Source organism: Macadamia integrifolia, chromosome 12 (genome assembly GCF_013358625.1).
Source record: "Macadamia integrifolia cultivar HAES 741 chromosome 12, SCU_Mint_v3, whole genome shotgun sequence".
NCBI classification, from domain to species: Eukaryota; Viridiplantae; Streptophyta; class Magnoliopsida; order Proteales; family Proteaceae; genus Macadamia; species Macadamia integrifolia.
Genome location: NC_056568.1, coordinates 1391232 through 1450089, shown reverse-complemented (window position 1 = coordinate 1450089; position 58858 = coordinate 1391232). Strand labels below are relative to the sequence as shown.

The window sequence follows — 58858 nt, the reverse complement described above, 5'->3', positions numbered from 1 at the left end:
AGATGTAGATCTATGGGATGGTACAATCAACAACATGTGCTACTTGATCTTATCAGGAAGAAGCTCCATCTTTGGAAGGGCAAACTCCTCTCCTATGTGGGTTGCCTCGTGTCAGCTAGATCAGTGCTTCAATCTATGTCCCTTTAATGGTTTGGCATCTTCTCCCTCCCTGCCATGTCCAAAGCAATTGAATCTATCATCTGTGCTTCCTCTAGAAGGGAGTCGATCAAACAAAATTCCTCCACCTTCAAATTCCCCCCTCATTGAGGCCATCTGGACCAATTTTCCCACCTCTCCCCGTCGCTGGGGACAAAATTTCCTGGCTTCCCTCGCCCTCTGGCATCTTCTCTTCCTCCTCTGCTTGGAACCTCCTCCGCCTCTCTGCCCCTCTTGTGCCTTGGCGCAAGATCATTTGGTTTGTAACAATAGGCAAACCTAACACCCAGCAACCACCGTAAGAGAGACGAGAGAAGAAAAGTTGAACCGAGACTGCCAGTTCACAGAATCGTAACTAGCAGTCTCCCTTGCCTTTATTATTTATAGCTAAAACAGGTACAATCAAACTAGGAAACTACAACCTATAGAGATCTACCCAAAATAGAAATAAGACAAACTAGGTAAGTAAACAAGTAAACAGAACATAAAACCCTATACTAAGAGGCAAGGGAAGATCGTGGGAGCCAAGGCATCCCACCGACCCATACACACATGTGCCCTTTGTACCCCCACGGTACAAAGGGTCCATGTAACCACTTTAACACTCCCCCTAAAGATATATATCTCCAAGTTGGTCAACGGAAGCAACAAACGGAGTAACGATCAACTTCTTCATGAGAGCATTACGAACAAAATGACAATTCACTTCAATGTGCTTAGTTCTCTCGTGAAACACAGGATTACTTGCAGTATAAACAGCCGCCTAATTATCATAGAACATCTTCATAGGTTGAGTGATCGGAAAACCCAACTCATGAAATAATGACTTCAACCACATCAACTCAATAGTAGTTGTTGGGAAACATGTCCACACTCCTTGCCATGTTTTGGTGTTAACAAACAAACATACATCTTTAACTTGGTTGATAAAGTGTGATTAGCTTGAAGAAACCCTTAGAAGGTCGAATCAAGACATGAAGCTTAAAGATATGAAACAGAAAACAAGAAGGAAAGAAGATGAAGAGCCAAAGAATGGAAGGTTCAAGTGAAAAAGAAGACCATTAGGATAGATTAGTTATTTTTAATGTAATTTGTAATTTCCACATACTTATATGCACTCACCTCATGCATGTGCATTGCATCATATTAGAATGACCATAGAGCATGCCTTGACCAGGTATGGAAAGTCTCTAAGTGGTGTGGAACACACAGTAACTGACTCAAGGGCATTTTAGGGAATCTTAAAATTAGTATCAGGAGANTTAACAAACAAACATACATCTTTAACTTGATTGATAAAGTGTGATTAGCTTGAAGAAACCCTTAGAAGGTCGAAGGTCGAATCAAGACATGAAACAACAAACAAGAAGGAAAGAAGATGAAGGGCCAAAGAATGGAAGATTCAAGTGAAGAAGAAGACCACTAGGATAGATTAAGTTATTTTTAATGTAATTTGTAATTTCCACATACTTATATGCACTCACCTCATGCATGTGCATTACATCATATTAGAATGACCATAGAGCATGCCTTGACCAGGTATGGAAAGTCTCTAAGTGGTGTGGAACACACAGTAACCTGACTCAAGGGTATTTTAGGGAATCTTAAGATTAGTATTAGGAGATGAATCCTTCATAGAAGCTGTAGGAAATTGAGTTGTGATTCTAACGCAACTGATCTCAGATCATTTTGAAGTCGGACCAAAAAGTTATGGTCAAAACACTGATGACTGGTCAGTATGACAGCAGTCTGTCAAAACAGAGCATGTCATGTTGGCGGTCGACTGGCTGGAAGCCCCGGTCGACTGGAACCACCCGAGACCATAGGCGGTCGACCGGCTGAAAGTCCCGGTCGACCGGTGCCTGCCTGGCAGTGCCCCAACGGCTCTTGGCGGTCGACCGGCTACCAATGGCAGTTGACCGGTGGACCCAGAATATGTCCGTTAGAGCTTGATTCCCTGCCTAAAATGCTTCACTAAGTTCACCTATAAATACCCTAATCACTCTTAATTAATTATTCATTAAGAGAGAGCTTTAAGAGCACTGTTGCAAGCATTGGAGAAGTTTATTTCTACTTGAGTTATTCTATTACACAAATCCCAAACAAGAGGCTCAAGTCTCAATCAAAGTCCTCTACTCTCTCCTGTGCAAGTCAAAGCCGTAAGAGAGGACTTTACAAAAGGTGCATCACTCATCATTTATTATTCATTCTCATTTGCACCACACTTGAGATATTCCTCTTATTCCACTATTTCTTATTAATTTCTGTTTTTACAATTCTAGACTGTACTTAGGATTGTAAGGATACTCTTATCCTAAAAAGAGAAAGGTCTCTCTCTACCTCTAAAAGAGATTTTGAAGGCGTCTCTCTGCCTGGAAAGGAGATTTGTAAGGATACTCTTATCCGTAAAAAGATTGTAAAGGTTTCTTCCCTACCTACTGTACTGAAAGGGAAAACTAGTGGAATACCTTACAAGAGGATTCTTGTAGGAAGTGGACTAGACTCAAATTGAGTCAAACCACTATAAATCTTGTATTGTGGTTGTTTTTATTTTATTTATTCAGCATCGCTTTTAACTTACAGTCACACTTGTGACCTATTTATCGAAAAGAGTTAAATTCCACTAGTATAACCTATTCACCCCCCTCTAGGTTATTTCACCTGAGTCTACCAAACTGCAAAAAAAAAAAAAAAAAAAAAAAAAAAAAATAATAATAATAATAATGGAAATGCTATGCTTCGTACAATGTAACCCAAAGATTATGTTCTACTACACATAAAAAGGATTTGACTCAACCAGGGAAAAATATAAAGAAAAAGGAGTTTAGTGATGGACAATTGCTGCAGAAAAACAAGAAAATGGTTTTTGCAACATCACAACCAGAGTAACAGCTAGTATGGCAATTTCACAGCCATCATGACAGCCACATGACAGCCTGCCATACTGTTCACGTGCACTATTCATGCCAATTTTTATTTTCTCTATTTAATTGTTATTAGTTGGATGGAATAGGGGTTAATTAAATCCAGTCCTTAGTTGGTCATTTCATTATGAGTTTCCTAGTCAGTTTAAAATACCTTAACAGTTTATGATTGGTTTAAGCCTTTCCATTTTTGAGTTCGAGTCTGCTTTTGAGTCTTTTGTATAAGTTCGTAAAGGGCTACAACCCTGTACACGAATTTGAAGGAAGCAGCAGCTTTTAGCTCAATTGATTTGTGGATTTCAGTCTAGCTCTCGTGGATTCTAGAGTGTTTGCACCTGTGGATTCAGCAGTAAGGTAATCTGGTGATTTCCAAATTCAATCAGGTGGACTCCTGAATCTCTATTTCCTGTACTTAATTCCCTATCAACTGATCAAGTCAATATTTAACTTTATTATGTTATTTCTTATCTGTTTCTAAATTCCAGCTCTGAGATTCTTTATTTCCTGCACACGTTGTATCTTGTTTAAAATCTGATTTTGATATGAGGTTCTGTTAGTTGATCATTCTTCCAAGTTTTTATTGTAAATCCATTTTTTTTTTCTGCTTATTGAATTCTTCTCCAACAAAGAATTTTCTGAAACTTTAATTATACCCTTTGGATTTCAAATCTGGTATCATATATAGCAATCGGTTTCTATTCTTGAACTTCCTGCAGTTTTAAAATTCAATCTTTGAACTAATTTCCTACTTTCCTAGTTCAGATCTGATTTCAACAATTTCAATTTCAAACTACTGTTTCTACTTCTGATTTCATATTTCTGTATATCAATACATCTGCTTCAGTGTGTTAAATCTTATTCCTAATTTGATTGTCCAGATTCCCCATTGATTGTCAGATTTGGTAATTCCTTCTTCAAGTAGGAATATTCAGATCCTACAAATCCGACCATTGGATGAAGCAAGATATCTGATATTATATTCTCCCATCCAATTACAGCCTTTGACCACAATTTGGTTGAATCTGATCCCTTAATTCTCTGTTATTAAAGTTCTTTTGAAATCTGCTTTCTAAACATGTCACTGCAATTCTGGTTTCATTGGATTTCTGAACGTAGCAACCTTAGGCTTCTGGAAATAATCAGCTAGTTCATATGAGATTTGAGGCGTGTTATAGGTACAGACACAGATACAAAAAACAAAATAAATTATGAAACAAAATTCAACCCAACAATCAATCTAAATTGTTTCTGTACCTGACTGGGCCTTTTGGATCTCGTGGAGGAAGTTCTACAGCATCTAAAGCTTCAAATAGGCATGGACCATTCCACCATGGGCACATACTCTTGTTGACTCTAGTTTTCATGTTAGAGCCAACTAAACCAGATAATGGAAGAAATTGAACATCTGAAAATGCAAAAAGGAATGCCACATGGGTGAAATCAACAACCATCATCATCCAGCAAAACATGTATGAGCCACAAAACAACAGCAACCAAAGTAAATAAGGAGAAAAAAGACAAACGTTGAAGTTCAATCCTGGGGTAAGTGGGTAACAATGTAACAACCCCCCTCCAAAGAAAAAGAAGAAAAAACTGTTCATTGTTGGAAATGGAGTACATGGGTAACACCTTCAACTCAAAATTCATTGAGCATTAAAAGATCGACTTAAATTTCAACTCCTACTTCAAATGACTTTCATAGAAGCACCAAGAAGGTGAGTAGACTTGGCTTCCTAGCTTCTAAGCCCTAACAGGTGGTTAAGAAACACAAAGGAATCAACAAGGCAGAGGAAGATGCATACATTATGGACCCCTCACTGGCATAACATCCAATGTAAGGTCCATACCAACCTTGTCAATTATATGACAAGTTACTTGTCCAATGATCTGGAATAAATAGTACAATCTGATCTGAGAAGGTGGTTCACATTATTCATCAACATACAAGGATAGAGAAAGGAAGGTCTTTCTCAGGATGGCAGAATTGACAACTCACTAAAACTGAGTACAACACAAGATTACCAGCATAATAGGGTTTTCATAAGGATGTCACCAGTCTTTTCTTTCAGGCAGGTCTCCAATAGGATTGTGTTTCAGATGATGCTGAAATAGGATGGATTCATTCAAAAAAGAAGAGGTTCTTGGGTACTCTGGATCTATCATTAAATCCCCATCAAAGTTGTCAAAATGCCTACGCAACGGCCTGCAGTGTAGGGACTTGTCCAGGTACTTTAACAACTCCCATTTAGGCCTAGCACTTCCATCCCCTTCCTACCACATTACATATTTAATGAATTATATTTAATACAAAAAAAATATTTGTTAATATATAAACGTATACAGTTTGTGTTCGTGTATTTTGGGCACTTGGCTCTGTTGGCTCAACCAATCTAATTTGTCGCTTTGATACTTCACCCACCCATAAACTGTCCTCTTTGAAACCACCCACATAGTAAGGAGATCCTCAATATTTCATCAATGGATAAACCTTCCACTTTTCCAAATCCGTTTTCCAATGCTGTTCCAAAGGAAATTATAGAATACACTGGTTGAGGGTGAAAGAAGAATATAGAATAGTTTAACTAATACTACCACAAGAGGTACTGTAAGGTAGTGAAGAACTTCATGAATCATGTTCTACAATAACAAATGTTATAGGACCATAAAACAAGAGAGGATACTTTATGGGATGGAGAGAGTACCATGTAATGCAAAATAAAATACAGCAGGTGTGTACTAATGGAAAATTCTATAGGACTCTTGTGCATCCGGCCATATGATGTATGGAGCGGAATGTTGGGCAGTTCAGAAGTGTTATACATATAAGATACATGTAACAGAGATGATGATGTTAAGATGGATGTGCGGCAAAAGTAGGAAGGATAAAGTAAGCATTGAGCGTATTAGAGCGGATTTGAGAGTTGCCCCGATCAATGATAAGCTCCGAGAAAGCCGTTTGAGGTGGCATGGTCATGTTCAAAGGAGGCCTAGCGACGCCCTAGTAAGGAGGAGTGATAGGATTCATATTGATGGGGCTACAAGAGCAAGGGGCAGACCTAAAATGACCAGGAGAGAAATTGTGAGGAATGACATGCGCGGTTTACGCCTCGTACCAAGTATGATCTCGGATAGAGCCTATTGGAGAGCACAGATCCATGTGGCCGACCCTACTTAGCTGAGATTCTTCTATCTTGCTGGCTGTGTTCTCTCTCCTCTTACTTTGCTACTTTCCTTTTTCACATCTCACTCTTCATATTGCTTTTTACATCATTCATCTATCATTTTTATCAATATGTCTGGATCCATGTAGCCAACCTCACTGAGTTGGGATAGGCTCAGTTTGTTGTTGTTGTAGGTGTGTATTAATGGAACAAAGAACATGTAACATAAATTACTACCTTTCCTTCGCATTAAAATAAAAGTGATATACTGTAACAGACACAAAGAGAAACAAGGACGATCATATTATATAAATATTCTTGGCTGGCTGGGTAGGCCGCTGTCCAAAAGGTTGCCTAGGTGCATTGCTAGCACCTTCTGGACTGCCTCGTCCCTCACCCCCACCCAGGTGTTCACTTGACAACACAACTCCCAAAAGAAATTTATATTTCATATAGAAAAATCAGTTGGCCAACGGAGATCTCAGGCAAACTGTCCCGGCCATAATAGGTTTTCATCAGAAGCCCGGCTCAATATTCCAGTAGGTTGAAATTTTTACGTTCTGCCCATTAACCTAAATCTCAATAAAAACTTGAAGTGTTGACCGAGATATTTCAGTTTTGACAGAAACCGAGCAAAACTTAAGATCGATACTGGATTGTACCAGGTTTCGACCATGTTTTGAATATTTCAGTAGTTTCTACCAGTTCTGACAATATATATATATACATATATATATATATATATAATTTCAACCAGCCCAGTTTTGACCGAAAAATACCAAGTACCAACCAGTTTCAATCAACCCATGACATTTCGAGTCTGGCCATGAAAAATAACAGGAACCTGGGAAATCTCAGTTTCGGCCATGGTCAAAACTGGCCAAGAAACCGAGATTTAGAACTTGATTGTGCCCAGGTCCATCTCAATCCCAAGTAGAAACAACGAAGGCTTCTTGGCCGCCAGCTCATGTCATTAACTTACTTCAGATGTTGCTAAACATGTTTTTTTTTAAAACAACAACAATACAAAAATAATGTTTCGCAATCTACAATGTTTACCTTTCTTCACATTATAACCTGATGATTTTAGGAAAGGTGTCATCTTTGATTCTATTTCATCGTATCTGTGGAAAGCAGATAAAACAAGGTCATTTGACTCCTGAAAATTGCTTCTTCACAAAAGTTTCAAAAAAACAGAAAAAGAAAAAAGAGACCATATCAAGTACACCTTTCTTTAGACCATCCCACTGTAGGATCATCCATTTTGTTGACAACAACAAGCAACTTGGATACACCCAAAGTCTTCGCAAGTTGGACATGTTCACGGGTCTGCCCACCTCTCTCATATCCAGTTTCAAATTCACCTTTACGAGCAGATATTACCTATATCAAGAAAAGCATCAGACAAGATTGAACCAGATTTTTTTAAAGAAATTATGTGCAAAAGTAATGCATTTGTTTGCTTACCAGGACCCCAACATCTGCTTGAGATGCCCCACTGATCATGTTTGGAACATAACTTTTGTGACCCTGGAGAAACATGCAGAAACAAAAACAAATTAGAGACAGCAACAAGATTACAGAGCATTAAATTTTGGTCCCAGTTACAGCTAATCAAGATTCTCAAATCAGAAACTAAAAAGGCAGATGCCAGACTAAGATCTAAAGAAGTCAATAGCATCTAATCCTACAACAGTATAGTGGACAATTAACGAAGATGGGCCAACACAAACCCGTAACTAATAATGGAAGACATCCAAACATGAGAGAGAGAGAGAGAGAGAGAGAGAGAGAGAGTCCAGTCTCCCCCTTCCCACACCCAAAAAAAAAAAAAAAACACACATACAATTTATAAATCTCAATCTATGATACTCATGAAGACAATTCCATAATGCTATCCAAACTCCAAGTAGATAAAACCAAGGACAAACTTGGTGCCACTCTTTTAAAAGAGAAATTAAAAGGACTCCAAAGATATCATACAACATGAACCCACTTAACTCTCGTATACCCAGTTACCCACTGGAAACCACAAATATGGGCATATAAACCAGGCCAGTTACAGAGATATCCCATTAAAACGAAAGGTCCAATCTATATCATAACTAGCCCAGAACCTCTTTTGGCCTTCTAAAATGGACAAATATTTCTTTGTCAACTTTGGTGATCATACCAACCATATGACCACAATGTGTGGGCATTTACCACTTTCTTTTTTAATGGCCCCTTAAACAGATTTTAACTTTTTCAAATAATTTTCAAAACATTATATCAGACAATGAGAAATCACATCGGTCCCAATAATTAACATACGATTAGATAATAACATGGACATGTTCACAAAGTATGGACCCTTACAAACATTTCTACATGGCCCTCAAAATAATAATACTACTACTACTAATAATAATAATAATAAAGGAGTGGATTCTCACTTCTTACCCATCAGGAAATTATAAATATAGCTAAAAGGCAAGTCATTGATATAATGAGTTCAGAAACAAAGTGAAGGAGAATAAGTGATGTTACCGGTGCATCCAGAATGGTAAACCTTGAGGTCTCCGTCTCAAAATGTGCTCTACCAACCTCCACTGTCTTTCCCTGGAATAAGCATCAAGCGGTAACATATTTTAGTTTTTGCAAAGGAAAAAATTATCAAGATAATATTCCAAGTTGGTTAATTCAGATCTGGATCATAGTCGGCACAACGCCAAGGCACTGGAGGGCTGCATAAGTGCTTAGGCGACAAGTCGCCCACCTCAAGGCCAACAAGTGTTATTTTTTTTCCCCCTCTTTTCTAACATTATTTAGTATGCTACATACACCTTATATCATAAAAAATCAACATTAAGCCACAACAACTCATCAAAATCAACATTAAGCCACATCAAATCATAAAAAAAAAACAATTAGAGAAATGTTCTTGTTCTATAAGTTTGACTGGTCAAATGATTTTATTTTTACATGAGACATTTTTGTATTAGGTCGAGCACAAAACCAACTTTCCAACAAATCTATGATTACTGAAATCTGATTTTTAATGACAAAGTGCATGGATGCTGTTAAAATCGACTAAATGAAAATAATTGTATGGATATTAAAATAAAAGATTATATCACCGGACCTTTACATTTTTAGCAATGTTTTACCATGATAAGATTTATGAAATTTTCAGAATTGAGAAAAAACCCCAACATTTGAAAGTAAAAAATGGTTCATACAACAAAAAATTCAGTTTTTGTTCTTGGACTTGGGGGGGGGGGGGTGTTCACTTTTTATCCTTCTAGAATTTTATTTTTAAACTATTTTATAGGATTCAAATAGGGGTTATTTGCTTATTAAGTAAATGAAATAACAAATAATAAATAAGTGCAGCGTCTTGCAATAAGGCAACAGTCGCCCATACTCCACCAGTCCTAGGCGACGCCTTGACAACTATGATTTGGATGGGGACTTCTCAATCATATTAGAAGGAGGTTGGATTTGGCTAACTACTTGACTGGAAACAGGACGGCCTTCACTCATTTAAACTTTAAACCCCACCCCTGCTATACATTAAACACTTTTAAGAGCTTATATATTACTTGCCAGTCTTCACTTAATGTTACTTTTCTTTTTATCAAAATTATCAAAACATAGTTGAGAGGGAACTCAGAATCACATTTTGCAGAGAAGCTCAGTATAAGAGGGGCTAATGCAATCCAGGCTATGAAACTGTTAAATTTAGATCTCTATAGGCCAACCAAAGTAATAAGAACTCGCAATAATATGATCAATGGCAATTTCATAAATTTCAGGACAATTTGAGACCCTTCTAACAAAAGGGCTTTCTGATTTTAAATATCAGCAGTGGAGTGAATTGAAAAGGAATTCACACCAGAGAAGTTTTTAACAAACATAAGAAAATATGGCCTGAACCATGCATAGTAAGTACTCTTCTTCTTCTTCTCGATAAATAGCAAGGCAGAAGAACACCCTCTTTCAGATGAGGTGATCTTACCCATAGTTCTCAAGGCATCTCCTAGGCGACCACCTTGGCATGCAGGCACCTTGACAAATAGTGTAGCTTTAGTAGCCTTGCGTCCAGGCCCACTGCAATGCCTTGGGTTGCCTAGACACCGTGGCAACTATGATCTCACACAATCAAACTCAAATCATGGTGTTAAGTTCCTATCACCAAACGTCAGACCATAGCTTACTCAAAGTACGATTATTATTTTAATATTAAACTTTTGAAGTGAGGATGGGCGGAACTTCTTACACGACTTTAGAATAGATCTCTCAACTGGCTCCTCCAAATGGTGTCTAACTCTACAGTTCAGATCACCCCCAGGTATAGATTCCAACTCCCAAATTTTCCGTTATAACGAAATTCAAACAAGAGAGGTCTATCTATTCCTATTAGTTCTCAAACCAACTTAAAAAACAGAGCTACAGCCAATAAATCGAAATAATCCAAACAGGAAAGATATAAAAGAGGAGGATAGGATAAAGAACAAGAAGTATAAAAAGAAAAGAGGAAGAATAGAAAAGTAAGAAAGAAGAATGAATGATAAAGTGAAGACCAATGACACCTGAGATAAGGAAAGATATCAGGCACAGAAGAGAGGGAAGAAAATCATCCGTTGAACCAACCTTTGATCCTCACAGCAACTAGCTTAAACTCAAAGAAATTCATCCAATTCCAACCTACCCCTATATCGATGAGGGATTGCAGATATAACTTGAGAAAGAAAAGTCCTATTCATACTCTAAACAGGAAGAAGAGTTTGAAACAAACTCAACATCACGGTTGCTAAACAGAACTAAAATATTAATTGTCAATTTACAAATAACCCGACTAAAAAACCTCCTATATGCCCCTATTGGATCAAGTGTGTAACTGCATCAGGGGCAGGCTCTCAATTCTTGCTTCTGCTTCTCATACCCACTTACAATGACACAGCTTGCATCTCTTCCCACTTCTTGGCTCTTGAGTCCCATTTGCACAATACTTCTCACTTTTGGTCAGATATTTCTATGGTTTACAGTCCCATTTGCACAATACTTCTCACTTTTGGTCAGATATTTCTATGGTTTACATCTCTAAGACAGATGAGCCATGGTGAAGTCCAAGGCCAGGTAGATGTGCAAGAGTTATGAATAAAAATCTCCAATAATAGATCGATGTTCACACTATAGATACTACAGGAACTATAAGCTCACCAAATCTTCTCTTTTAATTTTAGACATGTAAACCAGTCGGGTCCTGTAATCCATATTTAAGATACCTTCCAGTCCACTTGAATTAGAAGGATTATATTCATAGTTGTTTATTGTCAGTAATCAACGAAACATAAAACCACTTCCAACCACAAAATATATAAATCACTAGTCAATGTTATGACATCAAAAAAATGCTCATTAACATTAATTGCACAGAATCAGGTGTACTATAATGCAAGTCAACCGTGACACAATCGCAACAAGGAATCTCTTGACACATACCTTTACACGCTCCTCCTCATTGGTGTCCATAATATACGCCATGTACCTATCATGTGAAGAATATAATGCTCATGTAGAGGGTGGGCAATAAATGATAAATGAAGAATTAAACTAAAAAGTGTGACTAAGTCAACATAAAACAAAGCAGAGGGGAGGCAGAGAGAGAACTGTGCAAATCATGCAGATATAGTGATGCGTTTCAACAAAAAGCAACAGAAAATAGTAAAAAACTTCAAATCCATAGATGAAACAACTAAAAAAATCATGTGTTATAAAATGTAACTTTGAGAAATAATTTGGTTTGAACATATCTTCCAATAAAGTTAGAACATCAAAAAGCACAAAAGAATGAAGACGGAACACTTTCGCAGCATCTTAAAGCACCCAACACCTGGTTCCATCATAGCTAATTCTGCTTTTCGAAGGAATGCTGGAACATAATAAAGACACCTATTTTGAGGCTTTTCTGAACTCCAAAAGAAAGTAGTTCTGGACAGTGCTTGTAATGTCAACTTCATTTACATATTCGAAAAAAAGGATGATGATATCAATCAGAAAGACTTCAACCCTATCAGTTCCTTCAGAATTTCCTATAAGCTGATTGTGAGGCTGTAAGCCTTAAGAGTTAAAGCTGTTACTGGTTAAATCATAAGCGTCAAGATGCTTTTGTCCTTGAAAGACAAATTACTGATGATGTCAATGCAGTTTGGCGTGGGAAAATTTGGGATTAACTTAGTAATTTGATTTGTTTCCTTTATTATTAGTGTGGGGTGTGGTCAAGTTTAGTAGGAAGAATGAATTTTTATCTCAGTTGCCAATTTATGTTAGTTTCCATTTTAATTAGCTTCCAATTTTATGCTTTGATTTTTCTTTATATAGCCATGTAATGGAGAAGATTTCAGACTTGAAGTTTTGAATTGAAAATGAAAGTAAATTTTGGGTGAAACTATGGCTGCCGTGAGCTGCTTACCCCCCTCCCTGCCTCTCTCTGAAATTTTCTCACTATCTTCCCCTTCCCCCATCAATCGCTGGCTTCTTCTTCACTGTTCTTGCTGGAGTGTATCACAGTGACTCCTGCTGCCCTGTTTCGAAGTGGAGGTTGCTGATCCATAGAAGTTGATAGATCTCCTTCACCTCATCTTCTTTCTTCACAAACTTTTGGGGGTTAGTTCACCATTGAAGGGCAACCCTAACCCTTGAATCTCAGGCCTGAAAGTGATCCCTACTGTGATAGATGCATCTGCAACCCTACCCAGATCTGTACCTGCCGCCCTTGTGATTCCAGGAGTTGAATCTGAACCTAATACTTGATCTGTGGGGTTTATTTTGGTGGGTTTGATAGAGCTGGATTATGTGATCCTACACTTGCAATTTCAGCCCAATCCTAGGCCTGACCTGTGAGATCCTTCACTTGGAGTAGAGGCAACTCTAGCTGGTTCTGAATTCTATCGTGAGTGACGAAGTTTGAAGAAGGCTGATTCTCTAAATTTACAAGTTAGGACGGCTACTTATAATTACAAAAAGCCCCCTGTCCTGAAAATTGTGTTCTATTATTTCCTCCCTTACTTTAGCAATTACAGAATACCTCCCTCTTCTAATTTCCTATCTCAGTTGTCCTTGTCACTTGTTATGATATCAGTAATGCACATTGTTGGGAAATTGGGTCCAAGTGTTGTCATTGTTGGCAACAGTGTGGTGGTTCTGGTTCGGTATTGGGATTGATGTTTGAGTTGGCTCTGAATTATGGGTTCAATATTTGGGTTCCATGTTGAACTAATTAGACTATATCGGTCCTAGTCATCCAATTCGGCATCTCATTGGATAAGAAAGGTAGTTTGATGTGGTAAGCAAGCATTATGTGTAATAGAGCCTGAACGTGTAACATCTTTGATTAAAAAAGAAAAAAATATAGCAAGAGTTATAGTACAACAAGGAGTGCATGGACACATGTCAACAACCTCTTGGTTTTGATATAGTACAACAACCCATAGAAATCAACAAAGCACCATAGCACCATATGATGATGAAGCTATTAAGCAATTGGAGTTGGGCCCGGTTGGTAAATTTCAGTATGATGATATGGCATAAATTAATCTATTGCTAATCCAAAGAAAAAGAAGTAAAGTCCTATTAGAATTCTAAATGTCTCATATGTGAACAGCAGCACTTTTATAGCAGGATTGCAATCATCACATGCGATAATAGAGACCGTAGCAAGATTTTTATGCAGCCCCCTTCAACCAGTTGTCGTGGTTAACACCAACAAGGATATGGGTTCAGATTGCATGCTTCATAAGCTGAGATAAACAAGGTTTTATTGTCTTACAGTCCAAACGCTACATCAGCAGCTCACTTCTACATGGATTCTGGAGTCAATAAAGATCTCCGTTAAGAGAACAAATCAACCAACAGAATTTCAGATCTTGTGGAAGTTGTTTCATGTGTGGCAGCAACTACTGGCGTATGATTAGAGAGGTTGAGAAGGATTGTATAAAAAATAATAAAAGAAGAAAAGGAAGATAGTGTTGAAGTCTGCAATGGACTCTTTAGTTACTTGCGTGGCTTAATGAACTCTTTGTTGCCGATCACTATTGAACTCTTGTGAAACATGGAAAGGTTTTCAATCAGATGAATAAATACACTCTTGGAGCAGAACCGTGTAGAACTTCGGAGGTGCAGCTGAAAATTACAGAGAAAGAAGGGGAGTTCTCTTATTCTTCAATTGTTAAAATAGATCAAGGGAGATGCAGAGATTGTTTCTGTTGCTGCAACATTTGTATTGGTTTCTCCTTGGTTTCTCTTTACTGATTTGAAGAAGAAGAAAAGAAGGTGCATTGTTTACTGGTGAATATTGTTGGAAGTTCGTATTGCAAGTATTCTCAATTTAATTGGTTGATGGAGATCATTGCATCAGTAGTTTGAGCGTGTTCTTCTTCTATACATCAAGCAACCAATCATCAACGGGGTTTACACAGGCTGAGGTAACCCGTATCTGAAATCCCTATTTTTGTATTCTAGAGTGTTTATTGTTGAGAAACTCTAGATCAATGGTGTATTGGGTTGGGATTTTATTTTATTGATTTAAAATTGTGAACCTAGCAAGTTGGGGCTTGTCTAGGGTGTAGGATTGTTGCCCTTGTCTGAGTTGCATCTCAGATTGAAGCAGGGATAAGTTCCTGAACCGTTGTAGTGGTTAAAAAGTTGAGTATTGGGGAAATACGAAACCCCATATGGGTATTCCTCCGTGGAGTAGACACTTTGGCTGAACCACGTATATCTGGTGTTATTGTCTCACATTTATTTTTCTGCATATATTTGAAGTGCGTGTTGTGCAGAGTGGTGGGACACTGTCTGGTAGACCCAGCCACATTCTGGTGTGAGGTGGACGTATCGTTGTTTGCGTGATTGGTAATTACGGGATTGCCCCGGCCAATCTAGAACTTGGAAATTGGAAGTTTTTGTTGGGTTGCAATTAAGGAAATTTTTGGAACCATTGATTCACCCCCTCTCAGTATCAACCTAGGAACATCACACATGATTGTTTTTGAAATTACAAGAATGCCACTCAACCAATAAATTGAGATATTTTGTCATTATTATGGACCCTAAGCGATTCGATTCCATCTTTTGGAACCCAGATCTGCATAAAGTGGTATCAAAGCAACTTTCTTGCAATTTCTTAACCATGTCAGGTCATGTCACAAATGTCGAGCAACAAAAATTGTATTGTGAGTTAGCTGAAAGTCATAGGTACTGCGTGAGAATCAACAGAATACTGGTGCTAGGCTTGAGAGAAATGAAGCCAAGTTTGACAAATTTATGGAAGAGATGACTGTTTTTATGAAGAGGTCCAACAAGCGAGCTGAAGAAGGATTCTCTACACTACCTCCTCAGTTGAATACCTTAAGGATCGAAGATACACCTCATAAGCAGCAACTTAATCCAATTGTCCCCCAGGATGTTACCCATCAATTTTTTAACAGGGATTATGGTATCAAAGTTGAGGTTCTAGAGTTCAGTGGTGAAAAGGGAACCTGAAGAACTCCTTAACTGGCTTACCAAAGTGGAGAGAATTTTTGCTTATAAATCTCTTCCGAATTAGAAGAAGTGTGAACTCATCCTCACCAATTGGGTATGCATGTTCATGGTGGGATGATGTACTACATGTAAGGTTTGTCAAAAGACTTGGACCCGTAACCAATTGGGAGGTCATGAAGCAAATCCTGAATGAGAAATTTGTTCCTCTTAATTATGAGAAAGTAATGTTTCATAAATTGCTTAATTTTCAACAAGGCAACAAAGATGTGGATACCTACACCCTCGAATCTACAAACTATCTTCAAGGTGTCGGCTTCAAGAAACAGATCAGCAACAGGTGAAGCGATATATCAATGGGCTAAGTATTGAGATCCGACTCGAATTGGCTAACACTGATTTCAGGTCCGTTTATGTTGTAACAGCTCATGCCAAGACAGCTGAAGAGAAGTCCATTAATGGAAGAGTATGCTCTTCAGTTTATAGATCTCCACCACGTATGGAGGAAAGGAAGCCTAAAGCTCACAGAGTTGAAGAAAAGAGGTCAGAATTCAACAAGGATAGTAGTTGGATGAAGAATATCAGATGTCATAGTTGTGGCGAGAAGGGTCACTACTCCAACAAGTGCCCCAATAGGGACTCGTTCTGTGAATGCAGCAGAGAAGCAACCGACAGAGGAGCGATGATGTTGATCCTGATTTACATCCTTATCCCCTCAATGTAGATGATATTGACTATGATGATGATGATGTATAAGCACATTCCGTTAGTCTTACATCCTTCTCAAACAGACTAGTTGACTAGGCTCCTCAGTCCTCTCCTCAGGCAAAAGGGTACTCTCCTGTATGGTTCTGGTCCTACTAATATTCATAGAATTGACACCGGGGCAGAAGCAAACTTTATCTCTGCTGAATTTGTTCGAACACACAACCTTCCAAAGATGCAACTTCTCAAGAAGATTCACGTGCAAGGTTTTGGACCCACAGCTCAAGAAGAGGCCACTGCAGTTGTTCGAGTACATCTACAATTTGGGCAGTTACAATACCATATATCTTGCTTGGTCACCCCATTGGTGCACTGCGACATTCTTTTAGGGTGACCATGGCAATGACATGCATGTATTCACTAGGATGGTACACAAAACACCATCAAGGTAAAAGAAGGTTATACGTATTTAATGACGCCACACGCGTTATTACACATGCCACGTCGCTGACCGACTCCTGCTCCAGTGGCACGTCAGCCTACTCTCTCCTCTTGGAGTTATGTTCCTATCATCTGCTTTGAGATATATGCCACCTCATTGGCGAGCGATTTACAAGGGTATCTTAGGAGCACGACCTAACTCAATGGAGTCGAGTTCTTTTAAGACCAGGAGAATTGATGCAGTTAGGCGTGGGAAATTTTGGGATTAACTTAGTAATTTCATTTGTTTCCTTTATTGTTAGTGTAGGGTGTGATCAAATTAGTAGGACGGATGAATTTTTATTTCAGTTGCCAATTTAGGTTAGTTTCCATTTTAATTAGCTTCCAATGTTATGCTTTGATTTTTCTTTATATAGCCATGTAATGGAGAAGGTTTTAGATTTGAATTTTTGAATTGAAATTGAAAGTATATCTTGGGTGAAACTATGGCTGCCATGAGCTGCTTCCCCCCTCCCTACCTCTCTCTGAAATTTTCTCTCTATCTTCCCCTCTAAAATCTCTCCTCTTCCCCTTCCCCTTCCCCCATCAATTGTTGGCTTCTTCAATGTTCTTGCTGGAGTGTATCACAGTGACTCCTGCTGCCCTGTTTCGAAGTGAACGTTATTGACCCATAGCAGTCAACAGATCTCCTTCATCTCATCTTTTTTCTTCACAAATTTTTGGGGGTTAGTTCACCATGAAAGGGAGACCCTAACCTTGAATCTCAGGCCTGAAAGTGATCCCTGCTGTGAGAGATGCATCTGCAACCCTACCCAGATTTGTACCTGCCGCCCTTGTGATTCCAGGAGTTGAATCTGAACCTAATACTTGATCTGTTGGGTTTATTTTGGTGTGTTTGATAGAGCTGGATTATGTGATCCTACACTTGCAATTTCAGCCCAATCCTAGGCCTGACCTGTGAGATCCTTCACTTGGAGTAGAGGCAACTTTAGCTGGTTCTGAATTCTATAGTGAGTGCTGAAGGTTGAAGAAGGCTGATTCTCTAAATTTACAAGTAAGGACAGTTACTTATAATTACAAGAAAGCCCCACTGTCCTGAAAATTGTACTCTATTATTTCCTCCCTTACTTTAGCAATTACAGAATACCCCCCTTCTAATTTCCTATCTCAGTTGCTTTGTTTTCTCGGATAACAATAATGCAACCCTCTGCTTCAAGGCTAATCAGGAGTCCAACATAAGATTGCAGCTGTAGGCTTATCAGAAGAACCATGAAGAACACAGCTTATATACAGGAGATGCACATCAGACACAGAAAGTTGATCTCAAACATCCCATCTTTTTTTTTGGGGGGGTCGGGGGAATCAACAGCAAAAGTTACTCAACTAAACAATGGGCTGCAAGGCAGAGACCCACAATAACAATACATCAAAAACTCTGATACACAACAGGTATCAGATAATTCAGCAACATACAGAAGATAAAAGCAAAATGTTTCATATCATTAATGAATACCACAGCATAATCCCTAGCCTAGCAGAGTAGCACAGGGGGGAGAGTAATATTGTGAGGCCAATTTCATAAACTGCTATCACAAGAACTGAATAGCATAAGTGAAGATAATATATGATATTGAAACTTCTCAGAAAAGAATATGTTTATGAGTAGCAAAATTAGGTCTATTTAATGAAATATTACGGTGAGTTCATCATCCAAGATTACAACCACCAAAACTTTGAGGCTGAAATGAGGTCTTACCAACTTTCTCGACTCTTATCCTTTGCTTCTTTCTCATATTTCTGGATTGTTCGATCATCAACCTGACCACTAAGGAAAAGTATCTGCCCTCCAGTCGTGGACTTGCCGGCATCTGCAACAAAATCCTTGTGAGTATACAACAAATATAGAATGGAAACTCAATTAATTCCATGTTCCACAATAAGAGAGAATGACCAGATAAATTATTCAGATCATGGATATCCCAAGAAAAATATAAAGCAATCAAACATCCGCAGATATAGAAATTTACCTTTAACAGCATCAAAGTGCTATTTGGCAAGCCAAAAATTCTCCATGAAGGTTACAAGCCAAATGCTAATATATTACTAAAAATTTGTGGTCTTCTACAACAACGCCCACTAAGGCAAGACCTTATTTAGAATCCCTTATTTAAGGACTGCTGAAGACACTTGACATCAAAACCAATTACCCGTATACAAAACTAAAAACAGATAAAACATTTTCTGAAGACTGTGCATGGTGCACCTATGGAAGTAGACATAATTCTAATCTCAAGGGCAGTTTTCTATTCAGAAACATCCTCGTACAAATTGGCCCCTTATAGTAATTATCAGAGCTTCAGGGAATAAAAAGAAATAAGAGGGCATTAGAAGGATTAGATACTCCACCATCAAAATAAAGAATACTATTAAAAATAAAAATGGAAAAATCTCACAACCAAAAATTATTCTGATAACTAATCCTTGGAAATACTCCCTTTTTTGCAAGTCCAGCCATGCCAGTCTACAAGCCAAATATTTTGGCTTCAATATGGGAAACTTTTGACGTGCAAGACATTTCCAGGAGGTTGATGCATGAGGTGTAGAAGGTGAAAGGAGAGAGTTAAAATGGCATAATTTGAATGATTGCTAGAGAGGAAATGGCATGTAAGATAGTTGATCAAGAACATTATAATGGACAAGATTTATGAAGGAAGGAATATAAATGGTGTTTAAATCAATGGTACATGGAGGTCAGTATATCTACTAACCATAAAGTTCTCAAATCAGACATTGAAAAGAATCAAAGCGAGAGCATCCATGACTAGAGTTTGGATCCGATAAGGTCTGAGATAGTAATAAAAAAATAATAATAATAATAAAAAGAAGTAACAAAAAGGTAGTAAGATGATGTAAAAGGGGTAGAAAAAGAAGTCAAAGCAGCATCACATGGAACATTCCCTACATGGGGTCGGCTACACGGGTCTTTGTCCTTCACAAAACTCTCTCTTTGGTATCATATTTATTTTTTTTTACTTTTACCTATTTAACAAAAATTATTAATAAAAAACATTTTTTTATCAAAACATAAATATTGTCTGGTAACCAATAGACATAATAGAGTAAGGAATGATAAATCGCTTGGTAACTACATAGGTATAAAAGTAATCCCTTCACCCATTTTCTCAACCCTGCTGCTCTCCTGCCAAAAAAAAAAAAGAAGAACGCTGACAGTAAGGGTTTCAAAAAATGCAGATTGTGGCTCCCCGAAAAACCGACAAACCGTATCGCTCCAGCAACCAAAACCCCAGTGACGATTGCCAGAAAAGACAGTAGTGTTCAAGATTTCGACGAAAAACCATTGTGTGTTACAAGGGTTAAAATGCAAGTTCTATTGCCGCTCATGGTGGCTAATCGGAGTGGAAACCAGGCTCAAAACACTCCGGCGAACACTCATGGTGGCTAATCGGAGTGGAAACCGGCCTCAAAACACTCCAGCGAAAAACAAGCTTCTCCTGTAGATCAATATGCCGATGTCAAACACCGGAAAACTCAAGAATGAGGGCCAAAATCCCCTGTTGAAACCACTAATTTTACAGGTTAAAAAAACACAACTGTGGGTGGCCTGTGAAGTCAACTTCAGCCGATAAAGTTACCGGCGAACGTCCAAGAACCTCCGCCGATCAGAAGGCTGGTTTTACAATGCCAGTCCAAGAGCCAAAACAACAAATAACCTGAAACTCTTGTCCAAAAAAAAAAAAAAAAAAAAAATTAGGAAGAAGAAAAGGGGCAGGGGTTGGATTTCTAATCAAAAAACCCAATGATGTTTCTACCCTCACTTTTGGGACACATAAGCACATGCATAGTTGTCATGGCGACGCCTAGGCGATTTGGCATCCTGGAAAAAAAGAAGTTCATGGCAGTGCTACGATTTACGTGACTCACAAATGGCGGTCGCCATTGGCTGATAGGCATCACTATGGCACCGCCATAGACGCCAGGTCACACCTGATTCACTAGGCGGTCGATTTTTTGTAAAATGCAGGGTGATTTTGATAGGGCTATGTTGATTTTTGATGATTTGATGTTGCTAAATGTTGGTTTTATATGTTATAGGGTATATATTGTAGGCTTGTAACATGCTAAATAACTTTAGAAAATAGAGAAAAAAAAAAAAAATAGACTAAATGACTTCAGAAAAAAGGGAAAATAAAAAATGACACATGGTCGATTTGACCGCCATGGCAACGCCATAACGGGCGATTCATCACCAAATCGATTAGCCACCCCTCCACCGCCTTGGATCGATTTGACGTCGTGACAACTATGAGCACATGCTCATTAACATTGGGCACATAAATGTCAGAATAGGTTCTGGCCAAAACACAGGACCCATTTTTTGGTTTTTGTGTTTTTTCAATCTTTTTTAAACACAAACAAGCTCTATAAATGATACCGAACGCAACCAAAGAGTTTTTTCGGGAAAAAATAAAAAATAAAATTAATACCCAAGAGAGCCTAAAATATGTTCATATCAAGCAGAATAGTTCTGTTCCCCCAAGGGTAAGTCACCCTCAAGAAAAATCTTGAAGACCCAACTGCATTGCACCCAAACTGAAAACATTGCACCTCATGCAGAATCCATTGCACCACTATATTATCTGACAACAACCGCTTCGTTGTTTATTTCACCCATTCTTACCCATGTCCTCTAGTCATTGATTCCTACCCTCTGATTATCAGCCTGCATTCCTTTAATCATAAATTTCCAATTTGACAATAAAGCTCCAAGAATAGAGAGTGTGCCAGTAATTGCACCATTGCTAGAAGATTTTCTATGTGGATTGACTCTTCAATTAATGCCATGAGGGTAATCTAAAATTTTTTATAAACACTAACTATAGGCGTATTGCTCGGAATCTCCATCTCAACTAGCACTCCTCTCCAAAAGATTTCAAGCATTATTCCATGACCCACTCCAGAAAAAAAAACCCAGTAAACCTACCAACTGCCGAAAATTCCTCTGCATTAGAATCAGAGTGGCAAATGACACATTGCCATTAGTGTTACTACTCAACTATATCCAACAGCAGTTCACAATATTAGTCACCGTTTTCCATTCCCAACCCTGAATTATGAATGTTTATAGACCTAAACCCCAAGCTAATCTAGTTTGACCTCGGTCCATGTTCTTATGTCCTTAGCTATGAATTTAGATTGGCCTCTCTACCAGATGGATACTAAAATGCATTTCTATATGGTGAACTCCACAAGGTATATATGGAGCAACCTCTAAGGTATGTTACTTAGGGGGAGAATTTTCACATAGTTTGTAAGCTACACAAGGCAATATATTGCATAAAACAATCTCCCAGATCTTGGTTCGACAAGTTCAGTACAATTGTTACTCCTTATGGATTCTCACAATGTTCAACTGATCACTATGTCTTTGTTCGGCAACAAGATTCTAAAATTATTGTTTTATTTTTGTTTAAGCAGACAAATCATTCAAAAAAGGGCTTTATTAGAAATAAGTCTTGGGATGGGTTATATATGTGTTGGGCCTTTGATCCCATGAGTCCTATTTACTTTGTTATTTCAGTTTCCTAATCAGTTTAGATTTCCTCATTAGTTAAGGATTGGGTTAGGCTTTCCATTTTAGTGCTTGAGTCTATTTTTGAGTTTTCTATATAAGGTTGTAAGGGGGGCCATCATTATACACAAATTTGATTGATAAAATTGCTGTTGTTGTTGCTGCTCCAATTCATGTTTGAAGATCCCTTATGTTTGATCAAGGTAGGTTGGTGATTGATCCAATCGACCCACCTTGCAGTGTGAAGCCCGAGTGTTATTTTCTGCTATCCTTATTGTTCCATCTTCTTCTTCATCCATTAACAAGTACTGTTCTTCAAGTTTTCCTTTAAAATTTTCAAGTCTTCTAGAAAGTTGGATACAAGGAGTTTTTTTTCGGACTAAACAATTCAGCCATCCGATCAAACTCAACTTTTGACCAGGCCTTCAATAAACCTAAATTGGAGATCGATTCAAATCTGGGCCTTTTCTAATGGCTTGATCTTGAGATATTTGCAAAATACCAATTTTGCCCCTCCCTTCTCAAAATCTGGGAAAAGTTACTATTTTGCTTCCACTTGTTGATTCCAGTTAACTCCTGAAATCAGATATTTTTATGCTTTATCACCCTAATTAAGGGCTAGAAATTACTGTGTTACCCCTCTGGTTACCGTATTGTTTTCCATCTATAGTTGTTGTCTAATTTCATTCCTAATCTTCATTACTTCTATCTGAACTATCCTTTCAGTATAGATCCTTGTTAACTGGCTACTATTTTGATTCTTTCAAATATAGTCTTGTATTACATTATCATATCTAAGGATGATGCATCCAGGATCACAGAGGTAAAATCTTATCTTCATCAGCATTTCAAAAGAAAGACTGGGGGTGCTCTCAAGTATTTTATTGGTATTAAAGTTACACAGAGTAAGAAATGTATTAGTCTATCATAGAGAAAATGTGTTAGTCCACACCAAAAGTTTGGGACCAGTGATGGCTAGGAATTTGAGGAGAGCATCGGTTCAGGAGATTAGTTGGGAAACTTTTTTATTTGAAAGAAATGTATTAGTCTATCATAGAGAAAATATGTGTCAGTCTACACCAAAAGTTTGGGACCAATGATGGCTAGGAATTTGAGCAGAGCATTAGTACAGGAGATTAGTTGGGAAACTCTTTTATTTGAAAGAAATGTATTAATATATCATAGAGAAAATATGTGTTGGTCCACACCAAAGTTTGGGACCAGTGATGTCTAGGAATTTGAGGAGAGCATCAATACAGGAGATTAGTTGGGAAATTCTTTTATTTGACTATTACTACAGCTGCTATGTCCTTTGTTGTTGGTGTCATCAATCAATTTATGCAACCACCTAAGAAGACTCACTAGGTTGAAGTGTGTCATATCTTAAGACATTCAAAGAGGGCTCTAGGAAAAGGACTCATCTATCGTTCACATCAGGATATTAATCTGATTAGGTTTTCTAATGCTGACTGGCCTGATTTTGGCAATGATTTTATTGCACATTTATTGGTGGAAGTCTGGTCATGTGGAGAAGCAAGAAGCAACTATTGCAGCTAGGTCCAGTGCCGAGGCTGAGTATAGGGCTATGGCTCATACTGCAGCTGAGTTGACGTGGATGCAATTACAAGAAAGTTGATTGTTACTATGCCTGTCTCTTCTGCTAATCCATAGATGTTAATGTCTAGTTTTCTTTATATGGTCTCTGATAATTTATTATATTTTTGCATATCTAAATTATATAAAATAAAGAAGAAAAAAATTGAAAACATAGAATAGTTTTAAATTTGTATGAAAAATATATGCAGCTATAAAATATATCCTCTTTCATTTCAGAATTTCGATATTTTTATATTTTTTTATTTTGAGCAAAAAAAAAATTTATTAGGTTGAATTTTTTTTATAAAAATGGGTTTCAAAGTGTATAAACTACAAAAATTATGTGGACTATGGCTTCGATTTTCATTTTAGTAACGCAAAAATATGATAATGTAGGTAGGGCTAAGTTGGGCAGTTAAGAAGCATTATGTAGATAAACTTAATGTAGCGGATATGAGGATGTTGAGATAGATTAGTGATAAAACTAGGAGGTATAAAATAAAGAATGATCATATAATAACTGGTTTGGGAGTAGCTCTGATTCATGATAAACTACAATAAAGTCGTTTGGATGCTCCAATATGGAGGAGTGATTTGATTCAGATTGAAGGATCTAAAAGATTTAGAAGCAGACCTAAAATGACCTCAGGAGAAGTGGTAAGGAAAGACATGCATAGCTTAAGGCTTTGTATCAAGTATGATGTCGAACAGAACTGATTGTAGGGTAAAGATCCATGTGGCCGACCCCATTTAGCTGGGACAAGGCTGAGTAGTTATTGTTATAATGATGCCGCTAAAGAGAAGCAGTGCACTATTGGTTGGCAGTATTGTGGGTAAATAGCGGCAACAGATTGCATACAAGATGCAACTTTTGAAGTACTGCCTATTATGGAGGTATGGTCACGAGGCAGAAGGAACACATGGTAGGAGGGTATACAAGTGTGTCCATTTGTACAACCCCCCCCCCCAAAGAATTGAGTGTTGTCATGAGAAAACATCTGAAGGCAGCTAAGAAGAAGAGCCAAAAGGGAAGGAAGAGGCAAACAAGGTCACGAAGAATTTGGCATAGTGGGCTTAGGATTTTGAAGACTGTGAAAGAGAAAAAATGGCAGAGAAGACATAGAAGTGGGTAGTGACAGAGATGAGGATTGGCCCATGCGATGCATCAGTCTCTGCATGAAGAGAGGGTTCAAGTATTTGGGTGTAGGGGTGTCAATTGTAACAGGTGTACTCGTATAGATCAAGTTGAATGGGGTTCAATGTCTATGATGACACTTTTGACATTAGTGTACTATTAAATGGTTTTTCTTCATTCTTAATACATACTTCAATTGATTTTATTAAATGTTAGGTATTTTAGTACTAAATTGTGTGCAAAATATGTAATATATGTGAAAGGATACAATAGGCTACAGCATATACTAGCAACCTAAGGTCCAAATCCAAACTACCCTTATGGGTGGGTTTTTTTTTTTTTTTTTTTTTCAATATAAAGTTCCAAATATGTTTAGAGGTGCTTAAATAGATTCCCCCAAAATTTCAGACCAAAATGGCCGACCGAAACTTTCATCCAAAACATACAAGACTTCAATTGAATTTTGACCAAAATCCAAAACTTTGATCTATGATCAACCATGAACAATGGCGAAGTAGAAGGCAATCCAGCTGAATTAAATAACATTTCAGACCAGCTCTATTTCAGAACACTCCAGACCAGCAGTAAATAATGTTAGAAAAGAAAAGTAACATAAAATGAAACTGATAAAACTGGCAAACGAATTTACACGTACAAACTAAAGTTCAAACATATACATATACAAATCACAAACATTCAGATCTGGCATGACAACAATACCACTGACTGACAAATATTGAATGTACATAAACATAACACAACCAGACACAAAAAGAGGACTCATGAATATAAACAAAATTTTCTGGAGGACCAGCAGAATGATAACTTACCAACATGGCCAATAAACACAACATTCAGATGTCGCTTCTTGTTTTCTTCTTTTTCATCTCTCTCTTGAGCAATCTGTCGAGCAGTCATTTCTTTATCCTTCACTGACAACCCAAAAAGAAAGAGAGAGAGAGAGAGATCACAACCTCCATCAGTCTGAAATCCAGGTTCTCACAAAACTATTCTGTAAGGTGTTAAAAATAAGAAAAAAATTCTACCCCACTTCTTAATGAAGGAAGGAGAAAGGAACATCTAAGAATCATATATATCACCTTTTGGCTCCACATGCAATGGCTCAGGGTTTGATGGGGGCTCATCCTTGGGATCTGAAACCACCTCGTCCTTGACATCTAAAAGAGCACACAAAATATAACATCCCGAATAAATGCTCAGATCTTCCACAGAAATATATTTCAAAATTCAAATATAAAAAAAAATAATTGATGATACTGGAAAACCTAAGGTTCACAATGCTGTTTGGTTAGGGAAGCACCCCATCATATGCTTAGCAGTCCCAAGTAATAAACAAGTAACAAGCCATTGCTCAAAAACTCCCCGAATTTTCAAATTTTGGTGAGTTTGACGAGGCTGAGAAAAAAATAAAAGGAAAAAAAAAAATGGCACTGTTTCAGAGAAAATTCAGGAATTTCAGTAAATTTCGGTCATTTTAGTCATGCCTACATATCGAAACGAGTTTTAGAACTCTGTAACAGGCACAGAAATATAGAGTAGGTAAAGCACTGGGCACAATAACAAAGGGATAAGATCAAACTAAAGAAATACAATTTTCTAAAAGCGAATAGAATTGATGGGCTTACAGTCTTGGAATCAATATTGTAATAGGATTTCACGGGGAAATCGAATAAATGGACTTAGTGCCATAAATTTTGGTTCAGATACACCTTCAATTTTGGTTGAGTACTTGAGATTACACAAAAGAGTGTCTTTATAAGTTGGTCTTGGAACAATGAAGACAAAATTATATGCCAAAAAGAATATCCAGATTATATGAATACAAGAGCTTTGAACGAATAACAAGTAACAGGAAGAAACCTAGAAATAAACAACAGCTTCTTCCGAAAGGAAACCATTTTTTCATGCCAAAATCAGTCAGGAAAAACAAGGAATAGTTGAAGGTTAAACTGAATCATTAACCATGGTCACACTTGAACTTCAAAATATAGCAAGTCATTGCTCTACACATAGCCAAATTCTAACATGCACATTTTTGTGTAATTGCTACACCATACCTTCTTCCACTGCATCCCATTTTTCACTCTCTTCTGCTTTAACTTCATCTGAAGCAGCCACTTCATTATTTCCTTTGCAAAAATTCAATTAAAACGCATCAAAATTTTGTCATTTCACTGTCGCCAAGGTCAAATAGCATTTACCCTCTTTACATAGAGGTATACCAAAATCACCATTAAATTAGTACCTGCAGAGTCCAACTGCAGAGACTGAATGCTAGACTGGATCTCAGCATCTATATCTGGATCAAAACACAAAACCAGACGTAACCTCAGTAATTCTTAAAACTCATTCATGCACCAAAATCCACAAACAGTAACTAGTCATAAACGTGTTTAGAAGTGTTAATCATTTATTCAACTGGCATCATCTAATTTCTTAAGATTATCAACAACAGTTTAAGAATTATAAAACCAAAAAAAAAAAAAAAATTCCAACAAATTTAAACCACACACTAATTCCTAGGCGAAAATCGGAATGAATAAGCGCTAATCAAAAATAAAAGTTAACAATAGTAAAATATACGATGTAAGAACCACGAATTCACAACCAAATCCAATCCAAAACCAACCTATCCACCAAATGATATCAAATCAATCGATGTATGGTAAGGAAGAGAAGGAGAAAGAACTGCGTTGGCTTACCCATCGTGAAGATTTTATCCACTCTCTCCGCACACTTAGGGTTCTCAGTAGCAGAGAGAACGATCGGAAAGGGCAAAGGAAGAGAGGAGTGAAAGCGCGGAAAAACACCGCAACCAGTGGGTGAAGAAGGGTGCTTGATTATAAAAATATTTATATATATGATACTACTGTGGAGAGGCGTTAACTAATGGTGATGCTGCCTTACAGGCTTCACCCTTAGATTGATATAAATACCTATCGTCCTATTGATGTGGATCGTCTGATGCTATGACCTAACAGGAGACTGCAAGATCTTCCTGATATGCGCAGACTTTCTACTCGTTTCTTGGATGTGTGACAAGTTACGTAGGTGACAAGCTTGGCAGAAAAGAAAAAAAAAACTTGTGTGGCAAGGGAAATTTTCCTTCACCAGGCTAGGGGTGAGTAAGGGTGTCAACCTGTACGAAAACAAACACCATATCAAATTACCAGTATTGAATCGTACCATTTGGTACGGTATTGATATGAGGTTATTGTATCGAGACACTATTTGGTATGTGGTATTGGTATAGAATATGACTTAAAAAGCTTAGTATATTATACTGATATCATATCAAATATTGATACCATATCGAATACCGATACTAAATACCAAACCAAACAAATTTTATAATGGTATCAATATAAGGTTCATGTACCGAATTACTATTCGGTACGGTATTGGTATGGGGTATATATGGCTTGTACCATACCCATACCGATACCGCACCTAGGGGTGTCAAGAAGCCCGATCAACTTGAACCAGCCCTAACCCGCCTTGAGCCCGAACAGGGCTTGGGCTGAGATTTCAGCCCATAGGGTGGGTTAGGGTTGAGATTTTTAGGCCTAAGGCAGGGTTGGGTTGAGCCCGGATTGAGGCCTCAACCCAACCCAACCCAACCCAACCCAACCATGTGTATTAAGTATATAATCATATAAATTTGCTAATAATTATTAATGGCTACTTATAGAAAAAGGTCTTTCGTTTTCCACAATCTACAATGGTCTTTCAATTATAATGGTATCAATTTGCTAAACTTTGGTCTTTGACCTCTGCAATGCATCAAGATCAAGCAACTAAGTAACCAATAGTATTGTGTTGGACTGGATTGAGTTAAACACTTAAACCCGGCACAATTATGGTCCATCAGGGCTGGGTTAGGTTGGGTTAAACCCAACAGGGTTGTGCCCATGGTTTAAAGTATCTCCGATACCGATACGATACCCTCCAATACGTATCTTAAATTTAGCTGACTGATACGATATACACTGATACGATACATGAAATTTTCAAAATCCTTTCGTATCAATATATATCCTACGATACATACCGATATTTAGCAATACACCACTGATACATATCGATACGATACGATATGCACCGATACGACTCTATGAAAAATATAAAATCGAGGTGAAATGTACGTTTCGGTATGTATCAGTATGTATCGATCAGTACGTATCGGTGAGTATCAATACATATCGGTGAGTATCGGTATGTATCAATCGGTACGTATCGGTGAGTATCGGTATGTACTGATACAGTGCGCCACGGTCACATAATGGCCAAGATGGGTAATTTTTCAGAAAACACGATTTTTTGAGGGGTTTTTGTTCCAAAGTTGTTGCTAGTCATATTTCTCTCAAACTAAAGTAGAAATCAAGGTTGAAAACAAGGATTTTACATTTATGGGACAACTACAAACCTTGAATTCTTAGTGCGATACCCTCAATTTAGTGTTTATACATAATACATGTTATCAATAGTTTATTTTTATAAATTCTTTATGTAAAAGTGTTTAAAAAAATGTTTCTTATCCATTTATGTGTGTATCTTTAGCGTATCTCCGATACGATACGATACACTCCGATACGTATCTTAATTTTGGCCGACTCGACGATCGATACTGATACTTTAATCCTTGGTTGTGCTTGGGCTGAGATATCCCAGCCCGACCTAGGGCTGGGCTGGGCTAGGCTTGGGTTGAGTTAAGAGACCTTAAGGTTGGAAACCCAACCCAACCCGGCCCATAGACACCCCTAACCGTACTGCATTGAAACCCTTAGGGGTGAGGTTCACCCTTCCGTACTACGGTTCACAAACCCTTATAGGGTTTTAGTTCATTCTCAAAATTCTCTCCTAATACCCTCTTCACACATCCAAAGGCCTCGGTGAATGGGAATGGCCCTAGGGAAACTCGGTCTATAAAATATATTAATAAAATTTTATGAACTTCTTTTTTGGTAAAGAATTTTCTGAACTTCAAAGATGATGCAAATAGCTGAGGGTACCTATTGTTCAGGATATTTATGTTTGAGGTAGCTAATAGTTAAAAAATGGTGCAACATGTAGACGTTAAAGTGGTGAATTGAGAAGTTGTAATCTTTCTTCTTCTTCTTCTTTTCAATTATTATTATTATTATTATTATGAAGAAAAAATGCATTAAATAATGTATATCTACATCATAACCACATAGGGAGATAGGTGTTTTGCTATGCATGGATTGGTAAGCAAAGTTTTAAGAGAAAGGACCATGTCATTTGTAAGCCGGAGCACCAAAAAATTGTGCTAGGAATGATGTCATAGTGTAAGGGATAGGTCGCATCCGCAGGCCCCATGCTGTCATTTCGTCGCTCAGGATGATACCTGGGGCTTACTTCGTGAATAACTCTTTTCTTCTTTATTGGGTGATTTCTTCCAATAATAAACTAATAGCCAATTTGGGGATTGGGAATCATAAAATTTTGGAGTCGCCACCTAGGGTTAAGGCCTAGGACCTAGGATGTGGGCCCGTTCCATAGGAATTGGCCCAGGATTGACTCAGTCTAGTCCAAAGATTGGGTACAAGTTACGTTATGAAGTTGGGAAGATATTAGGCACCCACTTCACCCCGCTAAACCGATCTTCTTATTTGATGCATAAATTTGAATATTCCCCTTATATATCCTAACCCATATGTATGACTAGACATTTAATATACAACATTAATTATACAAACACTATGTCATATGAGACATTTACATGATTCCTACACTGCTAAGAAATTTTACCTTACCTTGATCCTTATTCCGGGTCAAGAGGGGTGGTTGATGTGTTGCTAACTCTGATGAAGACTTCTGACTCAGGTGGGAACAATCTCAGTTACTTGCTCTTCTTCTTTGGAGAATCTAGGCCTTTGATGATATCTCAAGATTCTGGCACGTCTCTCGAGGACCTTAAAGGGAGGAATTTCTTCACCTTTTATTCTCCTCTTCTCCACATTCTTCTTCCGTATTTCTTTTCTTCTTCTCTTCTCACACTTTTTTTTTCATGCTTTTGCCTCCATCCTTTCTTCATACCCAAAGTAGTAAAAAAGGGACACTATTTAAAGGTGTTCGGACCAAATCTAGTGGGTTCACCAAAAGTGGTAAATTTCCCAACAGGCCTGCCGCCTAAAATGGAAATTGTCATGGGCCTGGTAAGTTTTCTTTCCTTTTATGGATTTTTTTTCGGGAAAATTTTGGCGAGCCTACTAGGAATCTAGGGCAAAAATGGTAGATTGATCCTCATTCTGACTTTCGCTAGCGATTCCTGGAGATCTATCTGTCTGATTTTCAATGCGATATACCGTTGGAATCGTCTTTTTGACCACTATCCAATGGTGTGGGTTTTGAGTTCCTTTTTTGCTCGTAAAAAAAAAAAAAAATTCAAGAATAGCTTATGCCCTTTTGCAAGCTGGGGTTTTTCTAGCAAACCTTATTCATGTCATTCTCATACCATCAAAGAGTACTTAGAATCGATTCTTCGATGTATAACACGTTAGTATCATGTGCCACGAGATCAGGTCCGAAATTGATCCCAGGCCGGATTAGGGGTTAGGGCCGGATTAGGGTTTCAAGCTGAATTAGGGTTTTGGGTTGCATTAAGGTTTTAGGCTGATTCAGGCCACTGTCAGGTCTTAGGGTTTTGGGCTGACTTTTGGGTCTCAAATTACTTCTAGTGTCCGAATCATCACAAAAGACCTATATTCCCTTCCGATGTAGAGCACTAACCTTGATCGTTCCCTGTTTGTCATCATTGTCGGGGGGTGGCAAAATTGGGTGTCTACGCATAGACATACAAAAAACAAGGAACAATGCTCCAAGGCCACAATTTGGTACTTTTCTCCAAAATGAGTTGTTCCAGTTCCTCCGAGTCACTCCATACTTCCATCACCTACCACCCATTATCTCGAGCTAGCTTCAATCCATATAAAAAACTCCTTGTGACCATTTCAATAATTTTTCTTGTCATTAGATAGTTAGTAATCAATGATATGTATTTTCCATGAATAATAATGCAATATGCTCAAGCGGAGATGTTTTTGTCATGAGTTGTATACTAGTACAAATCAAGATTAGTGAATCAGAATGGGGTATATTCAAAATCACTGGTCCCAGTTTGGAAACATGTCCCGGTGTGGGAACCTATTTAGTACCAAACATTATCCATTGATTTGTGTTTTTGAGAATTGAGCAAGGGTTGGGTTCAACATAGTTGAAAGTAATATTATTTTTATGATTCCAGATGAAATAGCATAAAATCATAAAGGAAATAAAGAAGTTACTAATATTGGATTCATGAATAGTATTAGAATTAAATAAATACATAATAAGCTACTTAAAAGATGTAGTAGAGAGATTCTCGAATCGTAAACTCAACGGGCTAGCAGCCTATATTCTCTTTGTGCATTCACCAGAGAGAAAAGTGTGCCAAATGGATTCTTGGTGAGATTGGCAGAAACCACGGGGAGAGTCAACAGTCAACCAATTTTCCAGAATATCCTTTGTAGGGATTCCTCCATTTGCATGTCTCTAGAAAAAGATCTTAAATTTTGGGTGTGTCTAAAGTTTTCAGAAGAATTGCCACCAATGTGAGCAAAGGTGTAAGCAAGAACACCTATTTGAGATCCCAATTTGGTTAGTAATTAGATCATGCTACAAAATTTTTGCAGCTATTTTAGTAGTGAGGGCCCTCTTTGTTGATAGGTGGCACCACCATCTATCATGGTTATTATTAATAGTATTTTGCAAGATATTATTAACAACATGTAAAGGGAGAGAAGTGGATAAAAGACCAGTGTTCCAACAATCTCCAATACAAAAATCACTTACCCTAGCTTGGGAGGGGCGTTGGTACAAGGCAAAGTCAGGTTATGTAAGTAAGGTGAGTTTGGGAGCCAAGGATCAAACCAGAAGTCAATGTTATTTCCATTACCTATCTGGCGTGAAATCATTTTGTTGAAAATAGATAGAACACTTACAATAGTATTGTAACCTTCCTTTAATTGACCTATAAGAAAAAGAAACATTCTTACCCATTGTCTTAATACCAAATATTATTTAATGAGGAGTAATTCGAGTGAAAAAGGGGTAAAAAAGAAGAAGTTATTTTTTATATCATCTAATGCAGAATTATGTTATCTCAAAAGAGGGATTAAGGTTATAACTTATTAGCTCACCACTTTGATTATAATAAGATAGGGGTGTTAATCGATCAGGTCTAATCGGACTTTCCCACTTTAGGACCTTGCACTGTGACCGACCTATTTAAGTAATTGGTCCTCATATGCTAGGCATTGTCCCATTTATAAACAATCAGTTGGGTATCGATCTGTAATTTGGCTACCAATAATCAGAGAAACAGCCATTCGTTAGGGCTTTAAATGGTCTAATGATACATGTATCTTTAAATAGGCTATAATCGGATTTTAAACAGTATCTAAATGTGTCAGACTTTGGTAAACGGGTTCTATATAGGCACTAAACGGGCTTTAAACATATTGGACCTAGTCGGACTATAAATCAGTTGGTCTCGGTCAAGAACCCAATGGGTAGCACCCTTGCATTGGGCTACCTATTAACAAACATGTCGGATTGTAGGGCCAAGCCGATACGATCTTTAGATAGTCAGGATTGATTAGGCCTGTAGGTCTGGGCCTAGAATTGACACCCCTATTATAAGATTCTTCTTTTGAAAAAAACTACACCTAAGTACCTTAATGTTTTTAACATCCCCTCCAAAAAAAAAAAAAAAAAGTATCTAATGTTTAGAATGCCTATGTTCAAGGTACTTGGCGTTTAAATGGTGAGTAGAATTTTTAAACAAGTTGGCTTGAAGAGGGTTTTTTTAGGCAGATCTTAGTTCTACCATGTGGTAGGGCAGTCATGGCAATACTTTTGTGAACAGGTGGATCCCAAGGTCCCTTGTTCAAACATCAAGTTTCATCATGATTGGATTTGGTCAATTGGAAAATCAATTATTGAAAATTTTGAACAGGGAGGGTGGATACCAAAAACTAATGATTGACAAATAAAGGATGCATGGACATCCGTGGGGTATTTGATTGAATTTGACTATAAAATGCCCAATATTCTATACTATCTCTCGAATATCCAATGGTCAAAATTGAAACATCACCCTTTCACATGGCATAAAATAGGTGGTCTGCCTAGAATCCTCTCCAGCTTGCCAATGTAGAAATTTTCCTTAACATTGTAATTGACTCCCCACTTATAATTGGATAAAAAATATATTTGTAACTCATGTACTCTTACTAATTGCCCTTCCTATACTATCTATCATAGAAGCAACCATTTCTTGTAGAGTGATCTTCTCTATCCAATCTTCAGATTTTTTTCTTCTTCTTTTAATATAGAAATGTATTGGACATACATTACAGATTTTGTAACCACTTTTTTCTATCCTTGCCCATAATAGAGGCACACTAGATATAAGTTGGGATAGTTTTGTAATTAGACTTGGAAATTTGGGACTATTTTTCCAAAGTCAGGTTCTTTCTATAGAGTGACTTAATGGGAACTATGATAGCCTTGATAAAAGTTTTTTATTTTTTATTTTTTATAACAATTGAATAAGGAATTTTGCAGTACTCTAAAATCAGTTATGCCTTCCCTGTCAAATATGTTAGGAGAGATAAAATCAATATTTTGGGGGGCAAGAAGGGGGATTTTGGAGGTTCTCGACACTTCCGAAGCAATTAGAAACTTCCGGGACAATTCGGGAAATTTTAGGATTTTTTCCAGATTTGTGTAATTTCAGCTTTCACTAGCTTTTTATGGGATTATCCTGGATCAAGTCTTCCCCAAGGGTTCTGTAAGGGACTATCAAAGGAAAGAGCTCATATCTTGAAAAGACAGATTTCAGAGACATTCTGAGGTGTGCTTTGAACCAAGGGCTTCAAAAAGGGGAGAAAAGAATATCCTCCATAGCTGATTTTAGAAGATTTGACTGTTAGATTTTGACAATCTGTATACTGATGAAAGCATTGTAAATTAGGGTTTCATGGATGGATTGCTACACAAGATCAGATTTGCATCAAATTTTAGGACATAATTTGACAATGTTTGGGCACTCAAATGACTTCAGGGGCAAAACAATCATTTTCACCAAAAATTCCCTTTCCCTCAGAGTGGTGTGGTGTCTGGCCCAACGCATTAATAGCAAGAAAGGGGATATTTTATAGTGATAAAATTCAACGTTTGCACTTCCTTTCTTTTGATTTCAATTCTACCAATTTTGTAGAAGCCTAGACCAAAGCCAGTCTAATAAAATTTGTGGATTAATTTGCTCTAATTGAACCGATTGGTTTTCATCGGTGTGAAAGTCTCATGTTCTTTCATTGGAAATTATTCCTCTCCATAGAGCACATGGACCATAGAATGATCTCACAGATGGGGTGACCTCGAAACGTGTGTCCAGTCCTCTCAGCCGTGGGATCACTCTATGATCCATGGGCTCCATGGAGACGATCCGGATCCTCTATGGAGACGTGCCGGATCCTCTTTCCCTGGTTTCATACCATAAAAAGACAAACACCCTTCTCTATATCACTCCCATACAGGGCATTAGAAGTCATAAGTAAAAATGATGCAACACGCGCGTACCGTTCTCCTTTTTTCTCCCATGCTACCAACCAAGAAAGATGGAAAACAACTTTCCATAACTGTAGCCCCTAAGCACATCTATATACCACTTGATTCACCTCTAAAAGATATGAAGGGCATGGCTGTAATGGCTACTGCGAAGGCTGCCTTCTTCCCCTTCCCTTCATTCTTCCTTAATATACCTTCTTCTTCTTGTTCCCCAAGGGTCTCTCCTTGGAAAAGAAACTACTTGGCATCTACTGGTTCAAGTTCTTGCAACTGCAACACAGTATTGCTCTCTCTCTTGTTTGCTAGTTCATGTTCCTTGTTTTCTGCTTTGTTTTGTGTATAAGGGGTTAGCTGTTTTCCAGGCTAGAAGTAGTACTACTTATGGTACTGAAGACATTGAAGAACTGGTGAAACGGGTGAAGAAAGGCATGTTTAACTATGGCGACGACCCTGTGAGAAATGTGAAGATTATAGACACCCTTCAATGGCTGGGCATTGGGAACCATTTTCTTGAGGAGATTAACGTAGTATTAGATGATCTAATGTCAAGAAGAAAGGGAGATGATGATGATGATGATGATGATGACCTCTTCTCGTTGCTCTTCACTTTCGATTACTCCGAGAGAATGGCTACCATGTATCCCCAGCTAAAAAGACTGAAAGACATTCGGTTATTCGTATCCAGATCCTCTCTAGTTGTTGGGATGTTAACGTCCATTAGACAGCTGGGAGGACCTAAGAGTGTACACCTATGTATTGGGGTGCATGCCCGAGTTCTCCTAGTCATGACATGCGCACTAGGAGGACCTGCGTGGCTGGAGAGGATCCCAGTTTCTTTACCCACATGGTAAGGGTAGAGGGGGTCAGATACTTTGAGATTCTCTCCACAAAAAAATATATATATATATATATATATACATATATATATATATATATTTATGGGCTATTGGTATATTGAAAGTCCAAAATGTTCAACCTGGTTTGGAGAATCATCATGGTTTATCCACACGAAACCCATGGGTCTATATTTATCATGTTTTGTTGGCAAAGATTTTGGTAAATAACCCCAAGGGGGTTAGTCCATTGGTGTGTGGTTCGCACGTCAGGAAATGTTTTACCAAGTTTGAATAATCCCTTTGACACCATCCTTCTATCTTTTCTAGGGTTTGAACGACTTATAGGAGTGATATTGATGCTGATACAAATTAGCTGTTTTCTAGGGTTTGAACAACTTATAGGAGTGATATTAATGCTGATACAAATTAGCTGTATTAGACATTGATTGGATGACTTTGCATGCAAGGCTGCAAGACTAAATTTTCTTAATATTATCCCCTCTTTGGTTTTCGTAAGTCGGTCAAGTAGCCATCCGGATTAGGTATTCTCGTATGATATTTGATCCACACTTGGACTCCACTTAATTTCTCTCATCTTTTAATTAGTTTCTATTTTTATTGAAGTCCAAGTGTGAATCAAACAACGTACGAAAATGATTCTCATATGAAGACTTGATTCACACCAGCCATATTGACATTGCTTATCCAACATTGATACCACCTAAATTCATGCTAGTTGGGCGGGGATGCAGGGCTGTTCAGTATTTTATTTATTTATTTATTTTTCTTTTAACTTGACATATATAAGTGCATCGGACTGGCTGGACCTGGCTGAGCCCAAGCTAGTTTTAAGCAACCAGGCTCAACACAAGCTAGAGTCTCTAGACCAATGATAGATTTGACCCCAGAACCTCATCCCTGTCCAAGCCAGGACATATTTATATCCAGAAATTTGCTGGCATGTTGAGTTTGATCAAAACTAGGCCCTAGATTGAGCTGGCTAGGCCAAAACCAGTGCAGATATGCTATATTTTGCTCTGATATATATCTTATCATGTTTTCTTTCCCTCTCATATTGTTCATTCAATTTTGTTATTTTCTTATTAATTGTTTCATGAAGAATTTTGTTATTTTCTAATTAATTGTTTTATGAGGGTCAATAAAAAAAAATAGAAGATGCGTTTCACAAGTTCATCAAAGAAGGGAAATTCAAGGTTGAATTAAGCAATAATACGGTTGGGATGCTAAGTTTGTATGAAGCTTCCTACTTAGGTGCAAAAGGTGAGGCAATATTATCAAATGCCACGGAATTCACCAAAAATTACTTGAGAACATCAATGCCGAATTTTGAGCCACCTCTTGGTCGAGAAGTTAGAACAGTCTTGGAGCTCCCAAGGCACTTAAGGATGGTAAGGTTGGAAGCTAGAAGGTACATCGATGAATACACCATGAAAACCACAGGGAGCGCAGTTCTTGTAGAGCTTGCAAAGTTGGACTTTAACAATCTTCAATTGCTACACCAAATTTAGATGGCAAAAGTAATCAGGTTAGTCATTAAGGGCCTGCATGATAACTATTCTATTTCTGTGTTAAATTTCTATCCGCAAGTGATTATTTGTATTGTGTTTCTGGGCAAATGCATTTGATGACATGTTGTAATTTCTATTTTTGTTTTTGGGCTAAAAATAGAAATGTATTTGCTAAGCGCATACTAATTTATGTTTATGGAACTTATATAAATTTACAAAATGTCATTTAGTACCCAGAATTTTGGCATTGGCGGTGATTTTCGTGGTGGTGGTTGAAATTGCATTAGAGGTATTTTATTTTTAATATGAAATTACTTCTTTACTCATCAAATTAATCATGTGCTCATTAAAAAACAACCCAAACAACCCTTTATTTCTCTTTCATATTTATGGGAGATAGAGAAGTTCCTATAAGATGCTTCTTTTTTTTTTTTTTTTCCCAACAACCTTTTGGTTCCTGTTCAATCCTAGGAATAAAAAATGAACTGATGACATTAGCAATCCTAGGAATAAAAATGAACCGATGACATTAGCAACGTTTTTCTATTATTCTTTTGTTCCAAAAAAATAAATAAATAAATAAATTGGTTATAATGCAAGCCCTAAATCAATCTCTCTCTCTCTCTCTCTCTCTCTCTCACACACACACACACACACACACACACGATTGGACGTCATCAAAAAGTCAATTCCAGTAATAGTTTAACTTTAATAGCTGTTTTTTATTTTTATTTTAAAGGTAAATGTGATCTATTAAGAAAGAGAACAAAAAATAAAATACAAGAGAATGCACCCATTCAAACCACACTTGGACAGAACCTAATGGATGGATAAGGACCCCAAAACCAAGCGGGACAGACCCCTGCAGTAATAAGATAGGAATAACAGAAAAAAAAACATTGAAAATTGCATCCAATTATAAATAGTTTGATTAACATCCCCTTTCACAAGTTGAAATAACTCATCCGGAACATCTAGAGGATGAATGATGAGCTCATCATTAGTATGTAGAGGGAAAATATGCCATGAAATCAACTGATTGGTTTAGCTCTCTCCAAACATATGTTTAAACTGTTAGAATTTTTATGTGGGCTTAACTGATACCGATTGATCCATTGGGCCCAAGCAATTATAGACCCACTATGATTAAGAAACTTCTAGCTCTTTCCATTGTGAGAGTGGAATAGGGTTTTAAGGATTCTATTATAAATAGAATACTGACGGTCCCTGCAGCCATTACTTAATGCCTTATTGGTTTTGGGAGCATGACTTTCTCACAAGAATAAGTGCACAAAAATAGAGGAAACCCTAGAGTAAGATGTTGCAGAAGATCTCAATAGAAGGACTCCACTTGTGTAGTTCGTCATTGTTATCTTCATGAGAGTAATGTTTAATCACATGGGACAGAGGTTCATGATCTATGTTTATGGGGCTTCTAAACTTATACATGTACTTCTTTATTCTTATTTATGGTTCATGTCATAGATGTCTCATTGATTATTATAGATATGGTAAATCTATATAGTTATGTATTTTAAGGCCTATGAAGGGAGTATTTTATTGATCTTGGTTTAGGGACTATACCCATGGTTAAATATATTTTATGATTCTTATATTCTAAATACTATAAGGTTATTCATATGTTTAATATGTTAAAGGTTCTCTAACAATTGGTATCAGAGCCAAGTCTTATAGTGTTAGAAAATGGATAGAATCCACCAAAGTGGTAAAATCAAAGGTTACTGCAATAAGTTTGCAACTCAAATGTTTGTCTTATTTTCTGTATCTTTGAACCCGGAGGTGTAGTGAGTCAACTCATGACTAACCTGTTTGATTAGGTTAAAGGTTGATAATTTGACCCAAATTTTGACTCAAATACCCGACCTGAAGACAATCGGGTTTGACCCGAATTTTTTACCCATAACTAATATGCCTGAACCAAATTACACCACTTGGCCGAACCGGTTGGTTTGGGAAAACTATATTGATTTTGATCCATTTTTTTCTACAACTTCAAATGGCTCGTACGGGTAAACGGTGAAGAATTTTTTACCCTGATTTTTTACGTTGAGTCCAGTTTTTCATGCTCTTCATTTTGATATATTATGAGCCTAGTTTTGATCAACTTTTATGATCTATTTTGTATAAGTTACAAGTATGAGTGTTTAATGATTCTTCATAATTTTCCTATTAATTGGAAGAAATAAAAGAAAATCAACTCATACTTTACTTGCATATCAGAATATGAACTTGTTTATTCTTGAGAATGATAATTCATGCTTTTGTTTATGAATATTTTTTCATACTTAAACAATCTCACTTTTAGCTGCCGGAATGAATTTGTAGACTATTACAGTAAGATTGGATGGAATCCACCAAAGTGGTAAAGTTCAACCTTATTGTAATAGAATACAAATCAAATGTCTTATTTGTTTGAAAAGGCAGAGAATAATGGTTGGTAGCAAGGTTACTAATGTTCACCCAAAGGTGACATTATCAAAGAAAAGTTAAAGTTAAAGCAAGTGAAAAATAGAATAGGAATTTCTCAACCTAGAAGATGTTGTCCATCCAAAGATGGCGGTACTTTTCGAAAGTTAGAAGAAGTCTTGCAGTAATAGCAGAAACTTGAGTGGACCAGTATGTTTCAGACCCAAATGTCAGGAATGTAGTTCCAGTTGACACTCTTGAAGTAATTGCAATTGAGCATTGTAATATTTATTTTGTTAATAGTTACATACTTATTCTTTTACATATAAATTGATATTTAGTTCATGTTTAAATAACCCACAAATTTAAGCTGCCAAATGTAATTGCAAACTGTTGTAGTGGAATGGATAGAACCCACCAAAGTGGTAAAATCCAAGGTTACTGCAATAAATTTGTAACTCAAAGGTTTTGTCTTATTTTCAAAGATACAAAAAATGATTGGCAGAAACTAGGTAATGGTCGCCCAAATACGACATTATCAAAGATAAGTATAAATACAAATATACTATAGGCAGACCTTAACCTAGATGTTGCTATTCACCCAAAGGTGGTAGTAATTTTTTAAGTTAAAGAGCTCCCACAGTCATTGTAGTTTTTTGAGTGGATCAGTGCATTCCAAACTCAAAGGTTGATAATGTAGTTCGGTTGACACTCTGGTTATGTTTAATATTTAGTGATGTAATATTGGTTTTAATTTTATTAATGTTACATACATTAATTAAATATTGAATGGATTATTCTTCCTTGAGTTGAACCATTAAACTGAATGCCTTTAAAAGTGGCTTGAGAATATGGAGGTCTACATATGCCTCAAATACCTAGTTTTCTATACTAGGAAAACCAAATCAATAGTTCGGTATTATGCTTTTAAAGCAAAGATTTTTACCCTAAAAGGTATTAGACAATTGATCAATGGCAATAGGGTGGATGAGTGTTTCATGACTATGACCATAGGTTATAGATTTATTTAATGTGTTATTTTCGTATTCCGATTGGATCAATTCGGATTAGTTGGGTTGGATTAATATCGATTTTGATCAATCCAATACCAAGTTTTCAAACACTGTCATTGTTCTTTGAAAACCTATTTATGAACATTAATTGATAAATGTTTGGTTTTCTTTTGTTTTTGGGCTTATGTGAACAAATTTATATGTATATCATATTTAACGAATTGTGTTCTTTAATAAATGGATTAATTTATGGCTGGTCGAACCAAGTGGGACGATAGAATTATGGATCTTAAGCTGTTTTATGTGGCTCGACTAGTGGGAAGATAAATTCGATATACTAGGTTGCCAGTGGGAGGATGTTGCTAGTAGAATGTCAGTATACTAGGTTGCTAGTGGGAGAATAAATTTAGTGTATTATATTGCTTTTCATGCAAAAGAAATATTTTAAGTTTTGCATTGATTTATTATTATCATGATATTGAAAAATTATTTATGACTGAAATATATAGTAAATTTATATTCATGTCATTTTGTACTTGTATGTTTTGTTTGAAACACCCTATGATGGATAAATATGTTAGAATTAAACTGGGTGTGAACTTCCACACATTTTATGCTACACAGTATATTTCTAGGAAGCTATGAAAGGATTGGGTGGAATCCACCAAAGTGACACATCCTATTCTTTCATAGTTTTTTCAAGAGCAACAAATGTGGTGACATTTGCCCAAAGGTGATGTCACCCAAGTTAAAGAAAATACATGTATGGAAATGACTACAACTTAGAGATTTCTAAGCCCATATATGATAAAAGTAATTGTATTTTCACAGTAAATTTGGATTTATAAGAGGACCAGGCATTCTTAGCCCAAAGGATAGGAATGTAGTTACGGTTATGACTCTTGTGTGTTTTATCTACTACATGTACATTTATTGTGTAGTTTATCTACTAGATGTACATATTAAATTTTTTAGCCCGATTATTTAGTGTGTATGTTTCATACCTGAGATTTTTAGGGTTACTTGATGTGGTTTTATGTGTATGTTTCATACCTGAGATTTTTAGGATTACTTGATGTGGTTTTAGCTCTCAGGGAACCCAAACAGGTGTTGTTGTTGATCAAAGCATAACTGAAGGAAAATAAGAACAATTTTATTGTCCTATTAAGTTTATAATGACTTTGGAGTAATTTTAAATTGATTTTATCTTAGATTTCGTTCTCTGAATTATTTATGTATATTTATGCTTCATTTGTTTGTATTGTCCCTGGTTGTATAAGAAACACATTAATGCATACACTTCTGTACATATATTCATCTCTAATGTGAAAAACATGATAAGAATGAGCGAAACCCACCAAAGTGGTACATTCAGTTCAATTGTGTGTTTCCTAAGGTAAATGTGATATTTACCCAAAGGTGATGTCATCCAAGTTTATCGACAAAGTACTCAAGAGCCATATTTTCTGACATTGGTGCTATTGAGGTTTTTGATATGTTTGATTAGTGGGAGTTTTGTGATCTCATTTAACCAAAGATATCATGGTGGTAAAAGTCAAAGTTTAAAGGCTGTGCCTGCTAAGATTTATTAGCAGTGCTTAGCCAAAGTAATTGATGATAAGTCAAGATAATTGAAGATATTTCGTCAGAATTTGTGATGTATGGCAGTATTTAGCCAAAGTCTGTGATTTATGGTGGTATTTAGCTTAAGTCCAAAGAAGTGGTAGTTTACCACAAGCGATTTGCCAAAGTTTGTGATTTATGGTGGTATTTAACATAAATCCATGGTAATGGTGATTAACCACAGACGGTTTACCAAAGTTTATGATTTATGGTGGTATTTAACCTAAATCTATGGAAATGACAGTTAGCCATGACGGTATGCCAAAGTAAGATATTAATTCAAGAAAATGGCGGTTTGCCTAAATGTCGATTAATATCAAAGTTTACTACCTGTGAGGTTTTCAAGGTAGGCTGATCTTTAGATCAAGAAAGGGCCTATAAGAAAATGTATATTTCATGTGATCACAGGTATGATATCAATTCCTTATATATATATATATATATATATATGTTTCTAGGCGATTTGGATTGATAGTTTTCTATTGTTTGTAACATTAGATAGTTATATGCCGTATATTGAGGTGTATTTTCTACTATTGTTCAACAGTAGAGATTATTGATTGAATCAAAATTTATTTGAGTGGTGTTCAGTCTTGGAATTATTTGGCCAGGTATCAATGGAAAGACATCAGTATTAGTATAGCCCAAGTGGGAGATTGTTAGGATTTTTATGTAGGCTTAACTGATACCGATTGATCCATTGGGCTTAAGCAATTATAGGCCCACTCTGATTAGGAAATTCCTAGCTCTTTTCATTGTGAGAGTGGAATAGGGTTTTAGGGATTCTATTGTAAATAGAATATTGACAGTCCCTGCAGCCATTATTTAATGTCTCATTGGTTTTGGGAGAACGGCTTTCTCACAAGAGCAAGTGCACAGGAAGAGAGGAAACCCTAGAGTAAGAGGTTGCAGAAGATCTCAGTAGAAGGACTCCATTTTCGTAGTTCGTCATTGTTATCTTCATGGGAGTTATGTTTAACCACATGGGACAGAGGTTCATAATTTATGTTTATGGGACTTCTAAACTTACATAGGTACTTCTCTATTCCCATTTATAGTTTATGTCATGGATCTCCCATTGATTATTATAGATATGGTAAATCTATATGGTTATGTATTTTAAGGCCTATGAATAAAGTACTTTATTGATCTTGATTTAGGGGCTATACTCATGGTTAAATATCTTTTATGATTCTTGTATTCTAAATACTATAGGCAAGGATTAAAGTATCGGTATCGATCGCTGTATCGATCGATCAAAATTAAGATACGTATCGGAGGGTATCGTATCGTATCGGAGATACGCTAAGATACACTAAAGATACATACATAAATGGATATAAAACACCTTTTTAAATATTTTTGCATTAAAAATTTATTAAAAAAAGCTATTGATAACATGTACTATGCATAAACACTAAATTGCGGGTATCACACTAAGAATTCAAGGTTTGTAGTTGTCCCATAATTGTAAAATCCTTGTTCAAAACCTTGATTTCCACTTTGGTTAGAGAGAAATATGGCTTGCAGCAACTTTGGAACAAAATCACCTCAAAAAATCGTGTTTTTTTTTTAAAATATCCATCTTGGCCATTATATGACCGTAGCGCACTGTATCGGTACATACCGATACTCACCGATATGTATCGACACTCACCGATATGTACTGATCGATACATACTGATATTTACTGATATGTACTGATACTCATCGATATGTATCAATCGATACATACAAATACTCACCGATACGTACTGATACATACCAAAACATATATTTCACCTTGATTTTATATTTTTTATAGAGTATCAGTATGTATCGATAGTGTATTGGTGCATATCGATATGTATCATAGGATATATATCGATACGAAAGGATTTTAAAAATTTCATGTATCGTATCGATGTGTATCGTATCGATCGGCTAAATTTAAGATACGTATCGGAGGGTATCGTATCGGTATCGGAGATACTTTAAACCATGACTATAGGTTATTTATATGTTTAATATGGTAAATGTTCTCCAACATAAACTCCTGTGGGGCAATAAGAGAAGCTAAATGAAGGATTTTTCTTCTTAATCACTGAACACCTCACTGGCCAATTATCCTTCCATTTAGCATATCAATAGCTAAGTTAGAATTCAATCGAATAGAGACCCTTCATGAATATCATTTTCGATACACAAAATTATTCCCTGATAAGTAGCTTGTAATTCCCTACCAAGGACGAAATGATTTCTAGCACCATCGATGCCAGAAAGAGGAACAGATGACCATTGAATTTCTATAAGCTATATATCAAATAGGTATTTGTGCTTCCTATAGAAAGACCTGGGACGAATGAAAGCCCTGATCAAGGGTTTTTTTTTTTTGTATGTATATTGCCATTGAATATATAGATGTACATGAATTAGTTTTGACAAAGCTCTGCATTCTTAATAGGTGGTGGAAAGAGTTAGGGCTTGCTGAGAAGCTAACTTTTGCGCGTGATCGACCATTGGAGTGTTTCCTATGGACTGTGGGAATATTTCCAGAGCCAAGGCACTCAAAATGTCGAATTGAGCTAACCAAAACAATTGCTATCTTAGTAGTCATTGATGACATCTTTGACTCTTATGGCTCAATAGAAGAACTAATTCTCTTCAATAATGCAGTTCAAAGGTTTGTGTACATTTTGATCTTAATTAGGTTAATTTTTCATTGTTTCATTTTGAAATTTGTGTATATCTTGTCTAACTTTATGAAGAACTACTTCTAGATGGGATCTTGAAGCAGTTGAGCAACTTCCTGAATACATGAAGATATGTTATATGGCTTTGTTTAATACTACCAGCGAGATTGGCTATAGAGTCCTTATAGAACATGGTTGGAGCATCATCCCCCATTTGAAGCGAACGGTATAATGTTCTTCAACCGATCGAAGCCTTATTGTTAATTGCAGACAAGTAGTTTTGTCCGACAAATTAAGTGACACATTTTTTAATCTTGGTCATATATAAAGTGGATAGATACGTTTGAAGCATTTCTAGCTGAAGCTAAATGGTTTAAGAAGAAATATGTGCCTACACAAGAGGAATATTTAGTAAATGGAGTTACCACAGCAGGAACATATATGGCCTTAGTGCATGCTTTCTTTCTTATGGGAGAAGGAGTTACCAAGAAAACCATTGGGATGACGGAGCCTTATCCCATGCTATTCTCCTATTCAGGAATGATCCTTCGGCTTTGGGATGATTTAGGAACACGGAGGGTAAGTTATAATTAAGGGTATATCCTAATCACTGTACATTTTTATAATCTTAATTAAACCCCAAGGGATTAGCCAAGTTGGCTTGGAAGGGACATGATATTTCCGCCTCAAGAAGCAAGGTTTCATGATCAAACAAACTTTCGCCGCTGCACCTAACTTCTTGGAGCCACTACACGAGAGTTTCCGTCTCGGACTGACCCCGTCCTGTATAAGCAGTATCACAAGTGAACCTAGGGATTAGTCGGGTCAAAGATCCAGACGCCCTGGGTATCAAAAAAAATAAAAAATTCATAATCATAATTAAGAAAACATGCTTAGATTGTAGCATTAATTGTAGTTGAAAAACACTAAAGTGGTACTCTCCTTTTTTTTTTTTTTTTTCAGGAAGAGAAACAAAGGGGGGATGTGGCATGGAGCATAGAATGTGCCATGAGAGATCACAAAAATATTTCATCAGTAGATGAAGCTTATGATTACATACGGCAACGCATTCACAACCTATGGACAGAACTCAATGGGCAGTTAGTAGCTCCAGAAGGATTACCTTTATCAATCATTAAAGCATCATTGAACCTGTCAAGGACTGCCCAAGTTATTTATCAACAAGGATATGATAAAAATGCTTCAAGCGTGGAAGATCATATACAGTTATTGCTCTTTAGACCCATTCCTTGAAGAACTCATCTCTTTTGCTGATTTGTCGACTTAAGCATGTAGAGGACGGAAGATACAACAAATATGAGGAGTAGAAGGTTTTTAAGTTGGAAGTATGGATGGTTCCATAACATTAATGTAGCCCTAGGGAGCCATATGGTAACTAATGTCAAAGTTTAAGGAATCTAATCTAGTTAGGGCTTTATTTTTCATCTTCAAAGGAACCGAGACCCTCTGTATGTATAAGAAGATTGGAGTCAATTCTAAGAACATTGCATTTCATTTAGTTGCGGGACGGGGTTGGGAGAATCAACATTGAAGGAGTAGATAACCCATCCACACTTTGGGATTCATTGTATTGTGCTAGATGCGCCTTGACGGGCTGTTGCATATTAGTCATGGGTATTTAAGGTATTTTATTGATAAATGGATTAGGATTTCTCCAAATATTTTAACTCTAGAAATGTCTCCAAAAGCCATTCGGTTTGGCTTATGCATGATGAGAAAAGATTTGATCTTTGAAGAACATCGATGAACTGGGACATGGGGAATTTTTTTTTTTAATGAACTTGTAATTTGTTTAGTTTATGATGAAAGATTATCTCATTTTATTAGTGGGTGTAAATTTTTTTTTTGGCAAATGGGGTTAGAGATCGAACCATCAGCTTTATTTAGAGAAAGTAAAGTATGAGGCCTTATTTAGAGAAAGTAAAGTATGAGGCCTGCTTAAGGGTGTCGATCGGGATGGTTCCTAGTATTCAGGATGGGTCTATGTCAGTACCAATACCAAAGGTGCCAATCCCAATATTGGCCCGTTTAGTTAAAGGGACCAAACCTAGATCTCAGTCATGTTTATTAACGGGATGGGATAGTGCCAAGTCCTAAACGATTTCAAGCACTATGGAAAAGGAAGAACCTCAATGGTCCCTAACGAGATGACTCATTATTAGTTTTGTATTTTTCATTATCATAAAATTTAAGGTGCATTACTTTGGAAAGAAAATTAAAATACAAAACCAAAATCTTTTTAATGGTTTTACTTTTTCAAACTATCTAAGATCACATGTAAGCTTCTGAAAAAGAACAAGTAAAATTTAATGATAACCAAATAAAGAAGCTCCAATATAGTTTTAGTACTATCACTAAACAAATTTACGGTAATGGAACTAGAGGTCCATCAGCTGAAAATACCACCCAAATATAGATCAAACTATAGTCCCAAAACTTGAACAAGAGAACAAAAATATATCTTTTGAAACAGTATTGGCAGTTACGGTTCCATCCGATACCTAATCGGTATCTTGGTACTGGTCCCATTGGGAGTCTCATCCTAGAACCGTACCATCCCATTTATTATTCGGTACCAAAGTCAGATATACTATCCCAACCCATTTATTAATGGGATGATCCAGTTCGCACTTTAGTAGGACAGTTTTAGGACCTAATTCAATCAAATATTCTCCCACTTATTGGCATGCATTCTCTTATTTTCATCCATCCATGCATGTCTATTCATGCACCCTCTTGTTATCCCCATTGTTGGAAAACTAGGTTTTGTGACTCGACTCGTTCTCTTTAAATCCTAGTGAGTCGGAGCGAGTCATAGAAAACCAGGCGAGTCATGTCAAATAACCCCCTCTTATTTCCATAATAGTATTTCTCAAGCAATCCAAATAAATAATTAATAAATAAATTAAATGAGACAAGATATAATAAAAGTGTTTGTTTTTCAAATTTTTTTATGAAGCTTATCATCCATTGTCTCTTGGATGAAAGTGATAAGATCTGACTTGGAGATGTCATGGTTATAAATCAATTTTTTAATTAAATTTAGATGTACACACTCAATAATCACTAGACTCAATATAGAAGACTTCAGTCATTGAAAATTTAACATCATTAGAATATATTTTAGTTCAAAACTATTCAGAAATATTGTCGACTTAAACTTTTGACAAGAATAGGCTGTTTTGTTGTGACTCGGGAAAAAAAAAAACGAATCTTGAATGGCTCGGTATGATTTGGTCCCAATGTTGTCATTTTTTAACACATGACGAGTTTCCATGACTCTTGACCACGTTTCTAATCTTTTAACCAGACTCGGCTTGGTTTCCCTAGTCAAAACCTAGTTTGCCAACAATGGTTATCCCTAGATTTTTAGATATTTTTCCACTTGGTTAAACTTTTTATGAGTGAAACCTCACTCTTTTTTTTTCCCTCTTTTTTGTTAAGAATTGAAACTAAACTAATCACGATTCTCTCCTCCCCCTCACTCTACATCTTCTATGAAATGAAACCTCTTTCCCCTTCATCACCTCCATTCTTAGACCTCCACCCACCTCCATGCCAACAACATCCACTCCTTGGCCTGCTGCCATAGCATATATAGACCCCTCCCCTTTCTCTCTCTCCTACTCCATTTTTACCCCCTCTTACTACTGCATGAACCCCCTCCCACCATTTTTATAGCTCCACAATGGGCCAACATTCTCTAGCCCCTCCCCCTCCCATTACAATCTCCACAGTTGTGCGGACCGGGTGGGGTTTCCTAGACCTCCCCTCCTTTCCTCATGTCAAAAAAGGAACACATGGGTCCAACGATCTCTATTGAATAGGAGTCGCCAACGAGATTAGGTTATAGAACCCATTGCTAATTGAGATTGAAAATGAATCCATTTGAACTATCTAACACGGGTTAGGGTTCATGTTAGGTTGCAGTATGAGGAAGGCGTTAAGCATCTCGATCCACCTAGTAAAAATCGAACTTCAACCCTAGGTCGGTACATAAGTTATTGAATGGGCTGTATAGGTTTTAAGTACATTTAAGCATCATAATCAGTAAAAATTGAACTTCAACCCTAGGTTAGTACATAAGTTATTGAATGGGTCGTATAGGTTTTAAGTACACATAGGCATCATAATCACACATGCATTGAAAATAAGACATGACCAAAAGTGCAAATGGAAGGTTCAAATCCACATGCCTGTATCCAACTGTTCTGCATGGATAGTATATTGAATATAAAGCAAGCATACTGAAGAATGAAAAAATAATGATGAAGCTACCCCTAGCATACATCTCATGGAGTATGGCAGTATGAAATCACAAGTATGGGTATAAGGGTCATAAGTCAAAAAATTATTGAATTAAAAAAAAAATGTGAATGTAAAAATGCAAGTATGCTATAAAAAGGGAATTAAGTGTGAAAATCCATTGGTATAAAATTGAAATAAAATGGTAAAAATCCAGGAAAAACAAGTTAGTTAGAAAATATCAAGGTGAATAAAAAAAAAAAAAAAAAAGGAAAATGTATTTAAGACCACGGGAAAATACATTTAGCGGTCCTGTACTCCATTGAAGGGAAACCTCAGATTTTGCACTAGGTAGTAGGGAGATTAATTCAATAAAAATAATAAATAAAATCATAAAAAATATAAAAATTATACAAATATCCTTAGGAAAAGTCATGTTATTGGCTGACTTCACTGCTGCCCTACTGGGGACTACACTGAGTTTTGCCCAGTTAAAGTACGATAACAGGAAGCACACAACTCAAAATATAAATCTGTAAAAAGGAAAATGAAGAGGATTTACCCCTACAAATTTCGTGAAGGGTGTGTTATGGTTGGAAGGGCATGTTTTCAGTTGTGGTCAGTGCAAGTTTAAATTAATGTAAAGTACATGAGCAGTTCTTTATGATTCCAGTGTGTGAATTTCGGTGGATTGGAGTGAGATTGTCAGGTACGTGTCTGTAGGATTGTGTGGGATCCCCAACATGTGGCAGGGGCCATAAATTTATAGTTAGAGAGGCTCTTTGGCTGCCAACGCAATTGTGGAAAGCTTTCAAATGAGGGTGTGATCTCCTTCCTTACTTAGAGAGATTTGGGTCTATTTATGAGAAGTGTATCCCAAAGGATAGAGGCAATTAACACATTTGTGACATATGTTTCTTGAATCTTCTATGTATCATAGGGTCTTAGTGTGTATCTAGAATCTAAATATGTGTTTTGGGTAGCAAGTACGAGATTTGGGCGATATATGTGGGAGATTCACCAAACCCCTACAAAATCACAGAACCAGACACAATCTGTAAATTAATCGACATAGTTGACATCTGGCCGAAGTTGGCCTGAATGCAAATGGCATAGGCTATTGGGCATCTAGCGTCGGCCTAAATCAATACAATTTTGACTCGAGTTGATTAAGGGGGTCTGGTCCAATTGAGTTTTTAACTCAATATAGTACTGGTCTATGGTCTGTTGGGTGGTCTTAGTTAGTTCTAAGCATGTGAAAGCTTTTAACCATTTCTGAAAACATTTTGTTCATTTTATCAATCATCCTATGCCAGAATAGAAGTAAAAATACAATGCTAGGTGAGAGAGAAGATCTCAATCGTAAATACATGATCCCTTCGTGTGTCAGGGGGTTCCAACACATCATCGCTTAGCCCTTCTAGTGGTGACAAAATGTGGTGTCTATAACCACTCATCGAATGCCCCTTCCTCCCACTACATACCGACCGCTTCCTTGACTTCTAAAACTCGTCCTCTCCTCCATCACCCCCAACATTCTCCAACCCCTCCCCCTCCCATTACAATCTCCACGGTTCATCCCCTCCCTTTCTCACCACTCATTGAACATCCCTTCCTCCAATTATGCACTCACCACATCTTTGACCTCTACAACTCGTCCTCCCCTCCATCTCCCCATCTGTTTGTAACTAATACCAACTCCTCTGCCCCAACCCAATCCTAACCCTTGTTTACTAGATGCATCTCTGTACTTGCCATAAAGCTCCCTATGTCCTCAATGCTATTTCATCCCTATTCCCCCCTTGAACCCACTTGCTTCACCTAAGCCTCCAAATTTCCTAAAGAATTCAATGCATTACTTCAGTATAGCACTTGGTCTTTGACCCCTCATCGTGAAAACATGAACCTGGTAGGTTGCAAATGGGTTTATCACATCAAGAATTAGGTTGATGGCATGGTATCTTAGAACATTACAAAGCCCGCCTAGTTGCGAAGGGCTTTCATCAACAATAGTGTGTGGATTATACATAAACCTTTCATCCATGGCAAAATATACAACTACACGCACCATCCTTGCTATTCCAGTTACCCAAAGATAGCCTAACAGATAACTTGATGTTCATAATGTATTCTTTCATGGCCTTTGTTAGGATTTAAAATGTAACCGCAAACGTACGAATCAGTGTAGCTACGGGTCGAACACAGGGAGAGCAGCCACTTTATTTTTGGCTTCTTTTAATAATGCAAAAGTGAATCGATTAATGGTTGTGATCTAATTCTAATTACCGTCCTAAATATATGTATCTAAAATAACGTTCACCCATTCGTCATCTAAGAATTTAAATACGCAAGCCGTGCAATTAAAATTAAATAAATAAATAACTAAAAATAAACAACCCACACAATAAAAAGCAATAAAGTAAAAGAAATGGGATAAAGCTAGAGAGAGGCTCACAAGTAGGTTTCTCTATTTAGTCTGAGGGATGCATCACAATATGATCTTCCCTACTTGACCAAAGAGTCACTCTTATAAGGGTTACTTTACTTGGATTTAGGGAAAGGGAGGCAATTAAAATAAAAACAATAAAATTATGGTTCTATGGCTAGGAGGGGCAAAGCCAAGACATGCATTAGCTATGAACCTTGGGGGAAAGAGAAAGCAATAATGTAACGACTGAAATTAAAATCCTAAATTAAGAAAGAAAGGGTAGTCAGAAGAGGGAATGAGAGGGGGGAGAGAAGACTATTGAAGAAGCCTATCTACCTGAATCAATGCTTGAACTTGAAAGCTTGGGCATTTGAGATACTGCCAACCCTAAAAACCAGATCTGGAATGAACTAAATCTGAAATTTCTAGGCTTGGAGAAAACAAATCTTGAAAAAAAAAAAAAAAAAACTAAACTTGAAAAAGAGATGCTCCACGGCTCATGATCTTGTCAGCTAGATCTAAGCCTAGAACTATAACTTAAAAATTACAACTCAATTGCATAAGTCATAAACATAAAAGGCTGAATAAAAATAAAAGAGTACTTACATTAATTGAAATAAAAAAACTATTACAAAAGTGATTAAAGAAAAAACAAAGAAGAACTAAGACTAGAGAGAGAGAGAGAGAGAGACCAACTAAAAAAAAACCCTAAAAGAAGAATGAAGTGTCTCCCCTCCTCTTACATGAGTTGTATTTATAGGAAATAGGGAGGTAGGGTAACAAATTTCTCTTTTCTAAAAGGAGAAAACCCACAATTGGTAGGTGAGATCTTTTGAGACCAAAAGTGCTAAGGTGGAGGAGAGAGAAGAGAGAAATAAACTTGGAGAAATTTCCTATATAATTTTTTTAGCTTATTTTTTTCTTTTTATATATTTATTATTTTTCTCTCCTTTTTCTCCCTCTCTTCAAATCTTGTGCACAACCCTTGTTGGCTGATTTTTCTTTCTTTCCCTTGGACGATTTTCCTTCTTACTTTGTGTGATTTGGGCAATTTTCTGGTGATGATGTGGAGGAGAAAGAAGTTTTGGAAAAAATAACCATGAGATTCGAACTTGAGACCTCCTGGTGAGCAAGGGAATTTTGCACACCATAACTCACCAACTACACTAGGTAGTTGTTGTTGGAGATATATGACGCTTGATAATGCTTAAGGCCTTTAAAATACAAAACCTGCAAACAGAAAGTAAAACCCAAGGTAGCTCCATTCTAAATATATAAAAATGCAGTTTTACTACCCTAGATTTCACACATAAATGTGCTCATCAGCCTTTTCGTCGAAGAGTTGTATATGACTCAACCACTAGGGTTTGAAGATCTTAATTGTTGTTTTCTGGTTGTAATTATTGGCAATCTCGACCACATTATAGTGATGACATGGTCAGTTGTGATGAAGTGGCAGCAATAACATGTCACGGTTTGATCTCTTTGATGAGATGCTAGTGATGTGTGATGGTGTTTGAGTGCTTTGGTCCAATTATGGTAAGTGGTACGAATTTTCAAGTCCGATAATTGGCAATTTTGGCCTATTTCCACTCGAAAGAATTTCTGGTATTCAAGATAATTTTTTTGGGAGTCAAATACTGCATGTAACCTTGCAAGGAAAAAAAAATCCTTTCTAACGTACTTGGATTTGTCTGGTTTCGATATTGAATGAAGGACTTACGGGGAATTTCGATCCTTTTACATGGTCGAGACTGTTGATGGGTTGTTCTGGAAGTTTATAGAGCTTCAAGCCATGGTCCATACAATTTTCATTTCGGATCAATCCGAATCAGTGTGATAGACTTATGGATTTTTCCGCGGAATCAATCTAAAATTTCCAAAATTTATTTTGGAAATTGCCCTCGGGTTGCTAGGGTGTTTTAGCTCTCTTTTTATGGACTAGAGGGTTTTTATGATATTAGTGAAAGTTTTGAGCAGTCGAGTCAAATGGGAGTTTCAGCATTGTATTTTGTATAGGAGGGGGTTTAAATCAATTAGTTTAAACCTGGAAGATTCTAGATCTAAGGATCTGAGATGGCCACGCACCATAGGTGCTCATCCAAGGGCTTGTGTAAATTTTCGTTGACACAGGCGCCAAAGATTCTCCCTCAAGGACTGTTAGTGCGATGTACCATCTCTGATGTTTTGTGCTACACGAGATCAAGCCTTGCTTATGTGTTAGACATGCGTCTGTGCTCATACGCCGAAGATTCCCTTTATAGAGATTTTATTGATCGATATCGTTAGACACTGATCCAAGGGCCTGTGATACTTCCCGCTTTATACTCTTCATCCAATGGTACTCCACATCCTTCTACCATACATCTAATAGGAGCATGAAACGTTACCTGCAAACGACATCAGCGTGGCAGGGCCGTCAGACTCAATATCAACGTCGATCCCGATCTCACGCCTGAGATCATCCTCCCATTATATGAATCCAACGGTCCAAATCTGAGGTGCCTTTTAAGGCTTGATCCAATAGATGTAAGCCATATTACTGCTCTGAATGTCGACATCACAACCTACGCCGCCTTGACAGATTCCCTTTGAGCTTATCTCATTGGCCCAACTTCTATTGACCGTAACTTTTGATCCACAAGGACAAATTGGTCTATTCAAGTAGTCATCATCATCATCATCATCATCATTATTATTATTATTATTATTATTATTGCTCTATCTATTAGAAGCAAGAGAACCAAGTTTTGAGCTAAAAAAAAATCCACGGTTTTGAGAGAAGAAGTTCCCCCTTTGTTGGTTGGCCATTGAATAGGTAATGTTGCTTAATGGAGGTTGTTTTTACTCTCTTAGTGGTGGTTTGAGAGTGTAGTTGAAGAGATTTGATGGTTCAGTGATTCCAAACCAAAAGAAGAGAGAAAAGAAGAGAAGTTGGCTCCATTTATGCATTAAAGTGTAAGAAGACAAGAGAGTCCTTATGAGGTGTCATGCTTGTGTTGCTTACTTGAAGATTAAAGTTTCTTCTCTAAAATGGAATTGAAGATTCCAGTCTATAGAGATAGTGCTTTGAGACATCTCGGTGGATACCAGACAAGGACTGTTAGATTTTCTATCATTACATTTAGCTTGCCATTAACGTCTGTGATATTGTATGACTACTAGCAGTAGAAGATTATTGTTTTGAAAGCATCCTAGCTTAATCTTGATTGTAGGAAAATCTTTATAAGTCCATCAATGTTGTTTTATCTCTGCAAGAGGTGTTTAGTGGGTGCTAGACATCGGGGGTCGGTGCTTCGTTGTAGTGGGTGATGTTATATGTATTGACACAATGTGTTTCTTCTCAGCTGTAAGTTGGGAAAACTGGGTGTGGGTGCTCCCAATTACAGGTGTAGTTAAAGTAAAGTATTGAGTAGATACAAAGTCATTATAGTCATTATTCCGGGGGCATAGGCATCTTGTCGAACCTTATAAGAAATGCACGTGCTATAGAATGTCGAATGGGTGTGCACACTTCGAAGTGCCTATGGGAGGCTGAGTATGCATACGACTGTGTTTCCTGAGATTGCCAAGCCAATTCGTATGCTCAGTGAAAACAAAAAATTAGATACACTAATTCACCCCTCTCAGTGTCTGTCGAGGCTCAGAACTGATCACCTACAGCATGTCGGCCACCTGCATTGCTCTTTATACGTCCTTAAACAAGATCCATGAACTTGGTTTCATTGCTTAACACAATTTCATCTTTAATTTGGTTTTGTTGCATCACAGACAACTCTGTCACTTTTCATATACAAGCGTAGTATACATATTATATATCAGCTTATTTATGTTGATGACATCCTTGTTATTAGCAATGATCCCACATAGGTTGCTACACTACTACACCAACAGTCCCAAGAGTTCCTAATTAAGGACTTGGGTTCTCTTAGATTGCGTTTGGTAGCTCTCCCAGAGAATAGCTCTTCTGTTCTTCCATTATCTGGGAACAAAAGAGAAAGTGCAAAGAATTTGGTTACGTCGGTTCATTCTTCAAAGCATGTTTGTGTTTGATATTTAAAATAAAAAAATTAAAAAAAAAATAAAAAAAAAAGAGAAAAATGGAAGAAGAAGATAGAAGGGGCGTTGTCCTCCTTAAGCATCTTATTGGGTGTAGAAGCGCTTTCGCACTCCAAGGGCCTTCTGCTTTCCTGATCTCGATAATTATGTGATCTTCTCTAATGGGCTGGAATGGTTAATTACAAGCTTGTTTACTCTCACCAGGCCTCATGTCGCCTTTGTAGTAAACCTTAAATGTCAGTATATGCATGCGCCCATAGAATATCACTAGACACTCGTGAAACAAATTCTATGATACCTAAAGTCAACTCAGAATATACTCTCTTGATTGAGCAACCAACAAATTTCACTCTTCAGGCATTTTCAAATGTCGATTGGACGGGCAGCATTGATGATCGGAAATCTAAGGGGGCTTATCCGATTTTACTAGGGCATAATCTCATTTCCAGAAATTCTCTCAAACAAAAAACAATTTCTCCCCCCTCAATTGATTTTGAGTACAAGTCACTAGCCAATGCTTTAGTTGAACTCAAATGGTTGGAGTCTCTTTTTCAAGGAGCTCGGCTTCCCATTATGTGGTCTCTCCATTCTATGGTATGAAATTATTAGGGTCTACCTATTTATTTGCAAACCTCATGTTCCATGTTTGTATCAAACATGTTGAGATCGACTTTCATTTTATTTGCGACAGCATTACCAAGCGACATCTCTCCATTTAGTTCATGGAAATTAAACAAAGATTTTTTGGACCAGAGATCGCTACTTGGTCGGATGGACACTATACCAGTGAGGTTGGGACCAACCAGGGGAGGCACACAAGCATCCAACTATATATGGGGCAGGTTTGTCATTGCGCCATCTTTTCGCCACTCATGTGTGTGGGCGTAGCGGCACACAACCATGTAGCGATCTTTTTCCTATTTTTATGATCTTTTTTTTCTTTAAGTTGTTTGCATGGTTTGTTGTGTTCAGCTTCGCCCCACTCCCTTTATGGGAAGTTGCAAGTTAGTAACAGGTACTTAAAGTATTTATGTATAAATGGATTAGGATTTCTTCAAATATTTAACTTCAGAAATATCTCCAAAATCCATTATTTTTTGTTTATGACTAGATAAGATTGATCTAGGGATTTCTCAGATCTTTTGATATTTTCTGATTTTTTCCCCTGCTGATGGCAATGCCGAAGGTGGGGGCTTAATATCAGATTACAAGAAAAAGTATCTTGTAATTCTTTTTCTCTTTATTCTTAATGAAATTCTGAATCTTCTAGCCAAAAAAAAAAACATTAATGATGAGTTGGGGAATAGGGATTTGTTTTTGGTAGAGAGAAAGCTACCTGATTGTATGGCCCATGCACCAAAATGGATGCCAATGAGAGCACATGCCTACGAGTCCAAGAATGGGGTGGGGTGGTCAATTCGCCTTTCCTGTGTTTGGGCGTAGGAGCGCATACCGGGTAGCATTCATTTTTCCTTTGTTTTATTTACTTGAATTTTTTTTTTTTTTTTTTTTTTTTTTTTTTTGTTTTGTTTATAATGGAAGATCATCTCATTTTATTTGTGGGTGTAGATGGGTTTATTCCTTATTGAAAGTTATTAACATTGCCAATTCTGATAGGATATTGGTGTGAGTGAGAATTTGATGTAAATTGACAACTAACCTGCCGGATGTACTATCCATATGTTGTACATAAACTTTGAGAAAAGGTTCTCAAGGCTGTTGGGGGTAGAATATGCTATCATTTCTGAATCGGGTTCTATCATCTTCACATAAAATGACCTTGTTGCCCTCCAATATACAATACTATTTTGCTATACTTCATTGATGCATGCTTCTATGCACCTTGAACAGAGAATCTTCTCCATAATTTTTCATAAAACAAATCTCTAATCTGATTACACAATCAGCGGGTAGGCTAATGCTAGTACACTTGCCCTATCAAGTCCTCAGAAATGCAAGACTTGGCTTAAACAAAAAGACTGCAGTTACTAAAATATATTGCCCAAGTTTCTACTTTATAAACAGCACAGATAAGATGGAGCCCAGATTTTGTATAGGTAGGTAGATCTCAAAGGTCCTTAACCTATAAATTAAGTTTCAGTCCTTTACCAAAATAAGT

The 58858-nt window shown here is 37.1% G+C and overlaps 1 protein-coding gene and 1 pseudogene across 1 annotated transcript; one reads left to right on the top strand and one right to left on the bottom strand.

The window, feature by feature from the left end:
* Positions 1-4297: 4297 nt before the first annotated feature.
* LOC122057976 (eukaryotic peptide chain release factor GTP-binding subunit ERF3A) lies at positions 4298-28107 on the bottom strand. The gene is made up of 12 exons (XM_042620353.1): positions 27954-28107; positions 27497-27550; positions 27309-27380; positions 26331-26408; positions 26061-26162; positions 18666-18777; positions 11729-11774; positions 8771-8842; positions 7709-7771; positions 7470-7624; positions 7301-7365; positions 4298-4485 (listed from the first exon to the last, which is right to left on the bottom strand). Exons 1-12 carry the CDS (start codon positions 27955-27957, stop codon positions 4313-4315), a joined length of 996 nt encoding a protein of 331 aa, XP_042476287.1. The 5' UTR covers positions 27958-28107; the 3' UTR covers positions 4298-4312.
* A 7918-nt stretch (positions 28108-36025) lies between these two features.
* On the top strand, positions 36026-47240 carry LOC122057922 (annotated as a pseudogene).
* The last annotated feature ends 11618 nt before the right edge of the window (positions 47241-58858 follow it).

Bases quoted from the DNA above. Each gene is read 5' to 3' on its own strand.
- LOC122057976 (XM_042620353.1), bottom strand. The intron at 26,409-27,308 runs GTATGGTGTAGC...GTGCTCTTTTAG, and splicing joins ATGGGATGCAGTGGAAGAAG to ATGTCAAGGACGAGGTGGTT. The intron at 7,366-7,469 runs GTGTACTTGATA...TGCTTTCCACAG, and splicing joins GTGGGATGGTCTAAAGAAAG to ATACGATGAAATAGAATCAA.